Here is a 70,365-nt window from a genome sequence, read left to right as displayed (position 1 = left end):
CATCCTTGTACACGTTGACTGTCATTGCTAAGTTTCCCAATTAAGCTCATCATGGATATGTGTGAATACTTTAAGAATACTGATGCTGTATGAATATTTTTGTGGAACTGTAACTTGTTAGTCTGATTATTTAAAGTATTATGAAATTAAGAATACGAAATACTCTTGAAGAAAATTAAAATATTTACCCTTTGGAGTTGACTTGAAACACTATTGTCTTTCGCCGAGAACTGTTCCAAAAACCTGGATAAAGTACTTCCTGCGGGGGAGGGGGACAGGGCTGTGTCAGATCCTGTTATTGGAAAACGGTGTTCCACACTCCTGGAACTTCTGATCGCAAACCTTATATCTACCTGCTACATTTCTGAGATGTTAAGGGCATATAATGTTAAAACTTGCCCCTCCTCCCCCCTTTGGGATATTAATCCCTAGATTAGTTATCTTATCCCCACAGTGTAGACTTGTGGCAAACACATCTTGTAGTTTCGGTCTTAGGGACCTAGATAAATACTTGATAAATCTGTTTGGAGGAATGTTTTTACTTATAAAAGGAATATTTAAAAGAAATACTTATTTTTAAAGACAATACTTTAAAGGAGGTTTTGATGTGACAGATGTCACTGTATAACCGTGCACTTTGAGCAATTAGGGAAAAAGCACAAGTCACACTTCACACATGGCTTTTGTGAAAGAGAGGGAGATACTGAGTGTGTGCTAGGTACTGTGCGTGTTCTTTATATAACCTCGTGGCCCCTCTGAGAGGCACTCAGTATAGTGTCTGTTTTCCAGAGGAGGAGACTGAGGTTCAGAGAGGTCAAGACACTTGCTCAAGGTCACTTGGTGTGACTCCCGAAGCCCAGGCTCATTCTAGGACTTTACGTAAGAGGAACTCGAGCAGTTGTCTAAATTAGTAAAAACTCTTCACTGATTAGGAAACTAAGAAAGGAATTTTGCTGAAAGATTCAGATTAAAGGCTCTTCGAACACTTGAGCCAGAATGAACTTGCTGATCCATCTCTTCACCCGCATCTCCAGCCCCGTCCCCTCGCCTGGCTGGGTGCCGGGCACTCTGCTCCTTCAGTTCTGCCACATCCTCTAAGCAGGGGTTAGACCACCTGGAGACTTTTTTTTTAATGCTGAAGCTCAGGCCCCACTCAACACCAATTAAATCAAACTCTGAGAATGGGGCTAAATCTGGTCTCTCCGCCTTAGCACTCTTGACATTTGGGGTGGGATAATTCTCTATGGTGGGGGCAGTCCTGTGCATTGTGGGAGGTTTAGCAGCATCCGTGGCCTTACCCAATAGAGGCAAGTTAGCAGCCTCTTCCCCAATTGTAAAAGCCAAAATGTCTCCAGATGTGGCCACATGTCCCCTGGGTGCCAAAATCCGCCTGGTGCAAACCCTGGGCTAAGAGCTCCCCGGTGAGAACAATGGGCAGCCTGGAGCGAGAGTTGTGCCCAGGGGGCCTCCCGCGGTCCCCCGTCTGCATCCAGAGCGCTCTGCCTGGTTCCTCCTCAGCTCAGCTCGAAGGTCACTGTTTTCAGACAGGCCCAGCCACCCTACCTACCCCTTTATTCTCCATTAGGGCAAACCTTAAAGCAAACCTTTGTGGCCCTTCTCATTTTACAAATCCATATGGATTTGTTTCCCTATTTATTGTCCGGCAGGGTACATGCACACCTGGTATCTAGCACAGGGCCTCGCCCAGAATTAAGAATCAGGGACTGGGGAGTGAGTGAATGAATGAACGAACAAATGAATGAACCCAGTGGTCATCTAGTCCTACCTAGTCATTTAGCAGCTGAGGAAAATGAAGCCCAGAGAGGGGATGTTATTTGCCCAAGATCACATGATTAGTGCTTGAAGATGTCCTTTATTCAATGCAATTTCACGTTTTTTTGGTTTTAGCAATAAGTAATAAAATACATAAATATATAATGAAATGAAAATTCCGCATTTGCCAAGTATTCACTATGTGACTCTTCCTCTGTTCCGCACTCAGCAATGTGGCATTCACACTCAGTGTCAGCCAGGGCCCTGGGAGGAAGCACATGGCCACTCGGGCCACTGCGGAGGGTGTCAGGCAGGGACGACTTAACACGGCTGGTCAGGGCCAAGGGACACCCACATGGACCTTGGGGCTGACTCTGGGTCACGGAAAGACTGGCTGCCTCTTCCACCTTCAGCTCTGGGCCTCAGCCATGTGAGTTGTGGTGATTTCTCCCCTTTGCTCTCCTTGGCGACGGGAACACAGGGCGCCTCCTTCTCCATCCCATCTGCCGTGAGGCTGAAGGAGTGCTAAGCCCATCGCAGGTCTGCAGGGACAGAGGGAGAGTGACTCACAGCCCCTGGAGCTGAGGAGAGGGCTGCGGACAGCAGCTGTGACCTTAGGTAGAGCAAAGTGGCCAGAGAGGGCCAGAGAAACCCCCGTCCTCGGTCTTCTACCCTCCCCTCTCGTGCTGGAGCCTCCCATGGGTGGACCTCAACTTACATACAGCATCGGAGGCTCAGCGCGGTGCAGAGTGGATCCGGAGGGCAAATGGAAACGCTCCGGCACTCAAGCATTCTCTTAGTTGTACTGTTCTCTTCATTTTGCAGATGACAAAACCCAGGCTTAGGTTAAGTGATCTATCCAAAGCCACACAATGTACTAGTTAAGGAACACTAGTCACTAATGACAGATAAGCCCCCAAATCCCAGCAGCTTAACAAAAAGAAGTTTGTTTCTCATTCATGTAAAGTCCAGGCAGTGCTCCTGAATATCTGGCAGCGCTCGTGCAAGTGGTGATGGGGGAACCCAGGCTCCTTCCATCTTGTGTCTCTTCCTGTCCCGGAGCCTCAGAATCCTCCACGGGGATCACTGCACTGGGGAGAGAGGAGGACCACTTTTATGGCCAGGCCTAGGAGCTCTCACTTTTGCCCCCCCTTCTATTGGTCAGAATTCTGTCACGTGATCCTTCAAGGGCTCCCGGGTAATGTAGTCTTGCTGTGTGCCTAGGAAGGAAGGAAATTGGGGTTGGTGAGCAAAGTAGCCAGACTCGCTACGTGCAGCTCACAATTTAGAATTTGAATCCAGGAGTGTCTGACTCCAGACCCACACTCTTAGCACATGCTCTATTGGAATTACAATTTGTTGCACTCTGAGATACTCTGCTACTACCAGAGGTAGGTTTTTTTTTCTCCTCGGCTTGTTTGTTTATATTCCTGAAAGCAGTTCCACATGGAGCAAATGAATTAAATTCTGGGACCTTTGCTGGGTAACGAGGCAGGAAAGTATAATGTGGTGGGTCTCAAAGCTCGTCTGCATATTGGAGTCACCCAAGGATCTTTTAAAAATTCAAAACCCAGGCCCCACCCAAGACCAATTAAATCATGACCCCTCAGGTGTATTGCTGAAGCTGCCCAGGTGACTCTAATTTATAGAAAAGTTTGGGAATCACTGGAATAGTAGCTAAGAAAATAGATTTTTAGAGGCAGGCTGCCTGGGTGTGAACCCAGGCTCCACTGCTTGTTATCTGTGTCGCCTTGGGGAAGTTGCTTAACCTGTCTGTGCTTCAGTTTCCTCTATAAAACAGAGATAATAATAGGGTTGTTATGGGGATTACGTGAGTTAATATATGGAAAGTGCTTCGAACAGCGTCCGACACATAGTAAGTACCATGTAAGAGATATTATTGTCACTGTTTTCTGAATGCCTACTGTGTGCAAGGCCCTGGGCTAGAGATGAAAGAGATGGTCCTTGTTCTCGGGGAGCTCAGAACCCGGTGGGCAGACATCAAACTCTAAATAAGACAGAGTAAGTACAGCACGCCTGCCTTTGTTCTTTATAGATGTAAATCAATTTGTTTTGCTTCCGAGGAATCCTGTCATGGCTCACAAGCTGAGGAAAGGAGAGAAACCCCTCCCAGCGGTTTTAGAGGCGGAATTCCTGCTTTTGAGGACCCCGCCTGGCTCCTCCCCCACCGCCCGGACACCTGCTTCCCCAGCAGTCAGCACAGATGGGGCAGCACTGGGACAGCTGGGGGCGCCGGCTCCCTTTACAGCCTGACGTTCGGACGGCCTGTTACGGGGAAACGTGGCTTGAAGGGTACAGCTTGGGTAGCATTTGGAAATAGAAGTCAAGGAGGGTGCTGGAGGCCAAGTCTTCTGGGTTTTGGGGATGTTGAGAAAAACGAACACCAGCACATCCTTACAGTGAGAATTTCTAAGGCTTTCAGAAGAGGGCAAAACATTCGTGTACGTTCAGCTTCCATGGAGAGATAAAGGAAAGCATGACCGCTCAGTGCAAAGTGCAAACTCTGCCGCCGAAACCCTAATGTGGGCATTTTGTGACCCCAGATGTGGCCCAGTTGTTTGTAGTGGTGGAGCCCTAAAGGCTGTGACTCCAAAATACGTTGAACGTTTGTTCAAGTTCAGTGCACCCCAACCCCCAAACTAGGCTATTTTAAAGTCAGCATCAGTGTCATGGCCCCGTACTCAGAAATCCTCCTTTCATTTATAATAAACGCTTCTAAGGTCAAATAAATATCTCCCTCTCGTCTCCATTTCAGTTTGAACTAAACTTTTACTTTGTTTTTTCCCCCCTTCAGAACATACTATTTTCGTCAAAACCCTTTTTAAGAAGTCTTTATACCAGATTTCATGTTGAAAGCCGTCTTCTTGCCTTTGTGTGTCCTATTTGCTGAACTGGAATTTTAGCTGACTGTCCACCCCAAAGATTCCCCCGGGGCGAGTCACGGAGCTTCTCTGCCCCTCGGCTTCACAGTGGTTTATCCGTTAGGGCACCACAAGGGGAAACAGCGAGTCAATGGTATGTGGCACACATTTAAAGTTTGGGTGGCTATTGCCAATTGCCCTCTTGTAGAAGTTGTACCCCCCAGCAAGTTTCATACTTAAAAAAGGAAAAGATCTTTGAAAAACCCTGTTCAAGAGAAATCGCTGCCTTTTCACATTTCCACGTTCTGTTAACGCTTTGGATCAGGTCTGTTGTAATCCATTTAAAGGGCTTGCTTTGAAAATTTGTGCAGAATCTTCTGGGGAAAGAGCAACCCTCTTCGACACCAGCAGGGGTCGCCCGCTCTCTTCCTGAGCAACGTTGGTTCAGCCGTCAGCCCTGCAAAGCCCCGGGGCGCATCCCAGCCTGTGCAAAATCTGACCCTGTGCTCGTGGGAACGCTTTGGAAAAATCCTCAGTCTCCCAACTCTTTCACGAGGCTTCTCTGTGGCAGCTTCGTCTTAGCCGAGGACAATGCTTGAATTAGAAATAAAAATGTCATGTTATTTCACGATTAATTTCTCCCCGTAAACAAATACTGAGCTGGGTGGTAACGCACACGGGGCTGTTCTGGGAAAGTTGCCCCTGCTGGAGTTTTCGCAAGAGGTTGATAAGGCATATTTGGGGTATGATATAAGAGAAGTGTGCTTTATATTCAGATAAAGATCTTTTGTTGTGTTCTGGTGAGTCTGTTTAAGCTTTCCTGCAAGATTCATTCCTCTACTGGAAATGCAGCCCCCAGCCCCCTAAGCCTACCACTCAGGGCTGGGACTCGCGTGAGGCGAGTGCGGCACCTGCTTTGTGCACAAAGTTTAAGGAGGGGTGGACACAGGCACATCAATAACCAAGAGAAACAGTAATTTACTGCAATGTTTTTAGAAAACCAAAAGTAATGTGAAAACATCCATGATGAACAAAACATCACCATTTCTAATAAAGACAGCAGCCGACCCTGCACCTGGAGCCCATCTTGGTTGCCTGGCTCTCAGTCAGGGCCCGTTGGGTCCCATCTTTACTTAAAATGTTGACATTTTGTTCACTGTGCATGAATCTCATTCTTCCCTTCCTTTGCTGACTCTTTCGCAGTCCACCCCTCCCCTGCCCCTTCACAAGGTTGGCCACAGGATGAGGAAGGGAAAATAACACTGGGAGAAGCTTCAGGCGTTGGTTAGAGAGAATCATTGTTAAACACCAGGAATGACGCCAAAATCAATAATGGCGAGTTGCTATAAACTCATGTCACTGTTTGGACTTGAGAGATTCTGCTGTAATGATATTAGCAAACATTTATTGCATGCGCCATGCGTGCTGGAGATGGTTCTCGGTGATTTTCATGTTGGCTACTTAATCGTCCAACTGTGGTTTGTGTGGTCCTCCCCTGCTGTGGCCATCTCCCAGGGCACCTGCCACCAAACCTCACCTCACTCATGCTTTCCTAGGACTATGGCTTCTCCCCTCGTCTTTGTTTATTCAATCCTTCAGGGGCTCAAGTCTCACCACCTCCAAGAAGTTTGCCCAGACCACCAGGCTTTCCTTGAGGCCATTGTTGACCAGCTGGATCAGATCAGCTAAACTGTGGTTCTCTGCTGGGGGTGGGGGTGGGGGTGATTTTGCTCCTGGGGACAGTTGCTAATATCTGGAGACCTTTTTCACTGTCACATCTGAGGGAGGGCAGTTGCTCCTAGCATCTAGAGGAGAGACCAAGGATGCTGCCCAACCTCCCACAATGCCTAGGACAGCCCCCACAGCCAAGAACTGTCTGGCCTCAAATATCCAAGGGGTCAAGAAACCTGGAGTCAAAACTTGCTAAGACATTACTGAGGATTTGGTGAAGCTCTCTCGGGAATCAAATTTGCATTCCACCATTGGGCTCTCATATTTTTGCCCAAGATGTTTGGAATTTGAGTCCCTTGGAGTAGGGATGGGCAAGATGATAGGAGCTGGGGTTTGACGACACTCCTGTTTTCCTGCCTCAGTTCTCAGCTAAATGAGGCAGACAGGAGTCAGCAGTTGGGGGCCACAGCATAATCCTTATTACTGAGAAGGGCTCAGGTGGACAACGTCACTGAGGCATGTGGCAACAATGCGCCTCTTAATTCTGAATCCCGGAATCAGGCCAACTTACCCACCCAGGCCCAGGCAATGGTGACAGTTCCCACTCTGGGGCAGAGCCTCGAACACTAAGCTTACCTCATGGCCGAGAGAAGACCCGAGTCTGGAGACAGGCCCTCCTTCAGGAGCGAGGATGGAGGAAGGAACTGAGCTCCTCAGGCTCAATTCTCTTTTTGAAACTGGTCAATCAGATAAGTCGCTTTTCTTCCATAGAGACAAGTCAGGGGTGAGCAAGAGGCCCAGCGTTTAGGGAGCAGCCCCTCCTCACTGAAACCAGGTGCATCAGTCAGGATAGGCTAGGTTCTGCTGCCATAACAAACATCCCCTTACTCTCTGTGGCTTAAACCAACAAAGGCTGATTTCTCACACACACTGCGTGTTTAATGCAGGTCTTTGGGGGACTCTGCTCGTCTAGTCACTCGGGTTCCAGGCTGATGGGGTCTCTACATTTTAATGACACCACCGTCTTAACACAAGGCTTCAGGGTTTGCCACAGCAGAGGAAGAGAGAGCATGGGAGACTGTGTTCTTAGATGCTTCTGCCTGGAAGTGGCAGACAAGTCCCCTCGCATTGGCCAAAGGAATGAGAAGGCCACCCTTGGCCTGCATGGTGTGAGGAAATTCAATCCCCCCATTTCCCAGAAGGACGGGGGAATTAGGACGATTGCTGAGCAGCAATACTGTTTCTCTTGAGGGTGAGGAGGGTCTCCTGCCCCCGTCAAAAGACAAGACGTTCTCAGCAAGCGTTTTCCGGGAGCCTGTGTACAGGCTGGAGGACTCAACAGAGCAGAAGAGCCAGCGCCTGGTCCAGATCTCATGCTGATGGTGTCCTTGTGCAACAGCGTGGATCATTCTGGGCCTCAGGTTTTCCATCTATAAAATGAGCAGGCTGCCCCAGAGGGTCTTTTCCACGTCCTGTGAAGTCTCAGAAGCGAGGAAACTGTCTCCTTTTACTCTGCACCCCCGTGCCTCGCACCGTGCCTGCCAACGTACTGGACGCTGGATAAGCGTAGTCAGAGCAGGGGATGAATCAGCCGCTCTGATTCGCTCTCAGTTTGGGAGGTCGGGGTTGGGGTGCTCCCAGCCTCCCACCATTACGCCTAACCCATCGATGGTTTCTAACTCCATCTGAGGTTGGCTCTGCACCTCTGCACCCTCCCGCTCAACCCCCAGAAGCAGAGCCAAGGATGACTGGCTGCTGATCACAGAGACACGAGTCAACGCAGCCAAGACCAGCGGGAGAAGCGCTCAGCCAACCCAGCCCAAGGCTGCAGAACCCTGAGCTAAGGAGGTTGCTTTAAATCGTTCATTTTTTGCGCATTTTGTTATGCAGCAGCAGGTGACTTATACACCCTGCTAGCCATCCTCCTACTCCAGTGGAGCGATCGCTCTCAAACTTCACTCCCGTTTAGAGTCTCCATTGACACTCGTGGCCTAGAGGGGACTTTGACCTCTCGGCCTTGCTATAATTCTCCCAGCCCTTGGTGTCATCAGCTGAGAACCTGAGTGAGGCAAAGGCTGCAGGTGGCCAACACCCTCATTGTCCTACTTACCTCCAAGACCAGGTCGGGGTTCCCTCCCCTGTACCTCCTTCCTGCTCGGACCCCTCCCAGGTGCATGTGACCCCGTGATTACGCATCTCGTCCTGAGGAGTGACCTCTTCTCATCTGCCTCCCCTGCACGCAGCAAGCTCCTCGAGGCTGGGGGTGCTACAGATGCGTCTGGGGTCCTCGTTGCAACGTCCTGTCCCCTGCCACTTTGCTGGGACACCTCTGGTGACAGGAGACCCACTGTTATTCCAGGTCTATCAGGGGACAGCTATCATGGACAGTTCTGCATATCAGAAAGCTCTTCCTCAGATTGGGCCAGAAGTTTTTGCCTTTGGTCTTACTGGGGTCACACTAAATACATTTGTTCTCCTCTCCCCACGAGCCTTATCTTCTTCAGGGAAGCCCTGTCAGGCCCTCACAGTGTCACAGAGGGTATGATATTGAGTCCCTTCCTCAGTCTGATCCCTTCTTCTGAATCACCCAAGAGCTGGACACAATACTCCTCATGTACTCTGTTGATTATTCAGCTAAATAGGATATCTCCTCCCTCATTTTAGATGCAATACTCCTATTAATATAGCCCCAGAGCCTAGCAGCTATTTTGACAGCCACAGCACACTGAGCTCCCTGTCAACTAAAACCCTGAAGCGTCTTCCCCTCCTACTCGCTGAGCCCCTATTGACCCTTCTGATACATTTCTGTCCCCTGAAGCTCCGGGAAAGTAGGCCTGGCTCCCTGCTCCCTGCCTGAACCAACCCCGGCCACCATCTGCCACCATCAAAGTGACTCACATGGTGGGATCCCTGGCACTCGGGCCTCTTCTCTGACCTCACAGCCTCATGGGCATCCCTGGGTCTGGACAGAGCCCTGCACCAGGAGTCCAGCTCACTGGGTGACCTTGGGCACGTGTCTGCCCTTCTCTGGGCCTCATTTTCCTTATCTGTAAAATGAGGGGTTGGACTTGCTATTTTCTTTTTTAGACTTTTTCTTTGATTTACAGAAAGATCCCTTGTACTCTTTACGCAGTTTCCTCCAACGGTAACATCTTGCATAAATATGGTACAATATCACAGCTGGGAAATTGACATAGATAGAACTTTCCAGAGTTTATTCGGATTGTACCAGTTTGGCACACACTCATTTCGATGATGTTTAAAGCCTCTTGTAGCTCATGGGAGAAAACTTCCCACCTGCTCCTCATCAAGCTCGTGATTCATCTCCGGAGAACAAGAAACTGCCTGTGTCCATTGCAACACCCAGGCATCCCCCAGGCTGGGCTGTGGGGGCACCTGGCGTCACTCAGGGCCCATGATGGACGGGCCACTGATGCTGCGGGGGAAGGCAGTGGGCAGTCGTGGCCTTGCACAAAAGGCCCCAAGCTGGAGGAGGATTGGAGAAGAAGCTTCTTGGCCCTTCTCAGAGAGAAAGCGGGAGCCCATGTGGGCGCTGGAGCCAGGGATGCTGGAAGATCATTTGCTAACTCATCCTTCCACTCCAGGCGTTAGCCCCACAAGGTGAGGCTCGGGCCTGGACCCAGGTGTGAAATACTCCGGGTCCAGCCAGATCCAGGGGGACTCACAAATAGTAACTTATCCCACAGCACTGATCCTGTTAACCAAGGCAGGAGTTCCTCCCTCTGCAGATGAATAATTGACCTTCCCAAGAGAAGGGCACCAGAGTCCTGACTGTGGGGTCTGCGGTTTCTGTCCCGCGGCCGGGCTGTGCGCTGGGCCTCGGTGAGTGTTACGTGCATTCCATCCGTCAGGCGTCTGGCTTCTCAGAGGTCCCAGTGATGGTCTTACTCTACCATTGAACTGCAGGCCACGAGCAGTGCTCTGATTTCTCAGGCAGCACGCTCTTCTGGAATGTAGGAACCCGTAGAAAGGACTTTTTCTGAGCTGCAGGTTTAGTGCAGGGGCTGAGAAAGGAGGAGAGAGGGCCCATTCGGGTCAGTTCACTCTCAGCAGAGGAGGACTGGGCATTATTTTCTCTTTCCGACTCTCTGTTCCTGCCTGAAATTCCTGCCTGTACTCGCGGCTTCACTGCAGGGCCTCTGCTCACTGTCTCCCGCCTGCCGGGAGCTCAGGAATTGCACTGGCGTTGGAGGCGAGCAAGCCGGGTGACTCCAGCCTCTGACCTGGGGATGGGCTGTCCTGGTGCCCTGGGGGCGGGCAGCAGGTCAACTCCAAGAGGATGTTCCTCTGTGTTACTGCTGGCTGTGTTCTCCTGCCTGCAACAGTGCCTGGCACAAAGCAGATGGTTGATAAATGTCAGCTGAAGGAACGAACGCAGACTCAGTGTTGCTAGAGCTTCTAAATGTTCACGGGATTTAAATATTGGTAACCAACTTAAAAACTTTTAAACACTCTGTGGACCAAATGAACCACGTGTGCAGACTGGATCCTGCTTGTTGACCTAAATCCAGGCCGTCCAAACCACAGTCTGCTCTCCAGGAAACCTACAGGGCTGGAGCACTGACCAAAGGGTCATTCCTGCCTTTTGGGGGCCTGCTGAGCATCGCTAGAGCCGTTCGCACAAGAAATCCATGCTTTCTAGCTTCAGCGGGCCCTCAAAGCCCACTGGACACCTCTGGGCTTACCTCCCTGCCCTGGACCATCGTAGATCCTCCGAACATCTCCGTTCTCCCCAAACCGCCCTATGACACTCTCCTAATTATTGTCCCTGTTGCCACGAGCTCCTTGAAGGCAGACTTTCCAGGTTCACCATTGGGCTCCTGGTAGCAAGAAGAGAGCCGATGCATTCGGTGTTCGGTAGATATTCTTCGGTGGGGACCACACTTTTCTACCTGTGTGTCTCGGTGATGTCTCCACCAGCGCTTCCTCCCTCTCCACGTATCCAGATTCTACGGTGTAAAACTTAGCTCACAGTTTACTCCCTTCACAACGGCTGTCCTGATACCCCAGCAGGACCCCATCCTCTTTCCCTCTGAATACTCAGGGTACAGGATCTGTGGCGTGCTCATGCGATTTATCACTTTCTTTTTTGACACTATAATTATTTAGATCTATGTAAATTCCTTCTGGATAGGATCTCTAGCTTTATCATCTCTGTATTCCCAGCAGTTAACCTAGAAAATTTTGGACAGGCAAGTGGAAATGTGAGAAGAGACCCTTACTGGAAATGTGTATTAGTTTCCTGTTGCTGCTGTAACAAATGACTACAGACTTTATGAGTTAAGACAACACAAATTTATTATGTATGGCTCTGGAGGACAGACATCCCAAATCAATCTCGCTGCACTAAAGCCAAGATGCGAGCGGGGCTGGTTCCTTCCGCAGGCTCCGGAGGAGAATCCATTTCCTTGCCTTTTCCAGCCTCTAGGGGGTGCCTTCCTTGCATCGCTCCAACCTCATGCTTCTGTTGTCACATGGCCTTCTCTGACTCCGCCATTTCTGCTTACCTTTTATAAAGGTCTTTGCGATTACATTGGGCCCACCCAGCTAATCCAGGATAATCTCCCCATTGCAAGATCCTTAGTTTAATTGCACCTGCAAAGTCTCCATTACCAAAAATAAATTCACAGTTTCCAGGGACTACGTCCTGCTTATCTGGGGGGGCCCTTATTCAGCCTACCACCATAGTATTTATTGCATCAGAAATAATTGATAAGGAAGCCAAGCATCTTGGCTCACTGCTGTTTAATTCCGCCAGAAAAGTTGGAGGATTTCTTTCCTGTGGGATGAGGACATTGGAGTAAGACTTCTAGGGGTGCATTGTTTATAAAGTTCCCACACCTTGGTCCTGAAAAGCTGGCCCACAAAGACATAAATCACTGGATTCAGGCAGCTGTTGATGAAAGCAAAGAAGTTGGTGCACTGCAGGCCCAGGTCGATGAAGTTCTCCCAGAAGCAGCTTCGGACAGCCCGCACCTGGAACAGGAATTCTAGGAAGGCAAAGAGGTGGTAAGGGGTCCAGCAGACCAGGAAGGTAGCCACGAGCACGAGGATGAGCACCGTGGTCTTGCCATCCGTGGGGCCCCCGTGCCTCGTCCTGCTGACCTCTGTCTGCACTCTCAGAGAGGCCAGGATGTGGTAGTTGAAGAAGATGATGGCAGCCAGCGGCAGGAGGAAGGCCAGCACGTTCAACTCCACGATCCTCGCGAAGTTCCAGGCCTCGTGGGGGAGCCCCAGCACACAGGCAGAGATGTTCAGCTCCGGGACAGTTTTGATGGAGCGGAGTAGGAACGTGGGGACACTCAGGAGGCCCCCCATGACCCAGATGAGCACGCAGATGGCCTGGGCCTGCCGCCGCCGCCGCCGCCTCCTGCTGGCCATGGGGTGCACCAGCACGCAGTAGCGGTCCTGGCTGATGGCCACCACCAGGAAGATGCTGATGAACAAATTGGCCTTGATGACTCCATTGACGACGCGGCAGAGGAGGGCTCCGAAAGGCCAGTGGAACTGGTTCCAGATGTTCTCTGCCCAGAAGGGCAAGCCCAAGACAAACACCAGATCGGAGGCCGCCAGGTTCGCCAGGTAGATTTCTGCCACGTTCAGGCGCCGCCGGGGCAAGAGGAAGACCGACAGCACAAAGAGGTTCCCCCCGAGGCCGCAGAAGCAGATGGCGATGATAAAGGCTGGTAACACTCTGTGCAGCAGGTCCCAGGCTTCCTGAAGGTTGTCACACGATGTGGCATTTGGAGGCAAGAGCTGACTCTGGTTGGAGGACTGGAACTCCAGGAGGGTCCGGGATGCCATCCACAGTGACCTGCAACGAACAGCACGTAGCATAACACGAGAGGCTGCCCCCTACAGCCGGAGGGCCAAATCCAGCCCGCGGCCAGTTTTGGAAAATAAAGTTTTATTGGCACACGGCCACCCCCATTCATTTACGTAGTGTCCACGGCTGCTTGCGTGTTATAAGAGCAGAGTTGAGTAGTTGCAACAGAGACTGCGTGGCCTGCAGAGATGAAAATATTTGCCATCTCTTCCCTTAGAGGAAAAGTTTGCTGACCCCTGGTATAAAGAAAAAGACCAAGGCTTTGGAACCTGAGTTCAAATCCTGACACAACCAGATGGTGTGGGCCACCTAGACCCACTGACTTTTATTTTCCTCTCTGACAATCAGAGCTAACAGCATCCCTCTTGTGTGATTATGGCAGGGACTGGTGATGGTGTCTCTGGAGAGCTTGGCATGGTTGCCTGGCACAGAGGAAGCACTCAATGGAAGGTGCAATTAATCTTATTAACAGCCTTATTATTATCAACAACGGTTTAACAAACATTTAATGAGCACCTACTTGTGCCAGCACATTGCCAGGTGCTGGAGATACAGAGAACAGGACAGAGCAGCCCCCAGCCTGCAGGCGCTCACTGTCTAGAGGGATGCAGACATGGAGGCAGTGGCTGATGACCCAAGATGAAATCAACCAGGGGCTAGGAAGAGGCCTGGCCAGCAGGGAGCTGATCTACTGGGGCTAGGACCAGTAGGGTGGATGGGGCGGGCAATGGTGGATGGTTTAGAGAACGAAAAGGTTCTTGAGCTGGGCTTGAAAAATACAAGTAATGAAAGAATAACTAACATTTATTAAATGGTCTCTATGTTCTAGGCACCATTCTAAGAGTTTTACATTTGCATATTTTTTCATTTAATCTTCTCAACAGCCCTGTGAGGTAGGGCCATTGCAATCACCATTTGATTGATGGGAAAATGGGGCACTGAGAGGCTGAGTTATTTGTCCACGGTCACACAGCAGATTGGTAGCAGAGCCTGGATTCAGACCCAGGCAGTCCTTCTGTTCTGTTCTATTCTGCTGCACGTTTGGTCCCCACTATTGGTAGATGGGTAAACCAGGCTCAGAAGTTAATGACTTGTCTGAGGAGACATAGCTGGTGAGCGACAGGGCCAGTCTGCACTGACCCCAAAGTCCATGCTCATAGCCTCCCAGGTGCCCGCACTGCATTTCAGTGGGAGAGGGATATGGTGGGAAAGAAGCGGACCACGTCTCCCAGCCGTCTAATACCGTGGAGAGATGAGAGCACGTCCTGAACTCGTGGATTTGTGGGCGCCTGCCAGCAATGCCAGCCACAGCCAGCTCAGGGGACACACACAGTCCCGGACACACAGAGTCCCAGACACACAGTGAGCAGCTGCCTGCCCTGTGGGATTTCTGGGGACTCCACCCCTAAAACTCCTCCCCGAACCTGGATGAGTTAATATGTGCAAAGTGCTTAGAATGGGTCCTGGCTCTTCATAAGCACTTGCTCAATGTCAACTACGGTGATCAGTGTTGTTATCGCTTGGTGATGTTCGAGATTCTGTCAACTGGGCAAAGCCTCATTGCATCCAACACAAGATACTGTGTAAGAAAGAGCCAGTCTTGGAAGAGTGTATTTGGGTAAGCGACCTTGGGCAGTCACTTCGTGTCTCCAAGTCTGACTTTCCTCATCCGGGGGAGACGTGAGGACCTTCTTGATGTGATGCTGTCTGTAACTCACTCACTGTGCCATTCCCACCAGGTCTAATTCACCGGTTTCTCCAGTCCTTTATCCACAGAACAAGTATTTACTGAGCACCTGCTCTGTGCCAGGCACAGGTGTTCTGGTGTTTGGGGCACAGCAGTGAATCCAACAAGCAAAAGCCCCTGCCCTCAGGGTGCTTCTGGCCTAGAGAGGAGAGAGTCAACAACAGGGAACACCCTGGATAAATACGTTAGCAGGGGAGGGTAGCAGAGGAGATGGCGGGATGGGATCGGGTCCTAGGTTTATTCTGAAGGTAGTACCACCATGATTTTCAATCGGGTACAGGTCGTGAGAAAGGAGGAGTTGGAAGATGCTGAGATTTTTGGCCTGAGCACCTGGAAATATGAAGTGGCCATCAACTGAATGGAGATTCCAGAGTGAAGATGCAGCAGGGCTTTTTTGCAGGGAAGGAGATCAGGATTCGCTTTTGGACCCGTTGAGGTTGAGATGTCTATTGGACATCAAGTGGGGGTGTCCAGTGGGCAATGAAATATTCACGTCTGGGATTCAGAGACCGAGTGTGAGATAATGATACACCATTGAGAGTTGTAATCACATAGATGGTATTTAAAGCCACAAGACCGGATGAAATCACCAAGGGAGAGTGTAGACGGGGAAGAGAATAAGCTGCTGGGCTTCTAGTTGACAAGTCAGTGGGAAACGTGGGAGATTAAGGGTTGGGAGGCTGTGAAATATTTGTGGCATATGGAGTTCTGACCCAGAGTGTGCCGAGGAGTTAGGACACTCTTGTCACTATTGCAGGGTGTAAACCCACAACGAACTATTCATTTTGTTATTTGGCAATACTTTTAAATTTTGCAATAAGCACTTCTGGCATCAATGAGCTAAAAAGCGAATGTTTAATGAAAATTTAAGTACTGACCTTCTGTTTCTCAAGGAAGTTGATGAGGAATGTGTAAGTTGCACAAAATGTTTGTGGATGTTTAGATCCCTGTGGGGGCCGCAGCGATTTCACCGACCACAGGAAAACCTGAGACACAAAGTGGCCGCTTCAGAAGTTAGTAATTTTAAAAGATGATGCCCTAAGACATCAGTTTCACCCACATAGCTGCAGAAGATGCTGTCAGAGATCACTCTGGGAGGCATGATTTTTCGCTTAGATCGAGCAACTCTTTGTTGAGTTAATCCAGCTCATTTTTAGTTCCAACATATCTTGTGCGTGCATGTTACAGGCTCTTAACATCAGCCCTGATATCAGTTTCCCCACATTGAACCCAGCGTATATGGGGTGAAAACTAAAACTCACCACCCCCTTTCCTGCTTCTCTAGCTCCACTCACGTGTAAATACCTATTTCTGTAAACTTGGACTCCTTGAGCTTTACAACTAAATGGGAGTTACAAATTGTCAAAAGCCCAGGTGGCCTGGAGTTGGAGGCACACTAAAGTTTAGCTAATCATGTGTCCTTGAAGTTCGCCAGGAAAGCCGCTGTCTCAAGAATATTAAGGAGCAGAGGCTTCCCAGACCTCAACTCCTCACTCCCGCCGCTCGAACCCGCCTCAAACAAGAAGATGAGACAACGGCGAAGGATGCCCACCTGCCATCCTCCTATCTCACCCTCCCCCAGCCTTGCTGCAAGCAGCCTCTCAAGGCCAAACGCAGGCTGGTGGGAAAATGCCAAACTGCACAAGCTACATGTTCCCCCCTCCCCTACCCAAAACCCCAAATAAAAATCCCTACCCATTCCTCATCGGGGAGCTAGCAACTTTTGAGGCATGAGCCCTTGCTTTGCTCCCTGTGCCTGGCATAGTAAAAACCTTTCCTCTTCCACTTAAGACTCTGTTCTCGTTATTTGGATTGGCGTCGGGTTCAGAGACCGAACTTTCGGTTGCATGTACAGCAATGGAAGTGATGGCTGATTCAGTGTCACCGCCCTCAGAACTCCACAGACAGTGAAATGGTGCCAGCTAGATATCAGTATCCTCAGATTCTTGAAATAGAAAAATCAGTCAATTCTAGTCGTGACATCAGCTCTTTGACTCCAGTTCAACAGAATCAAAGTGAAGCTTTTGGAAGTTCGTTCTGGTGAAGCGAAATGACGGGCGTTTTGTGAATGCTGCTCCAAATTCAGTTTAAACTGTTCACGTTGGGAATAAATTCGTTATATTTTTGTGAAGAGAACACACATGCACATTTTGGTGGGCAGAGAGTGTCATGGTAACAACAATTTTCTTATTAAATTAAGAGGCTGTTGAAACAGAAATCTACTTTGAACAGGTCACGGTGCAAACGTAATTTGTAATTGCATATAAGTAAGTTTCAATAGTCTACCAATTGAAATGGAAGTTATAGCTGACAAAATTTACAAAATTTTGAAACATAGTTACTGAATTACCAAGAGTTTGTGATGAGATTGATGAAAAATTTTAAAAAAAGACAACTTTAGATGTGTTTTCTTTCTGGCTGCCCATTGTCAATCAATTTTAGAAGATGTTGAGTCTAATTGCCCAAACATGTGATTAAACTGTTTGTTAAAGCGGAGTTCCAGAGTTTTGTTGATTGCGTTCCAAATCCATCGGAAATCTTTAATCAAGGTCTTCAACAAACGAAGTACCAAAATGTGAGCTTTTAAAGCTTTTAGCAGATGCTAATTATTGAAAACAAAGCTTTTATGCAGAAAATAATGGAAATTTATTTCTAAAGAGCAAGGGAGGAAACGATCAAATAAAGAGATGAGGCCTTAAATGGCACACCATTTAATTTTAAAATTCTATCGTGAGCTTTGGAATATCTCAACTCATAGGAAGAATCTTTTCAATTGGATAAATTCTTGTTCTGTGCAGAAATGAGATGAAATTGAGAAAGCCTCTGATTTGCAGCACCTAAATTTGACAAAGCATCCAAAAATTATAAATAGCTACAACTTATTTGAAGAGTTTAATCTGTAAAAATATTCATTTCAGAAAGGAACTAGGGGCCAGCCCAGTGGCACAGCAGTTAAGTGCACACGTTCTGCTTCAGCGGCCTGGAGTTCACCGGTTCAGATCCTGGGGGCAGACATGGCACTGCTTGGCACACCAAGCTGTGGTAGGCGTCTCACATATAAATTAGAGGAAGATGGGCACGGATGTTAGCTCAGGGCCAGTCTTCCTCAGCAAAAAAGAGGTGGACTGGCAGTAGTTAGCTCAGGGCCAGTCTTCCTCAGCAAAAAGAGGAGGATTGGTGGCAGATGTTAGCTCGGGGCTAATCTTCCTCAAAAGAAAAAAAGAAAGAAAGGAACTAGAACTAAGGCATAAAAACAGTACCTGTGAAAATATCTGGGCTGAAATGTTTACATAATTCCACATGCAAAGAATAGGATTTGAGGGTAGACTCTGCTTGGCGGAATTGCTCAGAGGCTAACAGGTACCTCAGCACCTGCACAGGAAACGTTTTCTTAATTAAATAGATTCTGGTCCAAGAGAAGAGTCAACTGAAGGCCTTAATTTAAATTTATTAACCGTAAAGTCTGAAGGAAAAGATTTCAGACAATCATTGGGAACAGTTAATAATAATAAGAACACAACGAAAGAAAAATACATTCTTCAGGAAAATGCCAGTGACATATCCGAGTCAAGTACAAGCCTAAGACACTGACTGTAGCACATGGAGGGGCTTGGTACAAATTATTTGCTTACGTTATAAAATTATTTTTCCTTATGTTATTTTTCAAAGTTCAGTTAATTAACATAAAGAAAGTGTTTTAATATATGTAGGTGTATAGATATATTTAAAGACATGTTTTCTTTTTTTCCGAGGAAGATTAGCCCTGAGCTAACTACTTCCAGTCCTCCTCTTTTTCGCTAAGGAAGCCTGGCCCTGAGCTAACATCGTGCCCGTCTTCCTCTACTTTATATGTGGGACGCCTACCACAGCATGGCGTGCCAAGTGGTGCCATGTCCACAGCCGGGATCTAAACTGGCGAACCCCGGGCCGCCGAGAAGCGGAACATGAGAACTTAACCGCTGCGCCACCGGGCCGGCCCCCGAAGACATGTTTTCTTAAAAATATATTTTGACTAGAACTACTTTATAACTCCATCTATATAATACAACCAGTTTGTTGATGTGTGTGTGTGTATATATATATATGTATGTATATATATGTATATATGTGTGTATATATATATATAGTTAGATACATAATTTTTCTGAAAATAGTTTTTGACTAGAACTGCTTTATAACTCCATCAGTGTAATACAACCCACTTGCATTAAACCACCCAGTTTGTGGTAATTTGTTACAGCCCACAGGAAACCGATACACCCAGCCAGCCTGATTTCTCAGATGCCCGGTGGACCATGCAGGAAGGCCCCTCCTACGACACGCTCTCGTGGGAGCTGCTTCCTGAAATTCCCACCGGGCCTCATGCCGTTGTTTCCTGTGCACAACTCTGCACATGCTGAGGAAGTTCTCTGTGCCGAGGAAAACCCGCACAGCACCTTTGTCTCCGCCCCAGTCATCCCACGCGCTGGGGCTGCAGAGTGAGACCTGATGCTCAGCTCGGACGCTCCAATGTCAGCCACACCTGGGCTCCGCTGGGTCCACGCCTGCGCTGGGCTTTAGGTAACTTGATCCTGACACATGCCTGGGAGGAAGGGTGGGTACCTTTATGCCCATTGTACAGATGAGCAAACTGAGGGGAAGAAGAGTGACGTGACCCGCCCAGGTTCCCCTGGCGAGATGAGCCGGTCCGTTTGTACACAGCTCTTCTTCTAGGCACAGCCCGGAGTCCATTCTCTTTCACAAAGTATGCCGTGACTACAAAGAGAATGGGCCTGGAACTTGGGTTTGCGTCCTGGGGTCACCAAACTCTATAATTCTAGGCAGGTCACGTAACTTCTGTGAGCCTCAGTTTCCTCATCTGTAAAATGGGGACAGTGGTGGCTGCTGCAGAGTCATTGTGAGGCTTGAATGAGACCATGCATGTAAAATCCCGTCCTAGGTTTAAAGCATCCATACGAGGCTTTAATGAGGACCTCCACAATCATAATGACAATAACTATATGGAAATCATGATGAGGGTGATGCTAAAGCGTCTTGGTCCCTCTGAGTGTAGGCAGCCTTGCCTTCACGCGGACCACCCTGGTGTTGTAACGTGAGGTTGGAAAGGACCAGGGAGCCCCTTTTCTCCAGTTCCTGAGCTACAGAACAGTTCAGGGGACCTGGGACCCAGCACGCTAGGAAACTAAGCTGCTAAACTCCAGAAGGCTGAGTTCCAAGAGGGCTTGATTCTTGGCGATGGGATTCTCATTTGTCTCCAGCCTCGGAGATTTTACCCCCTGGAGGTTTAAGAAGGAACTGGAAGAGAGGGGAGGGGGTTCATCGTGGAGGCTGAGAGAGACCACGAATGTGCTCTGCTTTGCCTCCCCCCCGTCCTTCTCCAGGTGTCCTTGACCATGCAAGGGGTGTCCGTGTCCTTTCTGAAATGTGGGTGCCCGGGCAGGAAAGGATGGCTCTTGGGGTGCTGTGAAGGGGGCCCACTCTTGTGTCCTCGTGAGAGACCACAAGGGTCAGCAAGAGGCAGGAGCTGCCCAGGCAGCACCAGGCTAAAGGATGGGCTGCACCCCGGGGCCGAGGGGCTGAAGGGGAGTGGGGCCGGCAGAATAATGGCCTCCAAAGACGTCTACATCCTCGTCCCTGGGACCTGCAAACATGGTACCTTACAAGGCAAAAGGGCCTTTGCAGATGTGGTTTAGTTAAGGATCTTGAGATGGGGAGGTGATCCTGGGTTATGGACGTGGGCACTGTGTCATCACAAGGGTCCTTACATAAGTGGAAGAGGGACGCAGGTGGGTGGAGATGAGAGAGAGATTGCTGGCTTTGAAGATGGAGGAAGGGGCCACCAGTCAAGGAACACAGGCAACCTTGAGAAGGCAGAAAAGGCAAGAAACAGATTCTCCCCTGGGGCTTCCAGAAGGAACACAGCCTGCGGACACCTTCACTTTAGCCCATGAGACTGATTTTGAACTTCTGACCTCCAGAACTGTAAGATAATAACTTTGTGCTATTTTCAGTCACTAAGTTTGTACTAATTTGTTACAAAAGCAACAGGAAACTAATAACAGGGGGTGAGACTTCATCCTGCCCAGGAGATCAGGAACTGCCACCTGTGCCACCAGCAGAGACCCCTGATGTGGCTCGAATCTGGTCAGGCCAGCAGACACTGCCCTCCTTCCCGCTGACCCGGCTGTGGCCATGGCCACTGCAGACACACGCTGTATCTGCTCAAGCTGGGCTTGTTTTTAAAGGGGTTGTTTTCATCAGCTGCTGGCTGTGTTTATACAAAGTTGGCCAGAGAGGACAAATCTTCCTTCGTTGGTTTTTAGTTTTGGCTCTGATATTTGCCTGGCACAGAGTAGGTGCTCAATAAATAGCAGCTATTTACGTTATTAGGAATATTTGATCCCATTTGTAAAACTCAGAGGGGACATTGGGTAAGTCTACTAGAGACGACGATTCTGTAATTTCTACGTGATATTTTTTGAATTCTGCCCATTTTCACATTGGCACCTGCTCCTTGGGACTCAGCGTGACTTTCTTCAACAAACTAGCCTTCTTCAAATTAATTCCAATTTCAACAGTGACGTGATGGTAAAGGCATTTGAAATATAGACACATATTAAAGAATGTCAACCCAGTCCCATAATACGATACTATTTTCAAGCCACAAATAACCCAACCAGTTCTCGGCCTTATGAAATCTCGGGAGCGATCCTGGGGAAACCAATTTGATTTTTATAAATGGAATTTGTGGATTGTAACTGGTCAGGGTCCACACAGAGCTCTGACTGCTGTGTTCAGCCTCTGCATGCTTCTTAGGACCTTGACATGAAGAGCTGCTGGAAACTTCGCTCCCTGTACCACACACTCTCCTTCCTCCTTCTCTTCTGGAAAAACAAAACCCCAAGTAGGCATGGAATACAAGTCTCTTACATTGATTGAGAATTACGTTTTAAAAAAAAATACATTTACAGAAAGCTGAAAATTTGCCAATAGTTAGCTGTGAAAGGAAGCTTTTTTTATTGTTTTTCTGTAAGAGACTTGGAGTCTCTTATAGTTTACTCTCTCGAAAGAGATAAAAAAGGACGGCCATTTACTTACTCAGAAGATGAAAGCGCTCCCGACTCAGGCTGGGATTCCTGATGGCGAGAGCTGCCTTCGGAGGTGTTTTCTGTTGTGAGAAGCACTGTAGAAATGAGGCGGCTTTAAATTGCATAACCTCGGCTCGCTCCAATGAGGTCATCAGAGGGATTACAAAAAGTGAGTCTTTCAGAGGGAGGAAGTGAGCCAGGGTTTTGAAAGGAAAACTGCTTTGTATTTTGGGGCTGGCAGGAGATTATTTCTGCTACCACCTCCTTTGTTACTGTGATAACATCTGGGGAGGCCCGTGATCCCACCCAAGAATGGTACATTGGCCAACGTGCCCTTGAAACACACCTTGGCATCGTTGCATCCCCACAAGCCTCTCGTGTATCAGTGGGACATTGAGCCATGACTTTGTCCCATTCGCTGGGCTTCTGGATGCCTGGGGCTCCACAGCAGCTTTCCTGGGAGCTGACTGGAATGTCCCCTTTTGAATTTTGGTCACGAAGGATACATTGCCAGGAACCCATCAGGCTGGATGAACAAACAGCGAGCTAGGAAAAATTTGACTCATGCAATGTCTAGAGTGGAGTAAGATCAGATGCACTTTTTAATCTTCCCTGGCTGTTCTGAAGCCTGTTTTTGATGTAAGTCTGCATGTGTTAAGTTGAACTACTCAAGCCCTCTTGTTCAGACAGTGAGAAATTTCCTGCTTTCTTTGAGAGTCCTGCCTCAAGATCCTCTAAGCAAATGCCGCTTACCGTTTATCTTTGCTCCTAAAAACTAGGCCGTTTCAAGCTCCCTGCCTGACTGCAGGAGAATGTGTCCCCACCAGGGCTGGAATTCCGGCTTATGGAAAGGTGACGCCCCAAATCGCAGGCCTCGGCTCTCCCTGCACCCTAGTCCTGCGTCTTGATGCTCCATTTGCACCTTTGGGAGTAACCTTGGACCCAATGTGTCTGGAGCACAAAATGTCCCCTTTGTTTTCAGAATCTGTCCTTCTCGTCGCATTTCCCTTTTCTGTCACTGATATCTCAATGGGGACAAACTGCCCTTTCAAATTTTCTAGCAGTTTTCTCCTGTTGCTGGACATCTTACAATTGTGGAGTCAGGGGAAAATAAAAAAGAACACTCCAGGGGCCGGCCCGGTAGTGCAGCGGTTAAGTGCGCACATTCTGCTTTGGCGGCCCAGGGTTTGCCGGTTCAGATCCAAGGTGCAGACGTGGCACTGCTCATCAAGCTATGCTGTGGTCAGCATCCAACGTATAAAGTGGAAGAAGATGGGCACGAATGTTAGCTCAGGGCCAGTCTTCCTCAGCAAAAAAGAAGAGGATTGGCAGCAGATGTTAGCTCAGAGCTAATCTTCCTCAAAAAAAAAAAAAATTTATCTTTGGGGAAAGTCCCTTCATGTCAGGAGATACCGAACGTTTTTAGATATCAGACAAGTGCTTGCCCTTATTTAATCAGAGGAAAGCTCCCAGTCCCCATCTTCCTAATGAGGAATGTAGGCTGGGATCTCGGCTGCCAAACCCTGCCTTTGCAGAAAGCAGTTGGCTTTTTTCCCTTCCATGTGGGTTGAGACAGGCCTGTTTCTGAGAAGTACCTGTTCTGGGAGATGGCTTCCTGCCCAAGTGTGTATTTACTTGCAGGAGATCATGAGCTTGGCTTCTCCTCTCGGGGAAGACAGATGGTGAGAAGTGGCCAGTGCGTGGCAGGGCCACGTGGCTGGGACTGTCAGTGACCTGCATGCCTCTAGTGAGGGCTGAGTAAGCTGGACTTCGGGAAATGACTCTGTGGCAGCCTTGTCAAGGCTGTGGGGGCCCCACACCAGGGGTGGAAAGGAAAGTTATCTTAAGAGAATGGATGTTCTCACTGTTACTTACTGGGATGGGAAATGGAAAGCAGACCTCGGTCCAGGGGAGGAGAGGGTTTCCCGCTGCCTCTGACGCTGTGGGGTGGGGGAGCTAAATCTGGGGGCTGAGGGCCAGGTGAGGGGACCCCGAGTCTATTAAGGGTCAACAGGCCCCTGTGAACGTGGAGAAGATGGGAGGAGGCTGAGGGTGAGACAGGAATAGTCCGCTGTGAGCTGCACTTGGTGAAAGTGCCCTGGGTGCTGGGTGCCTCGCGGGGAGCACGTAGGGAGAACAGACAGCATAGACACAGTTAGAAGGCATGGAGAGGCCACCAGAGGAGGACCCAGGGCTGCCATCTAGACATAGAGGACAGCCTGGCCAGCCGGGTGGGACAGGCCACCCATCGCTGGGATGGTCCTGATTGCTAACGCAGGGGACTCTGGGCTGGCTGGATCCCCAGGTACCAGCAGGCTCGGACTGTGCCCGATGCATACTCACGGGAAGGTGAGCTGGAGTTTGAAGAACCTGGGGACATATGGGTCACAGTCCCCACCGTGGCATGCAGGGTCACACTGAACCCTGGAGTTACTTTGTCCCCTCCCCTTTCTAGTCGTATCTAGCAGGTTCTTCGAGGGGAAAGACCCCGGTGTATTTCATTCAGCACATCTCTACAAACAGTGTTTATAGGCCAAGCATCTTCAGGGTTCTTAGTCCTGACAGCATCTGGAGTCTATATTACCGCCTCCACTCGTAGATGAAGGAAAGAAGACCAACGCGGGCCAATTTCTCACCAGGATTGAAGGCAGCTTCCTAGTTCCAGTCTGGCTGGTGCCCTTTAACCTCTGCTCAAGACTTCCTTCCTATCCTAGGGTTAGACACTCGGGCAACAAACACGTCTATGACAAAGAACGCCAAACCATATCTTGGCTTTCTGACTTTTTTCCTTCAGTCTATCCTTGGCTAGATTAATATCCCAGGAGCACTGGATGTTGTCCCTTCACATGACAACAGCCCAGCCCTTGGAATTCACAGATGCCTCCATGGTCCTGCTGTGACACCCAGAGCTGCCCTCCACCCTGGCTGTTCTGTCCCGGCTGCGAGGGGTGACCCGCAGACTCCCAGGGCTCTGGACTCGCCTCCAGTGAGCTTTTGCAGAAATGCCCTCCCCTCCTCTCTCCGTGCTTAATGCCCACCCATCATTCAAGTCCTGTTGTAACCCTCCGCTCCTCTCTGTTCATCCTTCTACTCTGCAACACGCGGGGAGCCTGTGTGGTGCCAGGCGGGTGCTGGGTGCCAGGGGCAGAGAGAAGAAGGCTCCGTGTCTGCCCTGGGGCTCTCACGCTCTGACAGATGAGGCAGGTGAGCAAGCAAACACGTGCAGCGGAGTGTGACAGACCCCGCCGTAGAAGAGCATGCAGCGTGCAGACTGAGAGGGGGAAGGATGGGGCGAGACTCAGGTGTCAAGATGTAGGGAGATAAAGAGAAAATCCTAAAGGTAGTTTTAACAAAGCACAAACACCTGGAAACCTTATTCGTTTATTTTGTACTTCCTGACTCCCCTGCCAGAAGGTGGGCTTCACCAGGCGAGGGGTTTATCTCTGGATTAGAGTCATATTACCAACTCCTACAACAGGGCTGACACGCTCAATACATATTTGCTGAATGAATTAATAACTATTTATTTCTATATATGAATATCAGTAGTTTGTCTCTATGTCAACACACACGTCCCAAACCCCTTGTGGGTGCCAGCTGTGGGCACTGGGGGACAGGGATAAAGAAAGCCCTGTCTCTGTCCTCCCCTGAGATGCTCTCAGTCCGTCTGAGGACACAGGCAGGCAGACATTCCATGACTGTATGTTGTGGAATGTGAAGTGGCAAGGAGGAGGCAAGGCTCTGTCTGAGTGTGACGACGGAAAGAATTTAATTCTGCTCGAGACAGAGGCTGAGAAGAATTCATGGTGGAGGGATATTTGAACTGGGTTTTGAGAGTTGAATAGGAGTTTGCAAGGCAGGCAAGCTGAGAAAAACATCGTAGGTGGAAGGACCAGCATATGTATTATAAACACACATATGCACGAACGTGTTTCTGGAAGGCTCACTTGGAACTTGGAGGCAGAAAGCCCAGGTTCAAGCCGCAGGCCCCCATCACTCAGCTTGATATGCTCGAGGAACTGAAGAGGCAAGGTCAGAAGGAGTGCCTTGGGCTGCACAGCAGGAGAGGAGGTGGAGAGTGGGCAGGGGCCAGCTCAGACAGAGCCTGGGAGAGCAGCTCCTGGGGTCTGGAGTTTTCTAGGTCCAGAGGCACTGTGGGTTGCAGGAGTTCTAAGGGGTCAGCACCTGTGAAAGCGAAGGGAAGGGAGAAGGATCGGGCCAAGGGAGACACTGAGCTGCAGGGCAGTCTTAAGAGAGGCCTCAGTCGACCTGGGAAGATTCTCAAATGCGATGACTCTTCAAAGCCGTCTGAGCTGGGGCAGGAGGCCTGGGCTTCCCCTTGTCTCAGTCATCAGAGGCAGGATGCCCTGGAAAGGGGCTTGACTTTGGGCGAAGCCACGCCCTCGTCTGGCGGCAGCATTCCTGGCAGCTGGGGTGATAAGTCCTTCATTCCTGAAGGAGCGTCTGGGCGGCGCTCACCTCAACCAGCAGAAACGGGAATCCACGAAAGGTTTTCAAGTGTTTGAGAAGATCGCCTCAGCTCTTGTGTGGCAAATGGATTGAAAGGTTCAAGACTGGAGAGGAGATTGAGACGTGGGTGGATTTGAGCTGCGGCCTGGAGGTGGAAGCAGGGGCGCTGGGTGGCGCAGGCATGTGGGAGGAGGGGAAGGGGGTAAAAACAAAGACGTATCTAGGCTTCTGGCTGAGCAACTGGGTGGAGAAGATGAAGAGAAGATTAAGTTTCAGAAGGAGAGAATGAAACGGGTTGGTTTGGATTTGAGTTGGAGACGTGTGTGAAGCGCCTACATGGGGCTGCCCAGTAGGTAATCGGGTCAGGGACGGTTCCACAGAAGAGAGAGAACGTTTGAGAGTTGTTGGCATAGATGTGTATCAGTCAGGACTCTCCAGAGAAACTGGGCCAATAGGATATCTGTCTATCCATCTATCTGTCCATCCATCCATTTATGTATCTACCTACCTATCATCTATCAGTCTACTATCTAATCTATTCAGATCTATCTAACCATCCATCCATCTATCTACCTATCATCTATCTATCTTTCTATCTATCCTTTATCTATATCTATTTATATCTATCTATATCTATCAATCAAGATATTTATTGCAAGGAATTGGCTCATGTGACGTGGGGACTGGCAAGTCCAAAGTCTGTAGGGCAGGCCAGCAGGCAGGGGTTGGTGCTGCAGTCTCAAGGCAGGATTTCTTCTTCTTCAGTAAACCTCTGTTTTTGCTCTTCAGGCCTTCCGAATGATTGCATGAGGCCCACCCACATTAGCGAGAGCAATCTCCTTGACTTAACGTCAGCTGGTTGTGGATTTTCACCACCTCTACAAAATACCTTCACAGCAGCACCTAGATTTGTGTTTGGTTAAATAACTGGTTACTGGAGCCCAGCCAAGTTGACACATAAACTGACCATCGCAGATGGTATTGAGAGTGATGATCCTGGCTGGGACGAGTTAGGGAACTTTGTAGAGATACAAGAAGGGTGCTTAGAACTGAAGCCAGAGGAACTCCAACATTTAAACTTCAGGGAGAGAAGCAGGCGCTGGGCAAGGAGAGTATGAAGCAGCAGCCAGCGACAAACAGGTTCTGTACCCATCAAGTCCAGGAGACCCCGGGTTAGACAAGCAGAGTGGAGCAGGCCTCTTTCCTGCAGGACTTCTCAGGGCCTTTAATATGCATGTGTGCATTGTGAAGCCCCTCGAGGAAGATGTGGTAGTTGCATTTCTCAGACTCATTTGACCAATCGGGAGCCAGTTTTTTTTTTGAGAAACTTTGGGAAACTCTGCAGAAGTAAATAATGGCACCAAAATAGCTTAAAAGTTGGAAGGTGAGCCCTGAAGCTCTGGAAGAAAATGATGTTAGGACTGAGTTGAAGAGAGAATTCAGGCAACTAATGGGGTGGGGCTGCTGATGGGAGAGAACCCGTTCTCAGAACAAGAGGATCTGTTCTTTCACCATGGAGCGCGAGGATGAGGGTCAGACTGCCCCCAGAGGCCGTTCAGCGGTCAGGAGGTTGGGGTCTCACTGCCTCATCTTCCAGCAGGTGGACAGGTACTTGGTGAAAAAATCTGATTACAAAGCAAGACCCAGGTCCTTAAGGTCTGAGCTGGAAGCTGAGGTGGGCAGGTCTGGGCCGCAGAGCCACCTCGCCAGGGTTGAAGCCCTACTCCATCACGGCTGAGCGGGGTGAACTTGGACCATTCTCCATACCGCCTCCTGGGGCCGTGGTTCCTTAGTCTGTGAAGCTGGCCTCTTCTCAGAGCTGGGGGATCATGGGAGATGATGTGGTGACGTAGCTGGCCCTTGGTCAGCAGCCAGTGTAGCTGTTCTTATTTTATCATTTTGCTGTTGCACAAGACAGTGGTGGTGTCACACAGGAGGGGTTACATAGCTGTCCTCTGGCTCGGCCAGGACTGGAGACCGGAGACAGGCACGCATGGAGTGGGCCACAGAGGGTGACTCAGCGTGGAAGGACGCTCCAGAGGGGCCTTGGAGCCCCGTCTCGGGCCATCTTTCAGGGTTGTCTGTAAACAACCTCCCGCCAAGATGGCGGGGCTGTCTGGAAGCCGGGAGCCAGGCCTGGTGGCTTCTTCTTAACCTAGTCTGAGACTCTGAATCAGCCACCCTTTCGGGGTTTGGAAGGAAGAGAGAAACAGGGTGGCCTGAGCCTGGATCAGCAGAGGCAAAGTGGTTAAAACCAGGACCAGCAGGCCCTGGTGCACACACTCTGGCCCCTAACATCCTCGTGACCTTGGAAGAGGCCTCAGGAGCCTGCTTTTGAAAACTTTAAAATTCAGTAAGATGTAGGCCCTATTCTTCCCTAGGAAACCTTCTATACCAACCAGGGTCTCCAGCCCTCAGGAGATGTGGTTCCCTCACCCATTGCTGGGAAAGGGGTCTGTGTGGACTGCGATGGCAAGCTCAGTGGGGAGCACGTGCTCGGAATTAGGAAAACCCCTGTCTTGGTCTGTTCAGGCTGCCACGTCAGAGGACTGCAGACTGCGTGGCTCACAGCAATGGAAATTTGTTCTTTCCCAGCCCAGGAGGCCAGAAGTCCAAAGTCAAGGTGTCGGCGGGGCTGGTTCCCCCTGGAGATGGTATTGAGAGTGACGATCCTGGCTGGGACGAGTTAGGGAACTTTGTAGAGATACAAGAAGGCTGCTTAGAACTGAAGCCAGAGGAACTCCAACATTTAAACTGGAGGTTCTGAGGGCGACTCTGTTCTCTGTCTGTGTCCTGGCTGCCGGTGGTTCTAGGCAAAGCTTGGTGGCCCTTGGCCTGCAGAAGCATTGCTCCAATCTCTGCCTCCTGTGCCTCTGTGTGTCCTCTCCTCTTCCTATAAGGACCCCTGTCATCGGATTTAGGGCTCACCTTAACCCAGTATGACCTCGTCTTAACCTAATTACTTCTGCAAAGACTCTGTTGCTAAATAAGGTCACATTCTGAGGTTCCAGGTGGATGCGAATTTTGGGGACACTGTTCAACTCATTGGAACACCTTTATCTCACTTAATCTTCACAACACCTGGATCTTTATTTTATAGGTGAAAAACCAGGAACTGAGAGAAGTTAACTGATCTTGTCTGAATTCCCACAGCCAGGAAGTGGCAGAGCTGGGATGTGACCGGGGAACCTGGCTCCAAGCGCGGGGCATCCCCTGTGACGTTACTGCTGCCCTTTATTGTCTACAAAGCCCCTTTCCCGGCGTCATTAGCTCTGGGGGAGAAACGCATATTTATTGTGTTATCTGCCTATTTTACAGGTGAGGAAACTGAGGCCAAAGGCCAGGGGTAGCTGGGAATGAGTAAAGCGGTTTGTCCAGATCACATGGTGAGTGGGTGGCATGGTAGGGACTCAAGTCCGGGCCTCCAAAGTTCTTCGTCTACGATCAAATTTTGTACCTCAGCGTCAGCTAGGTGAAAGAAGTCAGACACAACAGCCGCATATTGTGTGATTCTATCTCTGTGAAATGTCCAGAACAGACCAATCCAGAGACAGAAAGATTAGTGGCTACCAGAGGCTGCGGGGAGGGAGGAATGGGAGGGACTGATAACGGGTGTGGGGTTTCATTTGGGGGTGATGGATGTGTTCCGGAATTAGAGAGACATAGTGGTTGCACAATGCTGGGAATAGACTAAAGGCCACCGGAATGGGTGAACCATATGGCATGTGAATTACGTCTCGACAAGGCTGCTGTTACAAAACCTCAGTGAAAGGTGGCAGCCAGTAGCCTCCGGGAGCCGATTTTGCAGGAAGCGAGTATTCACCAGGCCTAGAAGATGCAGAGTCCGTTTATGGGGGCGGAAACAGCCCGAGCCCAGGCTCGGAAGCTCTTCATGTGAGAAGGCACCTTGAGGGCTATCTTGGTGACAGAACTTGCGTCGTGTGTTAAGGCAGGAACACACCAGGGGCAGCTGGGCTTCCAGAGCACCCTCCTGAAGAACTGTGTGGTCTTAGCAAGTTACTTCCCTCTCGGGGCCTCAGTTTCCTCGTCTGGTGGAACTGGTGGTGCTCTGAGCACCTGCCTGCCTGAGTCCTCGTGAGATCTACTCTACCAAGAGCTCAGTACCGTCTAAGACATGTTCATGGGGCCCCTTTGACCTCAGTGACAAAACCACAGACAAACCATTAAGCTTTCAGCCGTTGCTATTGCCAAACCATGACCTCCTTACTCACCCCTGACCCCCATCCTCCTGCAGCCTGGTTGCTCACATGGCATTCAGTCTGCACCTCCGAAGACCAGGCCCTCACCTGCTCTGGCCAGGGCAGACTCAGGACCCAGGCCCATGGCTTGGTTCTGAGGCCACCAGAGGCACCCCCTGGGCTTCTTCCCATCGCACCAGCCTGCTGGGGCCAAGGAGGGTCAGCAGCAACATGGGCCTCTCCTGTCACCTGGCTGTGGTGGGAGGAGGTGGAAGGGAGGCTCTCCCAGCCTATCTCTGTCTGCCGAGAGCCCTACTCAAATTTCCAGCCAAGTGGCTTCCATCTGGATTGCAGACTTCCTTGCGTCATGCTCACATCTGTGAACAAAGTCCCTCAGATGAGTGAGCTTCGTCTGGCACTCGTGGGAAACTTTCTCCAAGCTCAGGGCCTTGGTGAGGGGTGCAGCCTGGTCGGAAAGTGTGGGCATTGAAGGGAGAATGGAATGTCTGTGGGACTCTGTCCAGGCACTTGTGTCCAATATGGTGGGAGGGTAGAGAATGAGCCAGGGACTAGCGAGAGAGTAGGAGACAAGGCAGGGGCAAGCTCATGGAGGGTCTTGCCAGCCATGTTTACGGAGGTGGAACTTTATCCCAAGAGTGATGGGACACTATTGAAGTTTCCTGTTAGAAAGTGCCATCATCACCCTCACCGTCATCTTCATCACAGCCATTGTCATCACCATTGTCATTACCATCATCATCACCACCATCGTCATCACCATCATGGCAGCTCACACATGTTGAGTACCGACGATGTACCAGGCACTGTGCTAAACACTTTCATACATTAATCCTGTTAACAGTTCTATGAGGTATATGCCATTATTGTCCCCATTTTACAGATGTGAGTGTAGACTCAGAAAGGATATTTGAGACACCCAAGACCACACAGCAAATAAGAGCCCAAGCCAGAACTGGAACTGGAATCCAGGTCTGCCTGCTCCCAAAGCCTTGGCTCCTAAACACTGTTCTTTACATTTAGCCTCCTACGATTGTATTTGCATTCTTAAAAGACATCATTGGCTGCAGACTGGAGAATAAGAATTGGGAGATGATGGTGATTAACATCAGTGATGGGGACACCAATGAGAGATGATGCTTGGACACAGAAAGAAGCAGATGGATCCAGGAAACACTTTGGTGGAATCTAAATGAGGTGCTGATCCACTAGGTGGAAGGGATGAAGGAGAGGGTGCATTCAATGATAAGCCCCAGGTTTCCGGATGGATGGATGGATGTGGAGAAGGAGCAGTGCCATTTCTGCAGACATAGGATGCAAGTTTGGTTTAATGAATGAGTGAATGAATGAATACATGAATAATGAAGGGGTCTCAAAATAGAGTGGGTAATGAGTTCCCCATCTCTGGGAGTATGCAAGCAGTGGCTAGACAGCTGTTTAATTTAGACAATGTAGAAGGCACTCTGATTTGAAAGGGAGGCCAAATGGAAGGCCCTCAATAAATATATATTGCCAGCATGAGTGATCAGATTGCTGTCATCTCTATGATTCTAGGGCCTCATGGGGCCTCACAGGCACCTGATGGGAGCTTGGTAATGAGTTACCAATGTAGGAATGTAGGATGGGGGAAAATACTCAAACCCCATTACATTTTCTTAAATTTCTACTTCAGTACATGTATTTTAGAGTGTACATTTTAATACATGTTAATAAGTATACATATTGGGTATGCATAATTGAAATTCTTTTACTTACAGGGATGCACAATCATAAAAGCTAGGACACCAGTGATCTACAGGACAGAAGCCCTAACGTAGGTTGAGTGGGAAGCAGTGGAACCCCCACAGCCTCCGACTGCCCATGGCAGTGTCCCCGACAAAACTCAGGGTTTTGGGAGTTGTCACAAATGAAAGAGCTATGCAAAACCTCCTCATCCGTTTATTATGCTGTACAGAAGAGACACATTACATCCATTTTCTCACTGTATGTGAAATGCTCCCTCTTTACAATGTAAGAGCATCTTTGTGTCTTTCACAGGACAGATGATCTTTGCCACAGTATCAACACAACCCCCAGGGGGCTCCCCTCCCACAGACTGACTGCTCCTCAGACCACACATGGACGCCCCTAAATGATCCCTAGGAGCCTAGGGCTGCAACGTGGCTCTGCTCATAGGAGACCCTCAGACCAGCACACACCCGCTGATGAATGAGTGCTTCACATTACAAAGCGCAGCCTCCTTTTTTTCATTCACGACAGTGCATGGTTAGCTTCATTCTAACACTAAACATTCCTGCCTCTTATTTCACCCGTTTTCTTTCTGCAGCTACAAGTGTGTAGTTTATTGGAGCAGAGGGGTGTGGGGGGAGGGGGGAAAAAGGCTGGAGGGTGGGAGGAAATCTTTTTTTGACTCTGTTTTAAAATCCAGAGCTGGATTGGTCAGGACTTACGGGATCTTTGCCATCCCAAACCCCTGGTCCTCCAGCTGCTGTCCTCTCCAGGGAGAGCCCGCTAATAAATACTCATTTATTTTATTGAGCGAGTGAGTGCTGCCCGGGCACTGCCTGTCTTACTGTCCTGCGTGGTTCCCAACTCTGTTGCTGCTGAGGGCCCCTCCCTGCTTTGGTTCAAAGCGGCCTGATGTTGGAGCCTGGGTGGTGCGTCCTCCACATCTCCCCGAGGGGCTCGGCACGGTGCCGGCCACAGGAGGTGGATTGTAAGACGTGTAGAAGATGAAACGAATTCCCCCTAAAGGACCTGGGGCTTGGGGGCAGGGCTGTCTCTTAAGTCTCTCACGGAGGATGCTGGTCCAGCTTCCTCCTGCCTGACACCTGGACCCGCCCTCCGCCCCGCCCATCACTGGCCGCCCCGTCCTGCCCCGCCCCCCCCCCCCCCCCGCCCCCGGAGGCGGAGCTGCGGCCCCTCGGGCAGCTGGTTCTACCAGCAAGCTGTCAGCGGGGAGGCCACCTGAGGAGGGCGTCCATCCATCTCTGTTCAGCGTGGACCTGTTCATCGTGTGGGGCCTTGTCCCCAGGGCTTCCTCACGGTCACGCGCACCTGGACTCAGGCATCCCAGCCGGGACACAGGCCTCGCTGGCCCAGGGATGCGGGTGACACCCATGAGGCGCTCAGCCCGCTGTGTAAGGGAGGTTGGTCCTGGGAGCAATGCTTTGAGGTAAGTGACCTTCGTGCCTGGATCACTGGTCTGCTGCCCCGGGGTGGCCCCCACCGGGCCACCCTCAGAGAAACCTTGGGTTGGCCCCCTCCGTTGCTGAGGCTCTGAGCCCTGGGATCCCCTGGGCCTGTTGGATCAGAAATCTCTCTGCCTCATCACAGATCAAAGGGTGAGAGGGTGGCCTTCCCCCACGATGCCTGCATGTGCACCTGTTGGCGGGGGGGTGCAGAGTGACGGGAAAGAAAGATGGCAGGGAACTAATACCATTGAGTGCCTATTATGTGACAGACATTGATAGGTGCTTTACACAACCATTAGCTACAATTGGCATTCTCCTCTGCAGAGTTATGCCACACGAGTGTCTTTTTCCTGAAAAGAAATTTATCTCTGTTCTGTGCGCATAATAAAGCCTGACATTTACACAGCATCTTTCGCTTTTCCAAGTGCTCCAATGACCTCATGTTACAGAGGAGGAAACTGAGGCAGAGACAAGGCAATGTGCAACTAGTTGATAGCTGAGCCGGCTCCGGCCTCTCTCCCTCTGCCCCTGCGCTGCCCACAGGGCCGCGCTGGACCAGTCCTAGAACAGCCTGCTGGGGGTGGCACATGCGCTGTTGTCCCCACAGGAGTCTGCAAGTTCCTTCAAGATGAAGATGCAACGTCTCTGTTTTCCCTCCTGCCCACAGTGCTCAATGCTGCATATACAGCAAGTGCTGGATCAGTGCTTATTGGGTTTTCTTTGGCTCAGGCTGCACCTTGTCCATGGGCGAGGGGAGAAACAGAATCTTGGTCTCTGGGTTCCTCCCAGGGAAGGGACCCCCAGGGTTTAACCTTCATCAATCCGAGAAATCATCCTCTGAAGTGCTAGCTGAGAGGACTGAAGAGACCTCAGGCGAAAATTCAGCCAGGCCCTGTGCGTGGGCTCAGCCACCACACCAAAGCCGGGGTGGCAGTTCTCCTGGAGATCTGAGCTGTCGTGCTGGGGCAGGGGGGACGCCACGTGGGAGGAAGGCTCAGTCACACCTCTCCCCACCTCCAGTCCTAGGAGGGAGCACACTCGCCCAGGGGTGGCAGCAGATAAGACGTTAATGCCGTCGTTTTCATGGAGCCCTTGCGGTGCACAGGGTCACCCATCCTCATAGCCTTGCTCACCGCATCTTGGGCAGGGCACAAACTCTGCTCCTGTGTTTTAATGGAGACACTTCCTCATCGCCCGAGGTCACACATGGGGTGCCTTCCATTCCTTCTTAGGCGCATCCTGAAGAGCACCTGTCCGTCAGTCCTCACGCGAATCAGTGTAGCCCTGGGGACGTCCGCTCCCACTGCTGCTCCCCGAGGGTGGGCCGCTCCCCACCCACTCCGGCAACTTGTGAATCTGGCGTTCCACCGAGATGGAGGTCCGCAGCGTGCCCATGGAGCTCTCCGTCTGGCTGGGCTCCAACAGGCAGCCCGCTTTCTGGCACAGCCTCTGGTACACCTCCCTCGACTTCTTGCGGAAGCGTTTGCCCACAATCACGTACACCAGCGGGTTGAGGCAGCTGTTGCTGTAGGCCACGAAGGAGGCGATCTGCGTGAGGATGTCGACGACGTGCTCATCCCAGCAGCTGGAGAGGATTTTGAGGCGCAGCAGCGTGTCCAGGAAGGTGCTGATCTGGAAGGGCAGCCAGCAGATGACAAACAGCAGCAGTACGGCCAGGACTAGCACCGTGGCCTTCCTCTCTGTCTGGATCTCCTTGAACTTCTGCATCTCGTTGTTGCGCAGCACCCGCATGATCTGCACTGTGCAGAAGGTGATGACGCACAGGGGCAGCAGGAAGCCCACGAAGTTCAGGAGGATGTTGGTGAACACCTCCCAGGTGCGGGATGGGTAAACGATGATGCAGGCGGTGATGTTGTAGCCCTCGTCTGCATACTCCCTCATGGTCCGGAAGGCCAGCATGGGCGCGCTCAGGAGCAGCGTGCAGCCCCAGATCACCAGGCTGTAGAGTTTGGCCCAGCGCACCCCACGCATGCGGCCCATGGACATGGTTTTCACCAGGGCCAGGTACCGGTCGATGCTCACCAGCATCAGGAAGCAGATGCTGCTGTAGAGATTTGTGTAGACTGCGCCGTTCACCACGCGGCAGAGCACCTCCCCAAAGAGCCAGTCGAAGTTGTTGGCGATGGTGACGGCCCAGAAGGGCAGCCCGCAGGCCAGGATCAGGTCCGCCGCGGCCAGGTTGCCCAGGTAGATCTCCGCCACCGTGCAGCTGCTCTTGTGCAGGCAGAAGACACTGAGGACGAAGAGGTTCTCCAGTGCCGCCAGCACGAACAGGACCCAGAGGAAGGGCGCCTGGATGGCGTTGAGCCAGCTCACCCACTCGGAGGGCGAGCACGGGCTGCTCTGCGAGAGGGTCCCGTTGAGAGCGGGCACAAGCACTTGCGAGGTGAGGTTGAGCATCTCGGCGCTGAAAGAAAGTGGAAGAGAGGCTGTTACACCTCAAGGTCACGGGAAGAAGGAGAAACAACTGGGGCAGGAGGAGGGGGGGAGTAAGACGGCTCGTCCGCCCAGCAAACAGCGTCCGGAAGGTGGAGTCGGGGGGACGCAGGCTTTGTGCCGTTCTCGGAGCCTCTCTGGCTCGCCGGGTCTGAGAGAGGGGCCTCTTCTCCTTGGGCCTGAACTGAGAGCTCCTGTTCACCTCGTGGCTCCGCTGGGACGTTCCTCTGGCCAGCGTCCATCACCAGCCCTAAGCATCGCAAGTCGTGGACTCTGGACCTCCCTGAAACGTCCTTGATGAGAAGATGCACAGCACATCCGTTCCTTATCGCCTCGGGCCCCTCCCAGGGGAGCTGGTCATCTTTCAGCCTCTCATGGTCTGGCTATGGGTGAGTAACTTATTAGAAGAGAAAGATGATATTATTCCAGACAGGAAGGTTCTCTGGCTCCGAGACCACAGCCCATCTGCCCCCTCCCTGTCTCCTCCCGGCAGAGGGCGGCATCATGCTTCGTAGCCTCCATCAGCAAAGTGTTGATGATCAGAGATTCCGTGACAGAAAGGGAGAGCAGAGGCTTTGGAGCCAGACAGTCTGCTGGGTTCGAATCTCAGCTCATCCATTAGCTGTGTGACTTTGGGTAAGTTAATTAACCTCTCTGACCTCAAGACCTACCTTATAAAATGGGAATAACAAAATCTACTTCTCTGGAGTCTGATGGGGATTGGAGACAATGTGCAAAAAAGCCCCAAGCACTTGCCTTGTTCAATAAACATGAATAAGTATCTGTTTTTGTGAACTTATTAAAACAACCAGTGTCAAACTCCAGCACCCCTGTTTGCAGTTTGTTGCTCCTGTATCGGTAACTTCATCATGAACCCACTGGCTCCTCTTTCACTCTTGGGTGAGGCTCAGACCACAGGGCTGTTTTTAGGAGTGTTGCTTTTAAGGCTAATTCATCTCTACCTTCAGCAAAGTGACATGGGGCTCAGACAGACTTCGGTTCCTGTCCTAGCTGTGTGGTCTTGGGCAAATTGCTTGACCTCTCTGAGCTTCCATTTTGTTTTCTTTGGAGTAGGCTATTACTCTCTTCCTGACTTGCCTTGCATGGCTGTTGCAAGGTGCAGATGAAAGAGTGGGGATGAAGACACACTGAAAAGCCAACAGCACAACCCCCGGGGCAGGACTGTGGGGCATTTTCCTAGTGCCCCACGGGGTGGGCCAGGGGAGGTAGAGGGCTCTTCCTCAGTCAACAATGGTTGATTGTTGGGCAAGCTCCTGGTGGAGGAGCTGAGCATGAATTACGGGGCAGAATCTGCTGATGGCCTCTGGGATTTCCCAGGGAAGTCCCTCTGCTTCCTGGAGCAGCTGGCAGGCTGCGAGGGCCCAGACTGGGACCCTGCGATGGACTCATTCATCAATGCAGTTACCCTCGAAAGCCGTCTTGAGCATCTTCTCTGTGCTGAGCTCCACCCTGGCTGGGGGACCAGCGGGGAATAGCCCTGGTCCCTGTTCTGCTGGAGCTCCTGGCCACTGCCGCCAGTGTGTGATGAGTGCTGAGGGGTGGGAGGAGGGGCAAGGACACAGAACTCGGGGGAGGAGGTAGAGAAGGTTGAAGGTGACTCTGGAGCTGTCTCGAAGGATGAGGAGCATGTCAACAGGGGACAAGAAGGAGGGAGGGCAGACCAGGCAGAGGGAGCAACTCGAGCAGAGGCACACAAGTGGGGAAGCCTCTGGCATGTTCTGGAAGGCGGACTAGAGGTTGGACGGGGAGGTGAGAAGTGGCAAGTTTGCACAAGGGGAGGAGGAGAGTCATCACTGGATGCTAAGAAAGTGAGGTCTTGCACCCGATGGCTTGAAGGAGGGAGGGATGGAGTGGAAAACGTGCCCCGGAGAGACCCTTCTGGTGGAGCGGTGGTTTTAATATTCTTTGATGTTCTTCCCTTCCAAAGGTGGAGATAATTCCTCTTCCAGTGAATGTGGCTGGACTTAGTGACTCGCTTCCCACCCGTGGCGGCAGTGACAGTGTGTGGCTTCCGTGACTAGGTCATTAAAGGCCCTGCAGCTTCCTCCTTCGCCTCTTGGGTTGCTCGCTCTGGGGGAGTCCAGCCCCTGCGTGGAGGACCCTCAAGCAGCCGCGTGGCGAGGCTCCGTGGAGAGGAACCAGCTTGCCACCTCAGAAGAGTGTCCTCCGGCCCCAGCCAGCCTTTGAGTCTTCCAGCCGAGGCCCCAAACATCATGGAACGGAGACCGGCCGTCCTCCTTGGGCCCTCGATTCCCGACCCGTGGAGACTGGCAGACTTCTCTGCGGAGCCTCGGAAGGTCAGATTCCCCTGGGCACCCCTTGGTCCAGCCATTGGCCCCATTTCTGCAGCGACGGAAGTGCTATTTCCTCAGTGCCCGGGCTTGGGGAGCTGTCCCTCGTGGTGTGTTTCTCTAGAGACTGAAGGAGCACCAGATGCTACTTGTTTATTTCCCAGCAAGACAACCTCTAGCCAACGGGTTGGCATCTGGCCCATAGCTGGCTCAAGAAGCCACAGGATCATCAGAAGGTGGTCCGGTGGCACAATGACCTGGCCCATCTCTGTCTGATTCCTTTGGTGTTGACTTCAGAGTTTCACTCTCTTGATTTCCAAGTTCATCCGGAATAGCTCACAGATGACCACAGTAATGTGTCCTTCTCTTCCTGCTCCCACCCCCAAAGCCCCACAGAGCAGTCCACTCCCTCTGCTCCCAACAGGCCTACGGGGATTCGAACACCAGCCTCACCAGCCCTTGGGAGCATGTAACGTTGCCTGTTGCCACAACTGTCACCCAGGAGATGAGCGTCGCCCTCTCCTGGGTGTTGTCAGGTTGTCTCTTCCCCGCCCGCACACCGTAAATAGTGAATCGAGGAATCGCTTCGACTTACCTGGAAGAGGCCATGACGGGCACAGAGTCCTCATGAACAGACAGGAACATTGGTCTCCTCCAGGCTGAGAACATTTGGCCTCAGAGAGGGACGTGAGTGAGGCCCCGGCTGGGCTGACCAGAGGAGAAAAGATGATTAGACGGGGGGGCCGGAGACCATAAACACGCACATGCTCCACTAGGGAAGGGAGTGGAGGCCTTCACCTAACAAAGATTTGTTAAGCACCTACTGCTCACTGGGTACTCGGGACATGAAGGTGAGAATGGGCACAGCATCTGTCCTGAGGAGCTTACAGTCAATGGAGGATCAGCCATCACTCAAATAGTCACCAACAATTGCAAACCGATACAAGAGCAATGAAGTGAAAGGTCCCATGACCGCACGTAACACCGGGTCCTAAACCAGCCCGGGGCAGGAAGTGAGTGGCTATTTATTATGAGACCTGAGGGTAAGGGGGAGTAAAGTGGGTGAAAGGATGGAGGTGGCGAGGAGGGTGTCTGGGAGGAAGGAGCAGCAGGTGCAAAGGCCCTGAGGCGGGAAGATGCTTGGTGTGTGTTAGGCCCTGGTGGCTGCTGGGGGAGGTGGGACTGTGGCAGAGCAGATTGGAAGCAGGGAGACCTGTTGGTAGGTGCTGCCCATCAGTCTAGGCATGGGATGATGCAGACCGGAGAGGGTGAAGTCCAGAGGTATTTGGAGACATGCCTGGTGCGAGATTGGACATGGAGGGGATGGGGAAGGGGGTGAGGAAGGTGTCAAGGATGCTCCCTCATCAGCTGCTGCAGTTTCCTATCAAGGAAGAAGGGTAGGGCTGACAAAGAGAGAGGACCCCGTGTTTAGCCTTGAACCTGTTAGTCTGAGGTGCTCTTGAGACCTGCAGGTTGGGGTGTAAGTGGCCTTTGGGCCCAGAGCTCCGGGGAGCAGTCTGGCCTGGAGGACAGGCTCACCCTGGTGAAATGGAGGCAAATTAGATGCAGGATCTCCTGGGGCTTCGAGCCTAATGAGGGAGACGGGTACCGAGGAGTATTTGCCATCCACTGTGCTGGTTAGTGCTGCAAGGTGCTCTCACGCTCTGAGCCGGGCCCTCGCCGGAGCCCCGGGTGAAAAGTGGAAGCCTTCTGTCTGGTGGGCTCGCGCTGACAAAGCCTTTCTCTATCCCGCTTCACATTTACCTGCCCTCCCCCCGAGGGAGGTAGGCATCGGCTGCATGCTTGCCTTGCAAAGGGGGAAACAAAGTGGGGTGACTTGTCCAAGTGCCCTTGCTGGCAAGACTTGGAGGTGGGGCTTAAACCCCCGCTTCTGGTGCCAGACCTCCATCTCTCTCCAGGAGGACCATGTGACCTCTTGCTCCTGTCTAGGAAGAGGGTGAAACCTGGGTGCAGGCGGGCATGTGTGTGTGTTCCTGGGTGCAGCCACGGATCTGCCCATCCCAGCTTTCAGCCACTCCTCGGCTGGAGGAGTCTGTGCAGATACAGGACACTCTGGCTTCTAGAAGCCCAGTTTTCCTACTTCAGTTGTGGGAGGTGGAGATAAGGCAGCGGGCAGTTCAGGAAATTTGAACACAATTGGAAAAAAAGGATGAGTGGAAAGCAGGAAACGAAGCGCAAGATACTCAATGAACACCCGGAAAAGCTTTGCCCAAACCCCTAAGCGGAGCTGAGGTCAGCATTTGGAACTTGTGAGAGATGCAATGAGCAGCAAAGTCCTTCTGATCCTTCAAGGAGGGAGGCGGGGGAGGGGAAGAAAGACCTAGTGGATTGCCTTGCTGAGGGGCCTTGCCTGGGCCTGGAAAGAAAATTCAACTGGGGGTCAGGGGCCATGTGCTTGAATCACTCATTCCTCGACAACAATCATTGAGTAAGTTTTTCGAGTGCTGGAGGATGAGTAGGGAAGAGTGAAGACGAGCTGCCCCTGTCCCCAAGGGGCTCCCTCTGTAGCTAAATTGTCCAGTTCAGGGACCTCAGCCTGCCCGCGGGGCCCCCTATTTCCACCAGGACAGCGACAGCCAGACAAGTGACTGAGGGCCTCTCAGCTCCATCACCTGGGGAGGTGACAGCATTTCCTCCCGGCCTCACTGATGAGTCCACCTGGTTGGGCGTCCCTGGGTCTGGCTGAATGAGCCCTGTCCGATCCTAATTGCTTGCTAACGGCTGTAAACATTGCTCTCATTTTCAAAACAAAGGTGAGAGCTTTTCTCTCTGTGGTATCCAGAGAGCAAGGGTTTCAGGACCTGGGAGAAACTGGGAGTCTGAGGCAATTCTGGCTGATTCTGGCTGTTTCTCTGCATGTGCTTTGGAGGCGTGCCCAGGGGTAGGACCCCCGAGTGTGGGATGCCAGGGCTGTGCCAGGTCACGCTCCCAGCAGCCCCGCCACCATGGGAACCGCACCATGGACTCTCTGCCATCCAGCTTCCCACTGGGGATGCCATGGCGGGAGGCTGAGAGGGGAGGAGACTGAGGATGCGGCGCTGGCTCCAGGCTCCCTCCCTCAGGCGCCCCCAGGCAGGCTGGGCCTGGGCTGGTGTCCCTGCTCCTATGCTCCTATCCAGGCGTCCTTTCCACCTGCTGTGCTGGTGATCCTGGTAATGGCCACCTCCTCTGGCTGGCTCAGGCCCTTGTGGGCTAACTCTGAGCCCCTTGTGACGCCCTGCATGCTGTCTACACCTCTGTAAACAGAGTGTCTGTTAAAATTCTCTTCATATTACCCAGTTTGAGTGGGCCCTCTCTTTCCTACTGCGACCCTGACTAATGTATCCTGGGAGTCTAAACTCGGATGTCAGAGAACTATTGACGGGAACGTGGGGGGAGCTGGATGAGGGGGCGCATTGGTGGCTGGGTGGCGGTGGGCAGCAGGGCGGGCCTCTGTGTGGGATCTTCGGGGAATCCCTGAATCCCCCCTGGGCCTCGATTTCCTCATCCACGGAGGCAGGTGGGTGGACCCATGCCCCCCAGACTCTGATCCTTGTGGCTCGAGTCGGGATGGGAAAGGAGAGGACTCTGCTTCTGGGCTTTTCCCTCATTTTTCAAACTGATGCTTTGGAGGGAACATCCAACATTCTGATTCACTCGGATTCTGTCTCCTTCAGAATTCTGTCCAAGAAGACTTACTTTAAAAATATTTCCCCTCGCTGAATCACATAAACACTGGACCTTGGTGCTGTCTGGAGCAAATTCCACTTTAGTCTCAGAGGGAGGCTATTTTGGTGTCCCCAGGAGCCATGTCTGAGGGGCTCAGAGGCTGTGGCCGCTGCAGAATGCACAGCATCACTTTCTCAAGGGCCAAGTTTTGCCTAGTGCGGAACCCCCCACCTCGTAGCCAACTCTAGTCCAGTATCTTGTGGCTGTGTGTTACAGCCAGGAGGTGTGTCCCAAAGCAAAGGTTGTGGATGGGACGCTGGATGATCACTCCTGATCAGGCCGTGGAGAAAGCCTCCGGGGGTGCTGTGTGTCTTCAACACCTCTCTGGTATTTGTAACCCCCTTTCAACAAAGGAAGCGGGCCCAGGGCCTGGGCTGGCCCCTCGAGTCTAACCAGACTGCAGTAGCGTGGTTTATAGTCCATTGTATTTATTTTTAGTTTTTTTTTTTTTAATGACAAATGGTACTAATTTTCGATGTAAGTTGGCCATGTGAAGTTATGGTTCAAAAGTAAGTCCGTATTGAAGAAATAGTTGTACAGGTAACAGAGAGAAGGCAGAAACTGTGCCTTGGAATGACTGAATGTGGAAACACGCTAACACAGCTAGCTGGAAACTTGCGTCACAAACCGGGAGGCCCGGCCTGGTGGGTGGGCTCGTGGGCTCCGCAGCAGACCTGGACCTGGTGCCTCTCCGTCAACCTTGTTATTTAACCTCGTTTTTCTTGACTGTAAAATGACGGTTAGTATAAAAATAGCCCCCAGCTCCTCGGGCCGATGGGAGGAGGCCATGAGTCACAGCGTGTCAAATGCAGGAAGCACATGGTGGATGTGTTCCCGGATGCTCGCAGCTTTTCCTGCACTCCCCGAGAGGCCCGCCTGCTTCAGCCACACCACGGCGTGTGGCGTTAGGAGGAGTCCCTTCCACGTGGCCTGCTGTCCCGCTCGCAGACCCAGCTCAGGGTTCCAGACGCTGATTCCACAGCTGGATGGAGAGACCAGCTGTCACTGGGACATCACCTGCCTGCCAATCCAGGGGAACCCCTGAGACTGTGCAGTTCTGTCCTCTGCCGGAGGGTGGGTACTCTCCTTTGTATCCCCTCCCTCAGTAATAGCTGCTTGTGTGTGTGTGTGTGTGTGGGCACATCTGTCCCGTTATATTCCGTCTCCTCACGGGAGGACCTGCCTCGTTGGCTCTTTCCACCCTCCTCTGTGCCTGCGACTATATCGTGCGCATCTTAGCATCTAGTCTCTTGAAAAACTTTTGCCCCATAGGTAAGTACAATCTCTCAGACCACCAGCAAGATGGAGTCAAGGCCAGAGCTGGAAAGACCGAGGTCTCCTGGACCCCAGCCCAGAACCCTTTCCCGGACCCCTCTCCAGAATAAATGTTCCCTTTAAAATCTGATTGACATGATTACCAAGTAAGGATGCTGTTTCTAGACAGTCACGAAGGTAAACTTCAGGTCACAGTAAATACTGGGGATCGGGACGGGCAATGGGGCCTCATGCCTACCAGCCTCAATGGCAGGGAGAAGTGTGGCCTGAGCCCAGAGTTCCCAAGGAGCCGTGTACAAGGCCAAAGCTGTCTCAGGGGAAGGATGGGGTTCTTGGAAGCCAACCTCCATTCCAGGAACTCCTGGAGAGAGCTGGGTCGGAAGCTCCCGTTCAGCCCAGACACGTGCATGGGGCCCTTCCGGCATCTGGACACTTTCTGGGCCTGGGATGTTTTGGAAATATTTATGGGGGGACTCGGGGAGCCTGAGAAGCCTAGTGCCTCCCCCGTGCTGCTCTCTGCAGGGGACAAGGCACGCCTGCCTGACTCTGCCACCCTCAGACACCCCGGGCGCTTGTCTTAGTCTTTATCTCTTTCTTGTTTATTATGGGCAGGGGATTCTGTCCTGCGTGTTTTGTTTCTTTTCCCCACCTTGGGTTTTGTGGTTTTAATGAATGAGCGATTTCATCTGACGTCTTAACACCACTCCTTCCCCTTAAAAAAATAACATCTCCCTTTTTGTTTTAAAAGATAATGTAACTGTAGCCAGGGAGCCAGGCAAAGAAAATGGTACCGAGGATCTGATAAAAACTAACATCCTCTGTTGAGTGTTTTGCAGGCAGAAATTTTGAGGAAGACCTGACCTTCCGTCCCCGTTATAATCTCGTTGCGATCTTAAATTCTCCTCCTCTGGGACGGACCAAGCTGCCATTTTCCGATCATGTGATGTATGTAGTAGTATGCATACGTGCCACACATGTGCCACGGGACATACGTGGTTACACAGTAAGACCCAATCTCCCGCCTTTTTCTTGACTACGTATTCATGGACTTCCTTCTGATCTAATGATAGAAGGGCCCCACACCCCTGCCCAGGGAGACGCCGCTTTGGGAGAGAGCTCCAGTGTTCTCCATTGCCTGTGCAGGTGATAAACCTTTCTCCGCCTACTTATTCTTTCCTTGTGCCTCTCGGCTCCACACTCACCAGGAGACGACCCACTGAATTCAGTTATATAACCACAGCAAAGAGCATTTAAAAATACTAAATCTCCGGGGGCTGGCCCCGTGGCCAAGTGGTTAAGTTCGCGCGCTCCGCTGCAGGCAGCCCAGTGTTTCGTTGGGCGCGGACATGGCACTGCTCATCGGACCACGCTGAGGCAGCGTCCCACATGCCACAACTAGAAGAACCCACAACGAAGAATACACAACTATGTACCGGGGGGCTTTGGGGAGAAAAAGGAAATAATAAAATCTTAAAAAAAAAAATACTAAATCTCCAAGTTCCATCCCTAAACACAGCTCTTTTCATAACCACATTCAACCATCCTTTCGTCTCTGGTTTTAAATGGAATATCACATCAAGGGAATTTTTCCCTCTTGTTCCGTGGTTTTCATAACACCTTTAAAAAATGCATCGTATTTGTTTATTGTTGTATCATTAACCATTCCTTTATTCCAATCCCTTTGCATGGAATGTATTTTCACGGTGTCCGAGCCACGGTGACCACTCCCGTCCCCCAAGGATGTTCCTTACGTTCCCATCACCTCCGCCTTTGCTGGGGCCGCCCCTCTACCTGAGCGCCCTCCCGCCCTTCTGCCTGTTGAAGTCGAGACCGGCTCAGTTATGACCCTTCAGTGGAGCCTCCAGAGGGCCCTGTGACGGTCAGTTTTATGTGTATCTTGGCGAAGCTACAGCCCCCAGTTATTCAATCCAGCGCTGCTCTAGGTGTTACTGCAGATGAGATTCAAGTTGATAATCTGTTGAATTTAAGCGAGGGAGATTATCCTGGACTATCTGGGTGGGCCTGATTCAATCAGATGACAGGCCTTAAGAGCAGAGGGTTTCCCAGAAGAAGAAGAAGAAGCAATTCCACTTGTAAACAGCAGCTTGAGTCCATGCCTGAGAGTTCCAGCCTGCCCTTCCTGACAGCCTTCTGGATGGATTTTGTACTTGCCTAGCCAGCCCCTTATAATCACGTAAGCCAGTTCCTCCCAATAAACCTCTTAATACATGTCTCCTTCTCCGATTGAACACCCTCGAGCAGTGGCGTTCTCTTCCTCCTCTGCCCGCCCCCCTTCTCCGTGATGTTTAGTTAGAGCACGTCTATCAGAGGCGCATGTGTTACTTCTTCCTTTTTCTGTTGCGTGCCTAACCCCTAGTACGTGTCCCCAAAATGATCGTTGATTGACTAATAGAGGGCAAGACAATCGTTAGTTCTCTTTTTCTCCCCAGCAGACACATTTGCAGGGCAGAGCAATGGGAAATGAAAGGACTCACTGTGTGCCCCACCCGCTACATCCTTAACAACACACTGTGGGGGATGCATCCTTATTCCCATGTTCCAGATAAGAAGGCAGAGGCTTGGCAAAGCAGCCCGAGATGGTTCAGGCTCACACAGCTAGCCAGGGGCAAGGCTGGGGTTCACACCCGGGTCTGCCCGAGCCCAGCTCCCAAGTCTTTTCTCTTGCACCAGATCCTCTCCCACCTGGCGAAGCTCCTGGTGCAGGACACCCCCACGGGGCAGTTGAGGGCTTGACTGAGCTTGCAGGCCTGGCTGTCCCCAGCCCGGAGCGGGTGCTGCGGCTTCATGGCTCAAGGGAAGAAGCTCCGTGCAGGTGGCTGCCGCTCAGACCAGGGCTTGGCCGGCTGCCTGGGGGCGGCTGCGGGGTCAATGCGGGGCTGAGAATCGCCACCCCCCGACCCCAGCCTCGGTCACTGGGATGCTTTGGTGACGTGGGTTTTCTGGGGCAGGAAACCTCCGAGTCTCTCAGTCCCACCAGCTACCTTTGGTTTGGGCTTGAGCAGAGCTTGGAAGGCGGGCTGTTGAGGAGCAGCCACAGTGTGTGTGTGTGTGTGCGTGCACACGCGTGTGTGAATGTGGAAGAGCATGGGCTGGGTGTCTGGGGACGTCCCCAAGGGGTTGGAATGACAAGGGACCTGGGGTTTCATGACTGAGATTCAACCAGGTCAGAATCCCAGCTCTAACCCTTGCTAGCTGTGTAGAACCTTGGACAGGCAGCGGAAGCCCTCAGGGCCTCGGTGTCTTCATCTGTCAAATGGGGATGCTAGGAGCACCCACTCTGTGGGGTCAAAGAATGGGGCGCCCTTTCAACAATGCTTGACACACTTTTGCTGCTCTGTAAACGTCAGGGTTCCCTCTCTCTCTGCTCTATATGAGGTTTCTGCACAAAGTTTTATTGGAGGAAAGAGTTGTGCTGCTTAAAAAGAAAGTGATCAACCTAGCCCCAACCTCTCTTACAGAGAGGGAAACTGAGGCTCAGAGAGATGATTAGATGTCTAAAGCCACACAGTACATGCCAGCCTACAAGAAGAGCAAGGCCTTGCCTGATTCCTGCTAGAGGGGCATTTTAGGGGTCTGGTCCCGGCCAGAGGTGACCGGGGGTCTGGAGGCACTCAGGGGTCCGGGGTCCTTGGGGAACACTGCTCTAGGGGCTGTCTTAATTGAAGCCTGGGATTCTTGTAGCAGGCATATCCCCCTTTCCTTCTTCCTCCATCCCTGCAAACTCTTCCTGGGTGGGCCTGACAGGATCCTGGGATGACAGGGTGGGAAGGGCTCTTAGATACTATTTCATCAGACCCCCTCATATTACAGAAATGGACGTGGAGGCCCAGAGATGGTGGACATTCTCCTAGGACACACAGCCAGTTAGTGGCAGAGGTCAACCTGGAACTCATATCCTGGAATCCTGATACCCAGGCCACCCGCTCCTTTTTATTATCCTACAGCTGCCCCCATCCCGTGTGGAAGACCGAGCTGTGTGCTAACATTGTTCGATTGTGAACATGTTTAAAAACCCAAACCTCATACCTCCAGCCCGTGCAAATGTGTGTGGGGGGTGGCGCACACCAAAACCTGAAGAGCAGCTGCCTTTGCGTGACTATAAAGATGTCCTCCTCCCTCTTTCCTGGATGTTCCAGGGTTTCTGTCATGAGCATGTAAATCATTTATAACGAGAGGCAATAGAAATCCTTGGCAGAGAACAAAACCAAAGACCACGGAAGAAAGGAAGTCTGCGGGTCCAGAGGGAGTGTGTTTTCCAGAAAAGCAATTCCTCGGGAACAGCTCGGGTTTGGTCTTTCTACCACAGACTCTCCAGCTCCCTGAAGGTCCATGGTGGCCCGGCGGTCGTGCTGGCCCCTCTGGGGTGGGAGGAGAGGGCAGCTGGCCAGGGGCCTCCGCCACATGCAGGCGTGTGCCGTGACCTGTCTTCCCAACCAGCTCAGTTTACTAAACACGGAGGAGGAAGACAGAGTAAACGGAGACGGAGCCTCCAGCCAGCCCCAGAGGACAAACAACGCTTCGCGGCACGAAGTGGTTTGGGTCCTACCCAAGGCATGTGCAGAGGAGCAGCGAGGAACACCGAATCTGGGGCAGGGGGAGCTTGTCCCTTCCTGCACACGGTGACCTCTGGGGTCTAAAGGACCCCACAACATGCCCTTGGCTCTGAAGGGACCTATACCATTGCCCTTTCACCTCCTGTGAATGGCCTTCCTGCCCATTTCTTCATTCATTCATTCAACAAACTTCTATTCCCTGTTTGTTTGCCATGCTCAGTGTGGAATTGGGGGGAAGAGCACAGACATGGTGGGCAGGACAAAGAGAACTTGGACCTCAAACCACATCCTAGCACCATCCTTCAGGGATCGTCTCAAGTGTCATCTCCTCTGAGAAGCCTTCCCTGACCTCTCAGCCAGCAGAGATCCCTCCCTTGTCTGAGACTCTATAGCAAAGAGTGGACGGAGCCTTGTCTGGGGGTCAGAGCCCTGGGTTCTAGTTCTGCCTTGGCACTGAGTACTGGTGTGACCTTGGATGAATGCCTCGACATCTCTGGGCCTTCATTCCTCCTTGAGAGAGAGAGGGGTTGTAAGACACGATTCTGGAGACCTTTGCACAACCATGTCCCTAAAGAGGAAATGAGGTGTCATGAGGAGTGGTGAGCTCCCCAGTCTGAGAAGCATGCAAGCTTCTGAGTCTGAGAAGAAGGCAATGGGATCAACACACTGCATTTCCAGGGGTTCATCTCCTCACTCCTTGGCATTCAAAGGCTCTTATGGAGCAGGGTGGAATGAGTCAGTCTCAGCCATTTCCCCTTCACCGGGTGTGGTGCAGCAGAGGTATCTCCCTGGCTCCCTGCCCAGCTCCCTGAAGCTTCCAAGGATCCCAGGTCCCGGCCCCGTTCTGTCAGGCCCGCCCGAGTCAAAGCCACAGTCAAGTCAAAGCCCTGCCCCAGCCACGTGACCACCGCCCTCTGCCCAGTTCCAAGGCAGGAGGTAGAGGAGGTGGAGCCCCTTGGAATGCAGGGAGTCAACCTTCAGAATTCCAGAACGTGGGGTTCTGCCAATGTCAGGTCTTTTCTAGAAAGGAGTAGGGGGCGGGCAGCATGTTTCTTAAAGTTGATCTGCAGAAGAATGGACCTCGAATCTCCCAGGACTGGAGAAGCAGGGAGGTGGGGAAAAGCACAGGCATTCGCATCGTGCCCGGACTCGGGAGCCAGGCAAACCTGGGCCGTGTCTTGGCTTTGTCTGGCAGGATGAGCTGGGGCAGGCGTCTTGGTAAAACGGGAATCACTCCCCTGCAGAGGGTATTGTGAAGACTGGTGACATTGTGAAAAGTGCCTGCAGAATAAATGTACTTTGTTTGCACCTTTCTAAGCGCATTACAGATAATCCTCTGCAGTGTAGGGAGTAGTGGTATCGTCCCTGTTGTCCAGATGAGCAAACTGAGGCACAGCCAGCAGTGGAGTTAGGATTTGAACCAGGCAGAAAAAAACCAGGTATTTTTTAGTTATTCTTAGGGAGAGTTTTGATTGTATAAACAAGCAGACAGGTGATAAGTACATGAAATTCCATGAGCTTATCGCCCAGCTCCGATAGTCGCCAGCTCACGGTCAACCTTGTTTCTTCCATGCCAAAACCCGCCCCACCCCTCATGGAAGGTTTGACACAGATCTCACACGCCTGTCGTTCAATCTATAAATGTTCCAGGGTGCATCTCTAAAGGATAAGGACTCTTTTCAAAAAGTATAGCCACACACCCATTATCATACCGAAAAGAACCTAACAATCACTCCTGATGAGCACGGACTGTCCAGGCGGGCTGCCAGTTTCCAATGGTCTCGTACATTTCATGCTATTTTTTTTTACTGTTATTTTCGTGAATCAGAACCTGACTTATTTACATACTAAGTTGGTTGGTATGTCTCTTAAGTCTCTTTTCCTCTAGAGCTTTTCCTGGCATCTCTCACTCTGTCTTTTCTCCCTTCCAATTTACTCGTTAATGAATCCTGGTGGGTTGTTCTGTGCCCCCCCACAGCCTGGAGCTGTGCTGTCCAATAGCAATATACTGTGAGCCACGGAACAATTGCACATTTTCTAGTAGCCACATTAAAAAAAGGAAAAAGAAATCAGGCTAAACTAATTTTAATAATATATTTTTCACCCAGTATATCTAAAATATAATTTCAACATGTAATCAATAATCAGTGCTTATACTTCACCCATTCAACCAGATTATGAGTCCCTACTATGTTCCAGCCACCAAGACACGATAATAGCTTCAGTTTTTGAGGGCTTATGATGATTGCCAAGCAGCATTCCAAATGCTTTCCATGAATTAATGCATGTAATCCACATCCATCGCAGATGGAGATGTTACTATCCCCATTCTGCAGATGGGAAAGCAGAGGCATTGGGAGGTGAAGTGACTTGTCTAGAGACACACCACTGATAACTGGTGGAGCCGGGTTTTGAGCCCTGGAACCTCACTGCATTGTCTCTCTTTATAGTGTGACTATAGTGGCAGTGAGAGCTGGCACCTGCCCTCAGTTGTCTCCCAGGTGGTGGGGAGTTATGCCCAAGGGTGTGGGGCATGGGAGGTTTCCTGGGGGAGCCTCTATCCCGTCCACACACACCAGGCCATCTCAACTGTACAGCTTTTATGTAGAGACCTCATCTTCTTGGCTTCTCCACTAGGATGCCTGACAGCTGAAGCAGGATGTTGTTGGGCTATGACTGGTGCCATCCCTCTGGCTGGGTTGAGGGAGTTGGCAAAGTTAAATCTGGAGGCAGGGAGCCAGGGGGGAGCCAGGCAGGAGAGATGATGGCACCAGAGATGGGGGGGTGCAGGGAGGGAGTGAGGGAGGGAGGGGTTTATGGAGGAAGGGGGAGATGGAAGGAGGGGGAGATGGAGAGGGGGAGATGCAGGGAGGGGGTGGTGGGGGGAGGGAGAGACGGGGGAGGGGCGATGGGGGGAGGGGGAGATGCAGGGAGGGGATTCCAGAGAGGGTGAAGTGAGGGCTGAGCAGGGTTGATCAGTGGCCTTGATGGGGTAGGCAGGGGGCGTGGAGCAGGGGAGGGTGGCACTCTGGGTCCCGTGTTGGAACCTCCACCTGCAGGATCTCAGGTGGTCCCTAGGTCCTCAGAAGGCAGACAGGAAACCTCAGTAGTTCCTCTTGTTCCCAACCTCTGCTGCTCCTGAAGCCAAGATGTCAGCTTCCTTCCACGTCTGCCTTTTTTTCATTCTTTTCTTTTTTTGCCGATTCACAGCACTCCGGGGTCTATCTGTCCTGGTGTGGAAACTTGTGCTCAAAGGACAAATTCTCGGGACTCACCGATAAGCCCCTGGCATAGGGTAGCTTCTCAGTAAAGATTTTTTCAGTTAATACTCCCGGGGTCCCCTTGACTGCTCGCAGGAAGAAGAGTGGAACTGGAGTCTTTTGCTCCCTCTGTCCTGCCCTTTGCCCTGGGGGTCTCTGGACAAGGGTGGGCTTCGTGGGCAGACTGACAGGAGACAGAGGCAGCGGTGAGCTGGCAAATGTTAACAACTGGCTCTCTGGGGAAAAAAGCTCTGATGTGTAGCCTTTGCAGATTTCTGTGGTGTAAGTATTCCCACCATGGCTGATTTCAAGTCCAGTGTGACATGTCAGTGAGCTCACAAATTTCCTGACAATGTAATAATTGTCTCTAGGACCCTGGGCCCCAGCACACCATAGCCATGGGACTACCTCCTGCCCACTCCTTCCTCTACACAGGACAGGAGCCCTTCTAACTCCTGTTCATCCTTCAGATCCAGCTTAATGTCACCTCCTCCAGGAGGCCTTCCCAGGCCCCATGGAGTCCTTTCTGCAGAAAGGCCCCCAGCCCCTGTGCTCCCGTTATGAATGGTTCTCAGCACACTTTATGTAAACAGCTCACTTAACAGTCTTTCTCCCTGCCAGGCTGAGAGCTCTGTGACCGCCCCAAATGGCTCTGTCGTCCCCTCCACTGTATCCTCTCCTCCTAGCACTGGGCCTGGCCCATGGCAGGTGCTCAGGGAATATTTGCTGAAAGGATAAATAATATAATGATGAGGATGATGTTGACAGCAAATGCACATATCATCTGCCATATGCCAGCTCTGTTCTGAGCACATAAATATTAACTCATTTAATGCTCACAACCACTGCAGGTAGGCACTGACATCCCCATTTTACAGACAAGGAAACTGAGCCTCAGCAAAACTCAGCAGCAGAGCCAGGCCTGGGACGCTGTGCTAACTGCTCGCAGGTCCTTGGGCCTCCCTCCGTCCTGTAAGAAGGGGGAGCTCACAGCATCGTCCTCATTTCAATAAACAGCAAAACGGGCTCAGATTCCAGCGAGAGGCTTGTCACAGTTCAGGTAAAGGGCCTGGGACAAGGTCATCGGCTATTAAGTGAGCAGATGGGGTAGGATTCGAACTCATGTTTCTCAAAAGCAGAAGTGCTTTGTAAACTGCCAAGTACCACAGACATGTCAGAGCCATAGAATTTTCGAGCTGGAAGAATTGTGCCATTTAGAGATTTTTTTAGTCCAACCCTCACTTAACAGGTAAGGAAACTAAAGTTCTGAGAGGGAGATGACCTGTCCTAAATCCTGCACGAATGTCCTGGCCCCACCTCTGCACTTGCCACCACCCCACCATGCCGATTACTTAGCAGCAATGGGCACTGCACTTTACAGTTTATGCGAGGGCGGTCTGCACATCGGTGCTCTCCCTGATCCTCACAATTGTCCTGAGAAGGGCCTGTTATGCCTATTTTCACACGAGGGACCTGAGGCTCAGAGAAGTGATTCTTCCAAGGTCATAGACTCAAAGCGGGGACCCGGGTAACCACTCACAAAGCCATCAGAGGGAGGAAAAGAACCAAGAAAGAGCCGAGTTGTTCTTGGTCAAGTGTATAAGGCAGATCTCCCTGGAGGGGCCTGGAGGTTGGGGCTCAGGAAGGGCTCATGAACCTCCCCCCCGACCCCCGTCTGCCGGCACCTATGGGGCTGCTCTCTCAGAGCCCAGGGGCTTCTTACTAACATGATCTGTCCCTCTTTGGGGTTCCCACAAAGGTGCCCTGGTGGCCAAATGCCAGCCTGGGGCCAGGGCTGCCGGGAGGGCTGGGGTGACAGACAGACCTGGCTCGACCCCAGCTCCTCACTTCTCTCTGAAGCTCCACTTCCTCAGTGGCAAGTTGGGGATAGTCATAGTGCCCCCTGTAGGGCGTCGTGAGATGAAATGAGCGAGGGGGTCAGACACCTAGCCCAGGGGCTGGCACCCAGCCGGCGTCCACCCCTGGCAGCTGCCATCAGAGTTGTTATTGTTGCTGTTACTATTATGGTTATTATTAGACTACCCTGGGCCACTGACTCAGCATGTGCCTTTGGGCAGGTGGCTTTCCCTCTGCCAGCCTCAGTTTCCATCTGTAGGGCAAGGAGTAGGTGATGACACAGGTTATTTTGCAAGGTCCTTCCAGCCTGGACAGTCTGTGATTGGCACCTTTCTAAATCTGTCCATTCTGATGCCAGGATGGGTCTCACATTGTAGCAACTTTCTATTAATACGTATTCTAGTCATTGCTGTTTGCACGTGCGTGCATACACACACACACACACATGCAGACACACACAGGTGTGCACTTCTTTTTCTTTACGCCCATCCTGACTTCCGCATGGTCAGTCCTTTGAGCGTAGGGCAGAATCTTGCTTCTCTGAATCCCCTGTCCTGGCGCAACAGAGCTGCTCATTGAATGTTTGCGGAATTGCATTGCTCTTTGCAGTGGTGAGTTCCCTGTCACTGGAGGTATTCAAGTAAAGTCTGGCAATGTTTTTGGTGTATTTGGACCAAGATTCTTTAAATTCTATGAATTTAAGCACTAGGACTATATATGGCTGCCCCATCCAACACCAGAGCCCCCTTCATCCCTCGGCCTTTCGGGTTCAAGACACATATATTAAATTTGTATGATTCAAAGGTACTGGAGTGTATGTCAGGAGATTCACAGATCTGCTCTCCCTTAATTCTCCAAGCAACACTGTAAGAGGAGTACACTGGGTGTGACCTCATTCAATTTCAGGGTGAAAAATGAACTTCAGAGAGGTCACCACCACCCCCCAGAAGGCCACCCAGCTGTGAAGTGCAGAGTTCAGCCTCAGACCACCCAAAGCGTGCACTTATTCTATCCCATCTGACTTGCTTCTTGGGGCGGGGGGCCCGGGAGGGGTGAGGAAAGAAGGGGGAAGCATGGTTATCTCTACTGTGCCACCCTGCAGAGGGTCCGTGGTTTCAGCCCAGCTGGCAAGGGGTCTTGTGACCTGGTCCAGGGCTCAGAGGCCTTTGCAGATCGTGCCTGGGAGCGCAGATAAAGGGGTTTATCATTTCTGGCGCTAAAGGAAGTGGAAAATTCCTGTTTCCCAAGCAGGGCTTCAAGAAGAATTTCTGACATGCAGGAGCTTGCCTAGCCCCCTTGTATTTCACAGTTTGGGGACCAGAAACAAAAGCCTCTGAGATGCCCCACCTGGCCCACTGTGCCTCTGTGCCAGGCAGAGGCCCTGCTCCAAGCCTGCTGTGGGGTAAGTGGGGCCATGGTTCTGTGTCTCTGCTTCCTGCCAGGTCCCTTAACCTCTCCGAGCCTCTGTTTCCTTCTCCACGAAACGGGATGGGTTATTGTAGGTGCTCACTCAATATCAGGGGCACTATGAGTAGGAGTTTGCGTCTGATGCGATGCTAGCACCCCGTCTCCAGCCTCGGGCTGCCTGGCTCGATTCCTGTAGGCAGCTCTGGAGCCAAGACAACGTGAGAACGATCTGGTCTGCAGGTGTTTCCTGGGCCAGCCACAGACAGAGGGGCAGGCGGATAGTAGCTTGGATGTCTTCTCTGATTAGGCTCAAGCAGGAGAGGGCTGAGTAGCTCCCCAACTTGTCTCCAGAAAATTCCATTTTTGGATAATTCGGCAAAGCAAATCAAGAATGTAGAAAATGCCCTTTCCTTTTTGCTTGGGATTTCTGAAAATAGTCAAAAGGAAGAGAAAAGCCTTGTGCATGGAGATGCTCATCATCATTTAGAAGAGGAAAATAAGAAAAGCTGAGACTTTTAGGACAGGGTACTTGTTAAATATGTGAAAATGATGCTCCAAAGAGTTCATCAAAAAAGAGAATACTTCTGACATCATGTCAAGTGGGAGTAAAAGCTGGGCGCTGAACTGTATATACAACATGATAAGAAAAAATCTGGAAGGCAAGATACCAGATTATCACTGGTAGTGGCTGCCTTTGAGCCTGGGATCCTGGGTTGCTTTTGTGTTTTTTAATTCTTTGTGGTAGCCTCCAGTTTTTCTCTGAAGAACATGTATTACTTTGGTAATGAAAATATTTAAGTAAGCCAAGTGTTTTCTCCTGTTTGTTTAAGAATCGGGGATGAATTATGGGTTAGCTTACGTAAGAAAAATAATCAGCCAACTCATGCTCAAAGAAAGGACCTGCTTATGTGAAAACTGGTAAATAAATGCATAATCATGTTTTCATTGAAAACGAAATGTTTAGAATACTCGAACTGTTTCTTCAATGATTTCCTGTTTTCCTCAACCACCCATGCCGAGCAGGTGGATCCAGTGGGGACAGTGGGGCCGTGGGGACAGCGCCCAGAGGAGTTGCTGTCGAGGGAAACTCTGGGAAGACGGGATTTCCTGCCGGGCTGCAAAAGCCACTTGTTGTCACAAGGTTCAGACTGATTTTCTGAACTTGGTGTCCCAGTGAAACAAAGGAAAAGGACAGAGAAAATCCTTCCCCAGCCTCTGATCTTGATTTCCATTCACGCCTCTGTCCCCTGGGTTATGCTGTTGAGTGACTTTTTTCCTGATGGATGAGGAACTTTCACATGGAGTGTGTCTCACTCGTGAAGGGCCACTCTGAGTCGCAACCTGTTTCTCTCCTAAGTCTGCAGACGCTCCTCTGTTGGGTTTGATGCATTTGCTGCTGTGGAAAACCTGCAGCCAGCCTGACTTTTCTTTCTTTATATGTTTCCTTGGTCCCCCCACTTCTGGTTTATCTGGCTGCTTCACCTTGCCACCCTCTTAGGCCACGCTAAGTCCAGCCAGCTCTGGCCTGTGAGGCCAACCTGCTGTGTAAGGAAAGAGCCTGGACGAGGAGTCGCACGGGTGCCATTCAGATCCCAGCTCTGCCATTTATTAGCAGCGTGGCTTTAAGCGAGTGGCCCCCACTCTGAGCCTGGGCACTCCCCCTCGAAGGACTAGGAGCATTATCTCCAGGGGGCAGAGGTGCGGTGAGGACCCAGTGGGATCACCCTGGCATCCAGGATCTCATTAGCCATTGGCTCCCTTTCTTGCCTCAGGAGTAACTGTCACCTCCTCTTCCCCCCAGATCCAGGGATTGTCCTGTGAGGTGACTGCCCCCGGTGCCCCTACCTCCACCCCCTTGGCCACAGTCACCACAGTCCAAACAGACTCTCAGGAGACATTCCCAGGCCACTTGTGAGGAAAGTCCCTGCGGCTGATATTTATCCTCACGGTAAACACACATGTCCACTGCCCGGGGCGTGCAAGGCGTCCCAGCCAGACGAGTTAGCACCCAGCTGGGGCTTTGGGACTCTGCCCCAGCAGGGGAAGCACCCCCGCTCAGGGTTCAGGCTCCCACCAGCATCCCTGCGGTTGGCTTCTGAAGAAGCAGCAGAAGGAGGAATAAGAGAAGAAGCAGAAAAGGGAGAAGGAGGGGGAAGAGTGGGGACGGGGCCGAGGCACCATGGACCCGAGAGTCCATCTCTCCAGGAGCCCCGATACATTTCACAAGTCCCCTATTTTCCATTGCTGTGGCTGCCACAAAGGCTGTGTGCGGACCCCCTTGTCTGCAGGACCTTTCCCTGGTGTAAGCATACCTGGACCAGGTGTCCACACCCTTTTCCCACCTGGTCTGACTTTTCACCTCCCCTGTCATGTTCTTGCATTCTAGCCATTCATTTCTGGACATTTCTGGGCAGAAGGGACCCTAGAAGCCCCTTCTCTCACCCCTCGATTTACTAACAGGCAAAGTGGGCTCCAGAGAGGGGGACACTTGCGCCAGGTGCAGCCGAGAGGTGACGTCCCTCCCACCCCCGGGCTTCCTGGGAGGCAGCGCCCGTGCTGAGAAGGTGCAATTGCAGGGGTTCTGGAAGGACCCCAGGGACCTCCCCTCCGCAGTCAGGTGTCACCCTGCAGGCGTATTCCACGTGCACAGTAGATGGCGCTTCCCAGAACTTTGAGGTCCAAACCTGCCTCCAGGAGAGCTGGGCTGGGAGCCGCCTGAGGCCCCGAGTTCTCAGGGAGGGGGCCTCTGTCTGTGCCCGAGACGAGGTGGGAGGGGGCAGTGATGGAACCCCGGGAGGGGTTTGGGGGCTGTGAGGACGGAGGTCTGGGAGGGTGGGCAGGGACAAGTTTGCTCCCCTCAGAGAGCCCCTTGCTAAGGCAGTTTGTCTCAAAGTGTGGACGGAGGTCCCCTGCTTCTAAGTCCCTGGAGATATTGGCAAGTCCTGGGGCACCCAGTCATCTCAGCGGGAGTCCCAAGGGAGGCCCCAGCGTCAACATGGGGGACCTACACCCGGGTGACTCGATGTACAACAGAGTTTGAAAATGGCTGGTCTTCCCCCTTGAGGCCACATCCGCCCTGGAGTAGGCCACTTGGGGAACCCGCAGGAAAGAGGAGGAGACATGGCATCACGGGTGCAAATGACCGCAATAACAACCACAGGAGCGCTGCAGCTGCTCCAGGGCCCGGCACTCTACAGTTTACAACCCCTCATGAGACATCCGGCGCAGGCACTGCTGATTTTCAGGTTCGGACCCATGAGGCTCAGAGAAGCAAAGTGACTTGCCTTAGTTTGCTCAGCTAGCTAGAGAGTTTGGGTCTGGGTCTGGAAGTCAGCTCTCTGTGCCCCACCTCACAGCGCTCCACGGGCCACAGGGATCAGAGAGGCCCCGAGGTGTTGGGGGTGGGTGGGGCGGAAACCTAAAATCTGAGCCCCTAAGGGAGGTATGACAGGGCTCCTGCTGTCGCCGCCCAGAGATGCACGGCCTGGGAACATGAGCATCATGGGGGTGCCCTTTCTTTTCCCAGGAACCCCAAAACCACAGCGGCCCCACTGCAGGACACAGACAACCCTTCTGGTAGACCCAGGCTCTTGTTCCTGTCCCGTAGGCCATCCCTCCGCTGGGTGGGCACCTGTGGGAACCTAGCACCTGCTTGCCCCCCATCAGCACCGTCTGAGTTAAACCTCGCCAGGGTCCTAGAAACAGGAATGACTATTCCCATTGTACAGCTGAGAAAACCGAGGCTCAGAGAGCAGCCCTAGCCAGGAAAGCATCAGGATTTGAACCCGGAGCTCATGTTTGTTCCACCCTGCTTTGTATTCTGATGATTTTTGGGGAGGTTCACATTATTCTAGCCTCCAGAACCCCACAGATCCCACTTTGATGACAGAGTCAAAGAAACAGCTGACTTCGTGGGTTTGTTGTGGAAAGCGTGTTTTGATTAAGGAGCTGTGGATGTTTAGCTCAGGGAGGACCAATAAGGACCAGACTTACTCAGGGCAACTCCGAGAAATAGAAAGCGACCGTCGCTCAGGGGGAGGGGAGTTTAGCTTCAGTCTAAGGAGGGACTTTTTTGTTTTTTGTTTTTTTTTGGAGGAAGATTAGCCCTCAGCTAACTACTGCCAGTCCTCCTCTTTTTGCTGAGGAAGCCTGGCTCTGAGCTAACATCCGTGCCCATCTTCCTCTAGTTTATACGTGGGACGCCTACCACAGCATGGCTGCCAAGCAGTGCCATGTCCGCACCCGGGATCCGAACCAGCGAACCCCGGGCCGCTGAGAAGCGGAACGTGCGAACTTAACCGCTGCGCCACCGGGCCGGCCCCCTAAGGAGGGACTTTTTAACGGTAGAACTCTCCCGAAATAGAGCAACTGGCCTTGTAAGGTAGTGAGCTCTCCATCTCCGGAAGCATGTGCACTGAGACACTCAGGGGTCAGGGCGTCCCTGGACCGGGTGGGTGTTGGAAGTGACGCATTCAGGGTATCAAGTCTTAGTAAGTTCTGACCATTTGACTCATGGCCCTGAGATGCTCACGTGCCTTCTGATCTGCTCTGTGTGGCTTTTCTTTTTTTTAAATAGACTTTGTTTTTTAGGGCAGTTTTAGATTCACAGAAAAATTGAGTGAAAAGTACAGAGATTTCCCCTATACCTCCTGCCTTCACACATGCATAATCTCCCCTGCTATCAACATCCCGAATCAGAGAGGTATATTTATTACAACCAACGAACCTACAGGGACACGTCATTATCATCCAGGTCCACAGGGTGCACCAGAGTTCACTCTTCGTGTTGCGTGTTCTGTGGGTTTGCACAAATGTGTAATGACACGTATCCACCATGACAGTATCATCCAGAATCATTTCATTGCCCTGAAAATCCTCCGTGCTCCACCTGTTCATCCTTCTGTCCCCTAACCCCTGGCAACCACTGGTCTTTTACTGTCTCCATAGTTTTGCCTTTTCCAGAATGTCACATAATTGGAATCACAGTATGTAGCCTTCTCAGATTGGTTTCTTCCACTTAGTAGTATGCTCTGTGCGCTTTTAGTATCTGCTACGTGACCAATATTCATTTATTCATCCATCCATCCACCCATCCATCCATCCATCCATCCACCCAACCATTCAGACATTCAGCAAACACTGACCAGTGTCCTCTTTGTGCTGGCTGCCATTCTCAGTGCAGAGGAGGCAGCCACGAAGGCACAGACGAGAACCCTATTTTCATTCTGAAAACCAGAGTGCCCTGGTGGGCCCACAGGGCATCTCCCCTGCCTGGGGTGGCCTCTCCCTGACCACCTGGTGAGAAGGGAGCCCTCAGCTTTCCCCTCGCACCCCTCTGAACTTTTAATCTGAATGCAGTCACCATATTAGCTGAGACCACGTGGCCCAGCTATTTCCCCTGCTTGGTGCCCTTGGCCAGCGTCTCCTGAATTCCGCCTAATCCCCAGTCCTCAGTCTCACCATCCAGGCTCAATCAATCGAACCTCCCATGTTGACTGGTGACGGGGCCCGAGTCCCATTGAGGTTGAGGCATTTTCCTGGAGGCTGAGCAAATGGTTTTGCTGAGGTTCCGTCCCTGCCCTGAGACTCGGTTTCCTCATCTGTACCGCGAGGGGCTTGGAGCACACAGTTGCAAGGGTTTTGTGAATTCAGGGCCAAGCTGGAATGATACCCGGGGGTCCTGCCTGGGGAGCCAGCACATGCTTATTTTCAATGTTTGCCAAAACTCCTTCTCCCGGCTATTCCCTAGCCGCCCCCTGACTCCGGCCCCAGGCAGGGAAAAACAGCAAATCCTTCTTTCCAGCTTGTGGGGCTCCCAGTTTCGGAATGTTGTCATCACCCAGCATCACCATCGTCTCTCGCTCAGAGAAGGACTAAGAGGTGGGTTGGCCCAGGGGCCCCCGTTGTCCACACCTGGGCCAGAGCTCCCACATCCTGCACCCTCGGGAACCACAGGCAACCTGTGACTCAGGGAGGCACATTCTAACCTGCCCAGGAGAGCAACACCCACCGCCCACCCAGCCCAGGCTCATGACACTCCCTGCCCTCAGCTGCTCTAATAATCGTTACCATTTATCGAGCACCAACTGCATATGTGGCGCTTCATAGGCATGAACCCGTTTCTATCTTTGCAACCACCCTGCCAGGTCATCTTTATGGCTCAGGAAACAGGGAGAAAATAATTTGCTCAAAAATGTTACCCAGGGGACGAGAGCAGAGCTGGGATTCCGACCCAGGGCCAGATGCAAAGCCTGTGCTCTGAACCAGCACACCTTTTATCCTTCCGTCCCGGACAGCCAGGTCTGAGACAGGAGGGACGAGAAGCCTGAGTTGACATTTACAAACCTCCTCCCCGCTGCAGTCTGATCTAACCCCCGCCACCCCAGGGAGCAGGCGAGCAGAGTACTTTGCAGACAAACTGAGGCTCAGAGACGTTAAGTAACTTGTCCTGCCTCACACAGGGCCCGTGAGTGGCAGAGCCATGAGTAAAAACCTAGATTCCAGCCTCTAAACCCCACGCCCACCCTGGCTGTACCACACGTGCTCCTTGCTGCTTTAGTCCGAGGCGTCCACCCCGAATCTATAAAAATCAAATCACTAAGTCGCTCACACAAGTACACACATGCTGTCTGTCACCTCGATTCAGGAAGAAGACAAACATAGAACAAACAGGACAACTCCTCCTGTTCGGGTCTTTCCAGTCACTTGTCAGGATGAGGGAAGGAAGGGAACTTTCCACAAACTCCCCGGGACCCGAGGAAAACTTCTCCCCCAGCCCAGGAATCAGCCCCTGTGACACCCACCTGCCGGCCCTCCCTCGGCGCTGGGACCTGCTGTCCTCTGGCAAAAGTGAGGCGGTGGCTGGACCAGCCCCTGCCCAGCACCTACCTTGTCTGAAGCAAGCCGCGCGCCGGTCTCGGTCCTTCCCTTGGTCCAGCGGGGCCGCCCGACGTCCCTGCCCCTCTGAGAAGCCGCCAGAGACGAGCGGAGTTGGAGTGGCAGCAGGAACAGCTCATCTTTCAAGGGCTGGGCGGTGATGTCATAGCCCTCCTGGGCACTTCCTCCCTCCACCTCCAGCCTGGCCCCGCAGTCCTGCCCAGTGCCGAGCCAGCAGGCTGCAGTGTCTAGGACCCAGGGCTGCAAAGTCCAGGTGGAGTGGCTGCAGCCGCTCAGGGCTCTGCCTGGAGAGTTTGGTGAGCCACACGGAAGGTTTCCAGATTAGCCCAAGCAATGTTCTATTGTGTAGACCGGCCGCTGCCCACTAGAGCCTCGGAGTGGCTATTGTGTCATGTCCTCTGCTGCCGGTCGGCCAGTCCTGGATTTCAGTCCCACAGCTGTCACTTTCCTGGCTAAGGACCTTGGCAAGTTGCTTAACCTCTCTGAGCTGTGAAATGGAGCTGATGGTGACAAATCTCTGAGGGGGTGTGGTAAGGATTGACAACCGCCTGCCACGGATATAACTCTTCCTCTGTGTCAGGCACTTTCCTAAGCACATAAATCCATCAACTGGGCTAATCCTCACAGGAACCAGGCGGTCTGGCTCCAAGGTCCGTGTTCTTAACCACTACGCTATCCCCTTTCTCAATTAGATGAAATAGTGGCTGTGGCTAGTGGATGAGTAGCAGGTGGCTCCTAAATACTAGTTTTCTTCCTTCTGGCAATGAGGTAGGTGGCTGGCCCACTCCATATGTGAATAAAGTTGTCCAATATAACGTGTATTGCCACCATTATTTTCCCTACGTGATTGTTTTGTGTCTGAGTGTAGGTGCAAACAATGGGTATTTACATGGAAGATGTACACAGACGGTGGTCAGGTGGGCAGGAGGAGCTCTGATTTTTTTTTTTTTTTACACCGTGTATGCCTCCCGTGGGGTGATGGTGGCAGACACTCAGAGACACCTTCAGAGAATGAGTATCCTTCCCGGTCCTGTTTTCTGGCGACGGTTAAGCGTGCGTGTCCCACGGAGACACAACCATTTCTCTGGGGGTGTTTGGCTGTGGTCTCCTGCCCCTTCAACCCTGATCAGCTTTCTTGCCTTCGCTCTGGAGACTTACTGACAATCCGCAGCACTCAACTCTCTCAGAAGCTTAGAGGCTGGAAAGCGCAGGGGCTTCAAACACTTTTTAAAAAAGTCTTAAGCCTTTCCTTCAAAAGAGAGCAGATGAAGTGGGCCTGGTGGATTGGGGAATGGACAGGGAGTCTGGAACCCCACCTGCTGTCTCCTGTTCCCCTGTATCTTCTCTGACCCAAGGCTACAAACCAGTGATGGGGTCTAATTCCATCAACATAGAGATGGGGAAACTGAGTCTCAGAAAGGTTTGTGGGGAGGCCCAAGATCTGGGCCTGGCTTGGCTGTGAACTGGTTGCATAGACTTCAGTAAAGTACCTTCCCCGACTGGGGTATCTCTGCTGACTCCTCTGCACACGCCATTGAGGCTCTTTAACCTGCAGGTTCTGACTTCCCAGGTGGGGATGGGCCTCCGTGGACAGGCTTCCCAGAGTCCACGAGCCCTCTAATGGTATATGGGACTGTGTGTCTGTGCTTCCTCCAGCGGAGAGGATCTGTGGCTTTCATCGAATTATTGAAGGGGTCTCCTATGATCCGAAGCTTGTGGAGACCCATCAGGACAGACAGAGACCTCATGGAGTCCCTTCCAGCCCAGACATTCTAGGGTTCCACATCTATGAGAGGAGGATCCTCAAAAATCTGAATCCAAGGTCGACGATTCTGTAAATACCGTTGACTGACAGAGCTTCAAAAGGCGTCCATCCATCCATCCATCTACACACTTCTCCATCCACGACTGTAATATAGCTTTTTTAAAAAAAGATGTCTTGACCCAGTGTTGGAGTCCTGGCTGGAGGCTGGTCAGCTCTCGAGCAGCTGTTTGCAGTCCAATCACTTCCCTTATCAGACTCTCACACTCTGGGCCCGAATCTGCAACCGCCCTAATCACCCCAAGGCTGGGTACCTCATCACTATGGACAGCCCCTAGACCTGGAACTTGAAAAATTATTCAAGTTAGCCAATCCACAGGGAGTCTGAGAAACCAGTTTCCCATACTTAAGCAGCTGCCTACAGCACCAGCTTGCTGTTCACCTCTCCCCAGGTGCAACCCCTGTATGGCCCTGCCCGGAAGCCTTCTCTCTTTTGGAACTAAAGTAACAAAAAGTTTTGCCTTTCATCTATCCAAGTGCCACTGTATTGTGTCCTGCTATCAAAAGAATCTTCAAATCAAATCTTATAAAACAATTACCCACTCTTCCATTACCTACCCTTCTATCTACCCATTCATTCATCTACCCACTCACCCACTCACCTGTGTATTCACTCATTCATCCATCCATGCATCCATCCATCCATCCAGGCATGCATGCATTGACCCACCCACCCATCCACTCATTTATCAGGCATCCACATAGCTGGCTGTGCATTGTTAGGCAAAAGTGAATGAGTCAGACCCACTCACGCCTAGGAGGAGCCTGTCACTAGGGGCAGAGCCAGGGTGGGGAACCATTTCAAAAGGAAGCTCCTTATGGACTCAGTAACAACCCACACTAATTAATATCTCCATTAGCATGTCTTTCGTACTTCATTTTTGCTATGAGAAAATTTGGCTAAACCCTTCCTGCAAAATCTCCTTAGCCACTGACTAATACCCGTCCCCATTCAGCCCTGCCAGGACTCCGGGCCTCAGCCAGCTCAGCTGCATTCAGTGGGATCACGTTATTCCTGTATAACCCTGACGGCCTCCCACCAAGCCAGGGCGTCTTTCTGTGGCGTGCTAAGAACCTGCCCTCCCGCCCTCTGGCCTCTCCAGCTTCACGTCCAGTCCCTAAGCTTCAGCCACATGGAACCACCCAAGGCTCCTGAACGTGGCAGGATGGCTCTTGACTCTGGACCTTTGCATGTGCTGTGATCTCTGCCTGGAGCTCCCTTCCTTTGTGTCCACTTGGTGACTCCTGCCCTTCTCTTAGGAGGCTGCTCAGGAGCCCTTCCTGATGCGTCTGGTAGGGCTCTGTGTCTTGTCAGCACTCAGCAGCCTGACTGCCTCCCACTGCAGCCCCACTGGATGTGAACTCCAGGAGGCAGGGACTGCTGTCTGACTTATTGCTATTTATTTCCCAGCACATAGTAGGCACCCTGTGAACACCTGCTGATGGAATGAAGACAAAACCCAGCCTATGAGAAAAATCCAACTCCTTGGGGTGAAGAAAAGACCAAACAAGACAGAATAGCACAAAAGCAGACTATAGATGTGTATGCTCACGTTTGTTTATGCATGTCTGCCCCTCCACCCCAGCGTTTCAGAACATTCTCTCCAAATGTCTGTGTGTGAGGCTTAGGTCCTCAACCCCCCGGCAAGGCCATTGTCCATCGGTCTCCAGGCGTGGGCTGAGCTTTTGTCCAGAGCTCCACATCCTGACCGGAAAGCCACCCCCTCTTCTCTGTTCCACACGCCCTAGACGGACGGGTCCTGGAAAACTGGAAGGCGGGACCAGAAGGTAAGTCTGACTTTGATTATAGCAAAACATGTGCAAAGCCTGTAGTTTGACTGGTTGGCGCCAACACCCACACTTGTGGACCCTGCAGAGCACATCCCCACTGCTGTGCAACCCTCTCCTCCTGCGTCTGTCCCACCCCGCAGGCCTCCTGCGCAGCCCTGTGTCGCTCCAAGTAAAGGAAAATAAAAAATTTAATTTTTAATTAAATCAGCACTCATCTTACCGTTCATCTTTATATTGCTCAACACCAATACCAGCGCATTTAACCCCTATGTGAAATCACCAAAATGACACAATTCACGTGTCACAGCTTGATATGTGCCTGTGTAATTTGTTCTTACCAGAACAGTGGAAACACGGCAGAAGACAAACTCGTCTGGAAAAATTTGTATTTAACCTCTCGATAGGAGCATTTCCCCCACAGTTTCTGTCCGACTTGGCTTTCCCCCACAACCCCACCCTCCGATTCCAGGAGGGAGTGAACCCCTCACTGCTTCTGGGGCAAAGACGGCCGGAGGGGCTGGGACAGGGCCTTGGGGGGAGGCCAGTCCTGCCTCCGTCCCTCTGTCCATCTCCCTGCTGCCCTGGGAGATGGATGGTGGGCGTGGTCCTGTGGGGCTGGCAGATCATCGATCACCCCAGGTTTGGCGGGAACCAGCCCTTGGTCTGCCAGTCAGCCTGGTCACGCTTCCTAACGCTGTCCTTGGCCCGCGGCTGTCGCCGGTAGGCCTTGAGAGGTGGTGACTCACTTCCTGCTGCGGGGGGTGGGGGTTGGGGGGCTTCCAAGGCTGGGAAGTCCTCAGGAGAGGAACCGAGGCTGGTTCCTGGCATCCCTTGGTCCTCTCCCGGGACTGACTGCTGAGACAGGATCCCCCGGGAGCCGGCTCCACCCGCAGGGTCCTTGAACCCCCCACCGAACCTGGGATCCCCTATTCCTGTCCCAGCCTTGGCACCCAGCTGTCTGGTTAACCAGCTTGGAGCCCCCCAGGCAGGCACAGTGCCCGGGCCTCTCCTCTCCCCTTCCCACTCCCTCCTTGTCATCTCCATCAGAAAACCCAGGCTGGGGAGGGAAGTCCCTGCAGGGGGCGGTGGAGTTGGGATTTGATGGGGTCTGCTGTAGCTTCTCCTCAAAGGACTTGCAGAGGCCGGGAGGAAGCTGCAGTGATTGGCTGGAGTGTTTGGAGCTGTGAAGGGAAGGGGAGCAGGAAGGACATCAAATTGCCCTCCTCCCATCCCAGATCAGGGCTCCATCCCTTGGCCACCAGTGGTGGTGCAGTGGGCCTGGTGCTCGGGCGAGACACAGCAGGGAGGGCTTGGCACCTGGAACAGCCCCCTGCATGACCTGGCTGTGTCCACCTGTCCTGTCTGTCTACCAGTTGGCCTCTTGGCCACCTAAGTCTGTGGCCCACTGCACCTCTGATCTGGGCTCACACTGCGCTCTGCTACGCTGTTCCCTCACCTGGATTCCTTTCCCCTCAGCTCTGCACGCCCACTCCCATTGCTCTCTGGCCCAGCACGGTGCCTCTGCTCCAGAAGCCCCCCTCCTCTCTGAGCTCACGGGTACAGTCGCTCACTTTCTGTCTGTGTTCTGCAACAGCCCCATGACTCGTCTTCCTTTAGGGCTATGGGGCCAGGTCCTCTTGTACCCGAGTCATTTCTCAGTGCGGTGGCTCCGCACATGTGACTCTAACTGCCTTGTCCATCAGTTCCCTTTCCTAACACGGAGACAATAACTCCTGCCTTGCAGATTGTGAAACTCAGAAAAGATGATTGAGGCAGGGACAGCAGAGCGACAGGCACGAGGCAGGGGTGGACGCAGAGGCACCAACCTTGACTTCAAGGCCGGTGCTGCCATCACAAGTGGCACAAACTTGGGCACGAACCCCAGGTTCCTCGTGGTAAAATGGGGGTTTCAACAAATCCACCATAGGTGGCCGAGGGGGAATTTGGGTCACGCTCAGCCCTCACCAAATTGTTCCTCTCTTCTCGGCGTGTGGACCATAAGCACGCTCCCTTCCATCCTTTTTAAAAAATTGAGGTGAAATTCACATAACATAAAATTAGCCATTTTAAAGCTTGCTGTCCGGTGTCACTTGGTGCATTCGCAGTTTTATGCAGCCATCACTTCCGTGGACAGAGCACATTGGTTTACGCAGTCATCAGCTGATGGGCATTTGGGCTGGCATGAATAAGGCTGCCATGAACATTCAGGTACAAGTATTTGTTTAGTCCCTGTTTCCAGTTCTTTTGGGTAAATACCCAGAAGCGGAATTGCTGGGTCCTGTGGTGACTGTGTTACCCTTTTTGAGGAACAGCCAGACCGTTTTCCCAGCAGCTGCACCAGCAGCATCCCCCGTCTGGCTTCCTCCCCGCTCACAGGTTCAAACACTCAGCCCGCTGACTCTGTTGGGAGGGAAGGACATTGACCCGGGGGCCATTTGACCCACTCAGCGGTCAGTCCTTCATCACCATCACCTCAGCATCCTTTTCACCCCAAATTGGTTAGAGTATTTTACATTTGCTGAGATGCATTCCCATGTGCTACTTGTTTGAACGTTTCCATGAGGCAGAGAGGTTGAGGAACCTGCCTCAGGGCCCCCAGCGAAAGATGGCCGAGTTGGAGGGGGAATCCAGGCCTCCTGAGCCTGGTGCTCCGGCCTGGGTGATGGCAAGCTCCGGCCGGAGTCTCCCTCTCCCAGTGGATCGCAGGCAAGTCAGGCTCCCCCTGGGAGCTGTCTGCCCTCCACCCATTTCTTCCCAGGCCGGGCTTCAGTTAGGTTCTGATTGAGCCCCAACCCAAATGCTCGGGCCTCCCTGGGAGAGAGAAACACAACATTCTGGGCTGCATTCCTCTGCCCAGGGTGACGTCACTTGATCCACAGGCTGGGGCCTCAAGCCAAGTGCGCTTCACTGTTGAGTAACTCCCCTCTGGTTCACCTTCAGGTTGGTTTTGCAAATGCAGCCCCCGCAGCTCCCAGCCCCCACCAGAGCCTTCAGGGGACAGCTCACCTCAAGGCGCCCCAAGGTCAGTCAAAGTCAGTCACAGCCACCCTCTGGCAAAACGCAATCAGCCAGGCTCCTAAGAGCTGAGCGCCTTGCTCTAGCCAGGCGCTGCCAGGCAGGTTACAGGTGGCACTTCCAATGGGCATGGACAGCTCCCAGGTGGGAGTCATTGCGCATGTCCCCAGTGAGGAAACTGAAGCTCCCATGAGCTCACATGCATGTCCCCATCGGGACTACCCGCCTGGACCCAGCCTCTCTCCCTGGTCATTGCAGAGGCCCCAGCTCGTTTCCCACTTCCTCTCTGGCCCCTCCCACCCTTCTTCCTCGCAGCTGCTGGAGGGGTCTTATCTGAATTTAAAAACTTAAAAGAAAATTTGCACACAGTGGAGTTTGCTGGTCGTGGTGTCCGGTGCTGCGGGTTCGGACAAATGCAGAATCATGTATCCACCACCCCCGTGCCTCACAGAACACTTCAGGCGCCCCCACAGGGCCTCGTGCGGCCCCTTGGGGGTCAGACCACCTCCCCACCCTCCCACCCCCATCCCTACTCTCCAGCAGCTGCCGATCTGATTGCTGTCCAGAGGGATTTTTAAGAAGGTAAGCCCCTGCCTCTGGCTTCTACTGCCTCTGAAATAAAGCTCCGCTCCAGGCCTCCTCACCGCCCAGGCTTCCCTGCCCAGGACTCTGGCTCCCTCCCCCAGGAATGTTGTCCCTTTGCTCCCAAGGCCAACTCCTCTCCTTCCCACGTGGCAGCCTCAGTGGTCCCTCCTCCTCAGGGGGCCTTCTGCGCATCCTGGCTTAGATGCCATCCCTTAGATGCCACCTGCCTGTTACCCTGTGTCACCTGCGGGCTCTTCCAGGGGCGCCCACAGTGCGCAACGGTGTGTGTGTTGGTTTGGTTGTGCGTGGCCTGTGTCCTCCGTGACCCGTAGGGGCCATGTCCACACTATCCACCAGCCCACAGGCAGGCACACCCCAGGGCTCAGGACGCGCTCACTGGAGAGATGAAGGAGGGTGGCAGATGGCTGCGAACCCAGTTTCTGACTCCCAGTCTGCACCTTTTCCACGATGCCTTGTGGCCTCCCCAGAATTCTCACTCATCAGTCCATCTGTCCATCCATCAAACGCCCACTGAGGCCAGCTTTGTCCCCGTGTGCCAGCCCAGGGCTCACAGAAGCTGGGAAAGGCTGCTCCCTGTTTCTCATCCCCGCCCCACATGCTTCAGAGATGGGAGGGAACTCTCCCACCCATTTCCTCACGTGGCCGCCTCCCTGCATCCCTGTGAGGTGAGTGACACTAGAATTAGCAATGGAAGGGAAAATGACTTGCCCAGGGGGAGGAGGAGCTGAAGACAGGACAGGGCGCCCCTGTCCTCATAGAGCCCATAGCACTCTCTGAGAAAGGCCGTTCGGGGGAGGCAGGAGATGGGGCAAGAGGACGGTCCCTTGCATTGAGCCCTAGGGTGGGCAGTGGGAGCCTGGAGCCTGGGGGGTTCATGAGAGACCACGGGGCAGGGGAGGAGCACCTCAGAGCTGGAGGTCCCCTCGGTGCCCTGTGGGAAAACCAGGGTCCTTGTGGCTGACTTTTGCCTTCCCACCCCCATCAGGGAGGAGCGGGGCCCTGTGTTTTCTTGGTAGGTCACAAAAGCATCCTGAGATGTGGGGGAGGGCTGCTCTGGGGCTGACATCAGGGTGACAGTGAGCAAGCATCTCCTGTAGTTCCGACCCCACGAATGGGCGCCACCTTCTTAAGTACCACCTTGTCACGAACCTGAAGACGGCGAGGTTGGAGCAGGATGCGGAGTTCCCTGCTGCCAGAAATAGGCAGACACCGCGTGGGTGGGGGCTGGCCGCCCTTCCGCCTCCGAGCTGTGCTCCCTTCCAGCCAGGAGTGATTCAGAAAGAGAGATGACTTTTTCCTTCTCTGAGGGTCACATGTTTGATGCCAGGGTTCATTTGAGGGTACTTTAGCAATCTGATGGAAGCCAAAGTGGATTACGTCAAACTATGGAGTTTGACATGATGCTCGGCCCAGGGAAATGTGTAATAAACAGTTGCTGATTGAATAAACAAATGCATTCCCTCCCGGGCCCCTG

The 70,365-nt window shown here is 52.1% G+C and overlaps 2 protein-coding genes across 7 annotated transcripts in view; one reads left to right on the top strand and one right to left on the bottom strand.

The window, feature by feature from the left end:
- Positions 1-208, top strand: part of ATG2B (autophagy related 2B) — a 72,050-nt gene extending 71,842 nt beyond the window's left edge. The window contains exon 42 of the mRNA XM_046646920.1: positions 1-208. This exon is cut by the window's left edge and continues 4,642 nt beyond it. The gene's annotated coding sequence lies outside the window, so the exon portion shown is untranslated.
- An 11,450-nt stretch (positions 209-11,658) lies between these two features.
- LOC124230981 (B2 bradykinin receptor) lies at positions 11,659-62,069 on the bottom strand. Of its 6 annotated transcripts, none has more exons than XM_046647584.1 (3): positions 39,254-39,352; positions 15,799-15,906; positions 11,659-13,161 (listed from the first exon to the last, which is right to left on the bottom strand). In XM_046647584.1, exon 3 carries the CDS (start codon positions 13,149-13,151, stop codon positions 12,093-12,095), a length of 1,059 nt encoding a protein of 352 aa, XP_046503540.1. In that variant the 5' UTR covers positions 13,152-13,161; positions 15,799-15,906; positions 39,254-39,352; the 3' UTR covers positions 11,659-12,092. The 6 variants fall into 6 exon arrangements, with proteins under 6 accessions (XP_046503540.1, XP_046503538.1, XP_046503537.1 ...); XM_046647582.1 differs by lacking the exon at positions 39,254-39,352 and adding an exon at positions 22,019-22,181; XM_046647580.1 differs by lacking the exons at positions 11,659-13,161; positions 15,799-15,906 and adding exons at positions 33,584-36,317; positions 61,649-61,737 and having other exon boundaries at positions 39,254-39,361.
- Positions 62,070-70,365: the final 8,296 nt, after the last annotated feature.

Source organism: Equus quagga, chromosome 20 (assembly GCF_021613505.1).
Source record: "Equus quagga isolate Etosha38 chromosome 20, UCLA_HA_Equagga_1.0, whole genome shotgun sequence".
NCBI classification, from domain to species: domain Eukaryota; kingdom Metazoa; phylum Chordata; class Mammalia; order Perissodactyla; family Equidae; genus Equus; species Equus quagga.
The sequence above is the reverse complement of the archived record's forward strand: the minus strand, read 5'-3'. Positions and strand labels throughout refer to the sequence as shown.

Coding starts and splice junctions, on each gene's coding strand:
- LOC124230981 (XM_046647579.1), bottom strand. CDS start 39,327: ATGTTCTCAGCCTGGAGGAGACCAATGTTCCTGTCTGTTCATGAGGAC. Junction 36,318..39,253: donor CCCGTCATGGCCTCTTCCAG/GTAAGTCGAAGC, acceptor ACTTTCTTTCAG/CGCCGAGATGCTCAACCTCA.